This window comes from Glycine soja, chromosome 10 (assembly GCF_004193775.1).
Source record: "Glycine soja cultivar W05 chromosome 10, ASM419377v2, whole genome shotgun sequence".
NCBI lineage: Eukaryota > Viridiplantae > Streptophyta > Magnoliopsida > Fabales > Fabaceae > Glycine > Glycine soja.
The window spans coordinates 23554521-23626609 of NC_041011.1; the positions used below are offsets into that span (position 1 = coordinate 23554521).

At 37.2% G+C, this 72089-nt stretch overlaps 2 protein-coding genes across 3 annotated transcripts; one reads left to right on the plus strand and one right to left on the minus strand.

Annotated features, from left to right (window-relative positions):
• Nucleotides 1-11534: 11534 nt before the first annotated feature.
• LOC114372636 (serine carboxypeptidase-like) lies at nucleotides 11535-37897 on the minus strand. 2 transcript variants are annotated; one of them, XM_028330313.1, is made up of 9 exons: nucleotides 37482-37894; nucleotides 35983-36151; nucleotides 31963-32082; nucleotides 25047-25190; nucleotides 24795-24948; nucleotides 13854-13942; nucleotides 12915-13173; nucleotides 12682-12815; nucleotides 11535-11889 (listed from the first exon to the last, which is right to left on the minus strand). In XM_028330313.1, the coding sequence occupies exons 1-9, from the start codon at nucleotides 37778-37780 to the stop codon at nucleotides 11761-11763; spliced, it is 1497 nt and encodes a 498-aa protein (XP_028186114.1). In that variant the 5' UTR covers nucleotides 37781-37894; the 3' UTR covers nucleotides 11535-11760. The 2 variants fall into 2 exon arrangements, with proteins under 2 accessions (XP_028186114.1, XP_028186115.1); XM_028330314.1 differs by lacking the exon at nucleotides 31963-32082 and having other exon boundaries at nucleotides 37482-37897.
• Nucleotides 37898-63549: 25652 nt separating this feature from the next.
• On the plus strand, nucleotides 63550-64098 carry LOC114371542. Its single transcript, XM_028328951.1, has one exon. It carries the CDS (start codon nucleotides 63550-63552, stop codon nucleotides 64096-64098), a length of 549 nt encoding a protein of 182 aa, XP_028184752.1.
• Nucleotides 64099-72089: the final 7991 nt, after the last annotated feature.

The window sequence follows — 72089 nt, forward strand, 5'->3', positions numbered from 1 at the left end:
ATTTTTAATTAGTAAAGATTTAGGAATAATTAATTCAACCCCCCCCCCCCTTCTTAATTATTCTGAGGCCACTTGATCCAACAAGAAAAAATTATATGCAAGTTAAGGTAATTTGTTTGTCATCAATTTTTCTATTTAATTGCTTAAGATGAGCAATTAGGAAAAGGCTGACATACCATTATATACTTTGCAAAGGAATTTATGAAGATTAAGGGCATGTTTGTTTCCCAATGAGTTTTTTATTTTAAAATTTGTTTTGCAAAGTAATTTTATACTGTTTAACACTCAATTTCTAATTTAAAATTTACTATGTTTTGAAAATTAATATGACAAAGCCAGTGTGATGCTCCAAGAGGCAAGAATAGACTAATTAAATATTAAAATTGTCCTCAGACAAGGATTATCAAAATGAAGAGCTCACATGCCTGTGTAAAGTGAATTAGAAGTTGGAGTATGAAATGTGGTACCTATGTCAAGAGCTTGGACAAACTAAATTGAGGGAATACTTTAGTCTACTTGGACAAACACATCATTTCTAATTCTTCTTAAATAGTTCATTTGTACATTATTGGTTTTTCCCTTTCATAAACAGTATTGAATTCAAAAGATCTCTTTCCAGTTTTTGACTTTTAATCAGTCAGAGATTTATTAGCCTATGTGTTTAGGAAATTACTTTGATGTTGAAGATTTCAGATTAATGTTTAGAATAATATTAATATATGATAGCACTTGACAACATGCTTCTCATATTTATGCTTGTTGTGATATGATTTTGATATGTGTTAATATTCTGATATGATTGTTTCCTTATTTACTTTATTGGTTTAGTTTTCTAGTTACTATTTTTATGTAATTGATTTAGCTTGATTATTATCCCTACAATTAAGGAATTAGATAATTAATATAATTAAGCATTGGCTACTATAAAGAAACAGCCAAGGGGACATTCTCTTTAGACATTTAGAATATACAATTCAGATATTCAAGTATGCTGATATAACAACAACAAGCATTAGCTGCATAATTGAATAGGAAGGTACTATTTTAATCTCTAAGCAAGCACTCAATGGAGGCATGTAAGTCAACAGAATTGAAAACCACTTTTACACGAGGGTGCATCCTTCTGATAATCTGATATGACTGATACTACTAAAGTGCTACACTACTGGTAACCAAAATTTAGTATTGATAGCCATCTAGCATCATCATGGAAAATACAGCTCATGGAAAATGCACATATTTATAGAACAATCCCAAAATTGTGTCCAATTTCAAGATTGAGAAGCAGCTATCTATTTAAATTAAGAATAAAGCATAAACTGATTCAACTTACCAAATGTATCACAAAACAATTAAAGGAAGAAAAATACATGTTGTTAATTAATTACATGTCTGAGAAAATATTGTTGGAATTACACACATTGGAGCTCCATTGGAGCTTGAAGGCCTAGGATCTTCTTCATCAATGAATTCCTTTGCTTCTTGGAAATGAATGGCAGCGTAGTGGAGAAGGAAGAGAGAGAGGAGACACCACTTCAAGGAGAAGATGAGTCTACACGAAGCTCACCACCATAGGAGGCCATGGATAAGAGCTTGGAGGAATAAGGAGATGAATGAAGGGAGAGGAAGAGAAGAGCACGAAATTTTGTACTCTAAAAGAGCTTTGAAATCTGAAGTTTAATTTTCAAATGATCAAAGTTGAAAAAAATGCACACACATGACCTCTATTTATAGCCTAAGTGTCACACAAAATAGGAGGGAAATTTGAATTTCAATTCAAATTTCACTTGAATTTGAAATTAAATTTGTGGAGCCTAATGTTGGAGCCTAAATTTCACTAATTATGATTAGTGAATTTCAGTTATGGTTCAGCTCACTAATCCAAGATCAATTCCAAGATTCTCCACTAAGTGTGCTTAGGTGTCATGAGGCATGTAAAGCATGAAGGACATGTACAAAGTGTGACTATATGATGTGGCAATCGGGTGTAGTAAGCAAATGCTCACCTCCCCCTCTAAAATTTAATTGGATTGGACTTCTACCAATTCAATTAAATTTACTTCCCAACACACACCTCAAATATTCACTTAGTGCATGTGAAATTACAAAACTACCCCTAATACAAAAACTAGTCTAGGTGCCCTAAAATACAAGGGCTAAAAAATCCTATATTTCTAGGGTACTCTACCTACATTATGGAGCCCTTAATACAAGGACCAAATATAATGACATCCTAATCTAATATGTACAAAGATAATTGGACCCATCCTAATCTAGGGTTGGTAATAGTTCTTTATTTTTATCCCTCTCTCCTCCTAAAATTCGTCATTTCATTACTTTAGCCGATGGTTCTAAAGTTGCAGCAACAGGAATCGGCCATGTATCACCCTCTTCTTCTTTGTCTTTAAACTTTCTTTTGCTCATACCTAGTTGTCCTATCAATATAATATCTCTTAGTCAGCTTACTCGTTCTTATAATTGTTCAGTAACATTTGATGCTAACTCCTTTGTCATACAGGAACATGGTACGGGTCAGACGATTGGCGTAGGACATGAATCTCATGGTCTTTACTGCCTCAAGCCTAATCTTTCTTGGGTTTGCAGTGCTGCCACATCATCAAAGCTCCTACATGAACGTTTAGGACACCCACATTTATCTAAATTAAAAATAATGGTTCCGAGTCTTGAAAAAATAAAGGACCTATTTTGTGAGTGATGTCAACTAGGAAAGCATGTTCGTTCTTCTTTTAGGCATGTTGAAAGTCGTGTTGATTCCCCTTTTTCAGTTATTCACTCTGATATATAGGGTCCTAGTCGTGTTTCATCTATGGGTTATAGATATTTCGTTACTTTCATTGATGAATTTTCTTGATGCACTTGGGTTTTCTTAATGAAAGAACGATCTGAAATTTTTTCCATTCTCACTTCTTTTGTTAATGAAATTAAAACTCGGTTTGGTAAGACAATTAAGATCCTTAGAAGTGATAATACGAAAGAATACTTTTCTTCTGCTATTTCTTCTTTTTTGTCAGCGCAGGGCATTCTCCATCAGTCTTCTTGTCCTCATACTCCTCAACAGAATGGCATTGCCGAAAGGAAGAATAGGCATCTTGTTGAGACTGCTCGAACATTATTACTTCATGTCAATGTACCTGTCCAGCATTGGGGTGATGCAGTTTTGACAGCCTATTTTTTTATAAATCAGATGCCTTCTTCCTCTATTAAAAATAAAATACCACATTCCATTTTGTTTCCTAAAGAACCGTTGTTTCATGTTGATCCACATATTTTTTGATGCACCTGTTTTGTTCATAACTTGTCTCCAGGTCTTGATAAGCTTGCTGCTCGAGCAATAAAATGTGTTTTCCTTGGATATTCCAAGTTACAAAAAGGTTACCGATGTTACTCTCCTGTTCACAATCATTATTATCTCTTTGCAGATGTAACTTTTTTTGAAGAAAAACCATACTTTGCTCCCTCCATGGTTGAGTCCAATACTCTTCAAGAAGTTTTTCCTATTCCATATCTTGGTTCATCACCTTCTTTGCAGGAATCAGAGTCAAATTTAGATTCTACCATAAATATTCCTAACAATCTTCCACTTGAACAGATTCAAAGATCACCCATCGTATATCGACGTCGTCCTCAAATTGCTGATGTAGAACTTGAAGGTAATGAAAGACTAGTTGAATCATGTCCTACTCCAGCAGACAACCCGACCATGGACCTATCTGAAGAGAATCTTGACTTGCCCATTGCTTTTAGGAAAGGTACTCAGTCTACATGTAATCCTTATCCTATTTATAACTTCTTAAGTTATCATCGTCTTTCTTCTTCGTACCATTCTTTTGTTTCCTCTTTATCTTCTGTTTCTCTTCCTAAAAATCTTTGTGAAGCACTTGATCATCCGGGATGGCGACAAGCCATGATTGATGAAAGGGAGATGCTAGGTGCACCCAACATTTTTTAAAAATGCCAAAACTGCCCCTATGCTTTCTTCGCATTTGTGTTAGGTGTGCGTGAGGCTTACAGATCAAGTTGATCCGTAAAAGGCTTACGGGTCAACTTTTATGGATCAACTTAAAAGGCTTACGGATCAAGGGTATTTCAGTTCTTCTTCTTTCTTCTTCTTCTTCTTTCCAGTGGTTCAGGAACTCTTCTTCGTCACTGTGGTTGAAAAAATCAAAGTCTCTCTCTTTCTACAATAAAGTGAAACGCATCAGAGAAATTCATTTCAATTCAATGGATGCGAATCGCGAGCAAATTGTTGTTGATGTTGAATCGGTGGTTGAAGCCGTTTGTGCTGACGACGGTCACGCTCCTCTCTACAACATTAAAAGTCTCTGCATGCGTTGCCATGAAAATGTAAACTTTTTTCTCCTTTAACATTTTTTCAATTAATTCACTGTGTCTGTTTCTTCTTCTTTTTCACGCACTTCCTGCGTTTTGTAACTGAGCTATTCAATTTTCCATTTTTTTTACTCTTGCATATTCATTAATTGAGTCGGTGAACGTTAGTATGAAGTTTATGCATTGCTATTTGTTTTCTTCTCCTCCTTCTGCATTTAATTCGTATTCAATTTTTTTTACTCTTTTTATTTCTGCATCTTTATTACTCGGTGATGAACGTTATTATGAAGCTTATGTATTGCACTTTGTTTCCTTCCTCTTCTGCATTTAATTCGTATTCAATGCACCATTTTTTTTAACTCTTCTTTTTCCTTCCTAATTGCTCCCTCAACGTTTATGAAGTTTTAAACATTGAGCTTTGTCTTTTTTCTTCCAAATTCAAATGTGTTTAATTCGTATTCAATACTTAATTTGTTTTACTCTTCTTTTCTTCTTTCTTAATTTACTCGATGAACGTTTCTGAAGTTTATTGAGCTTTGTCTTTTTTTTCTTCCAGAGTCAATACGTTTAACTCGTATTCCATACTCAATTTTATCTACTCTATTTTTTTTCTCCCCCTTTAATTGCTCAATGAAAAAGTTTTGTAGTTTAAAGACCTTGTTTTTTTCTTCCCGAGTCAATGAGGCTGATGCTAGGTGCACCTTACGAATCAAGGGTATTTCAGTCTTTTCCCCTTAACTGTTGGGTGCACCTAGAAACACCCTTGATGAAATGCAGGCTTTGGAGCATAATGGTACTTGGGAGCTAGTTCCTCTTCCCCTAGGCAAGAAACTTGTTGGTTGTCGGTGGGTCTATGCTATAAAAGTTAGGGCCAATGGACAAATTGATCGCCTCAAAGCCCGATTGGTAGCCAAAGGTTATACCCAGATTTATGGCCTAGATTAGGGAGATACTTTCTCCCTTGTGGCTAAAATTACTTTTGTTTGACTCTTTCTTGCCATAGCTGCCATCCGTCATTGGCCACTATATCAGTTGGATATTAAAAATGCATTCCTACATGGAGAATTAGAAAAAGAGATTTATATGGAGCAACCACTGGGATTTTTTGCTCAGGGGGAGTCTAGCTTGGTTTGCAAACTTCGGAGGTCTCTTTATGGACTCAAACAATCCCCACGAGCTTGGTTTGGAAAATTCAGCTCAGTTGTTCATGCTTTTAGGATGAAACGAAGTGAAGCAGACAATTAAATTTTTTACTGTCATATCTCATCGAGTAGATGTGTTTACTTGGTGGTCTATGTAGATGATATAGTCATCACAGGAAATGACCAAGAAAAAATTCCTCAACTAAAGGAACATTTACCTAGTCATTTTCAGACTAAGGATTTGGGAAAACTTAAATATTTTCTTGGAATTGAAGTTGCTTAGTCAAAAGATGGGATTATCATCTCACAAAGGAAGTATGTGTTATGTAGAAGCAAGCTTCATGATGATGAATCAAGTTGATTCAAGTAGTTTTGATGATGGCCAAGATGATGACAAAAAGCCCAAGAGAATGATTTCAAGATTGAGTCAACAAGTTCAAGATCAAGATTAATTTCAAGTTTCATGAAAAGAAATCAAGAAGATTCAAGATTCAAGAGAAGTTTGATTTAAAGATTCAAGAAAATATGAATTCAAGATTCAAGAGAAGAAATCAAGAAGACTTCACAAGGGAAGTATTGAAAAGATTTTTTCAAAAACAAACATAGCACAATTTTGTTTTTCAAAAGAGTTTTTCTCAAAATTTTCTAAGTTACCAGAGTTTTTACTCTCTGGTAATCGATTACCAGTTTCCTGTAATCGATTACCAGTGGCAAAGTTTGATTTCAAAAGCTTTTAACTGAAATTGCAACGTTCCAATTGTTTTTTAAATGGTGTAATCGATTACAATATATTGGTAATCGATTACCAGTGTATCTGAACGTTGAAATTCAAATTCAATTATGAAGAGTCACATTTTTTCATAAAATGCTTTGTGTAATCGATTACATGATTTTGGTAATCGATTACCAGTGACAAGTTTTGAATAAAAATCAAGAGATATAACTCTTCCAATGGTTTTCTCAAGATTTTCTCAAGGTTATAACTCTTCCAATGATGTTCAAAAGAACTTGATATAACTTTTAATATACTTTTGAACATCTTCTTGAACTTCTTCTTCTTCTTCCTTTGCCAAAAGCTTTCTAAGTTTTCTGGTTTCCAAACCTTGTTCTTTCATAGAAAACCAAAAGTGTGTTATTCATCTTTTTCATTCTCTTCTCCCTTTGCCAAAAAGAATTTGACAAGGACTAACCCTGAATTCTTTTTGTGTCTCTCTTCTCCCTTTTCCAAAAGAACGAAGGACTAACCGCCTGAGTTCTTTTGTGTCTCTCTTCTCCCTTTGCCAAAAATAATTCGACAAGGACTAACCGCCTGAATTCTTTTTGTGTCTCTCTTCTCCCTTTTCCAAAAGAACAAAGGACTAATCGCCTGAATTCTTTTGTGTCTCCCTTCTCCCTTTTCAAAGAATTCAAAAATACACAGTCTGAGAATTCTTTTGATTCTTCCCTTTCCCTTAAACAAAAGATTTCAAAGGACTAACTGCCTGAGATATCTTTTGTTTCCCCTTCACAAAGTTTCAAAGGACTAACCGCCTGAGAACTTTGTCTTAACACATTGGAGGGTACATCCTTTGTGGTACAAGTAGAGGGTACATCTACTTGGGTTGTTGTAACTGAGAACAAGAGAGGGTACATCTCTTGTGGATCAGTTCAAGTGGAGGGTACATCCACTTGATTGTTCAAAGAGAACAAGGGAGGGTACATCCCTTGTGGATCTTTGCTTGTAAAGGCTTTTACAAGGTTGAAAAGAAATCTCAAGGACCGCAGGTTGCTTGGGGACTGGATGTAGGCACGGGTTATTGCCGAATTAATATAAAATTCTTGTGTTTGTCTTCTTCTTCCCTACACTCTTTAATTTCCGTTGTGCACTTTAATTATCGCTTTTACTTTTGGTTAAGTTTCTATTTCTGTTCTTTACTTTCTTAACTTTGTAGTAAAAGTCTAATTGAATCTAGTAACATTAAGAAGGATAAGTTTTTTAATTAGTAAAGGTTCATTATTAATTAATTCAACCCCCCCTTCTTAATTATTCTGAGGCCACTTGATCCAACACGTTAGACATACTTAAAGAAATTGGTATGTCAGATTGTAGACCAATTGATAGTCCCATGGATCCAAATCAAAAATTGCTACCCAATCAGGGGGAGCCTTATTTTGATCCTAAAAGATATCAGAGATTGGTTGGGAAGCTTATCTACCTCACTATTACAAGGCCAGTTATTTCCTTTGCAGTTGGAGTGGTGAGTCAATTCATGTAGTCTCCTCATAATGATCATTGGGATGCAGTAATTCGAATTTTGAGATACATTAAAAGGACCCCAGGACAAGGACTACTCTATGAAGACAAAGGAAACACTCAAATAGTTGGATTTTGCAATGCAGATTGGGCAGGATCACCCATCTATAGGCGTCCCACTTCAGGATATTGTGTGCCTATTGGAGAAAATCTTGTCTCATGGAAGAGTAAGAAGCAAAATGTTGTTGCAACGTCTAGTGCAGAGGCTGAATATAGAGCTATGGTTGTAGCCACTTGTGAGCTCATTTGGATTAAACAACTTCTTTAAGAATTGAAGTTTGGAAATACTCAACAAACGAAGCTATGTTGTGATAATCAGGCAACCCTACATATAGCTTCTAATCTAGTATTCCATGAGAGAACTAAACATATTGAGATTGATTGTCATTTTGTTCGGGAGAAAGTCCTTTCTAAGGAAGTTATTACTGAATTCGTTAGTTCTAATGATCAACTAGTAGACATCTTTACAAAATCTCTAAGGGGACCAAGAATTCAAAATATTTGTTCCAAGCTTGGAGCATTTGACTTATATGCTCTAGCTTGAGGGGGAGTGTTGAAATTACATACATTGTATGGGTACTTCTTCCACATATTGCATGGGTACTTGTTCCAATAAAGAATAGTTATTAATGTACCTAGTTAGTCACATATTCATGTATCTAAGAATTCACATGCATGTACATAGGTACTAGAACTTCATTAATATTCTTATAAATTTCACATTGTATTTACTCCCTAAGTCTATATAAATATAGATCAGCTGGGTGGGTTAAGCACTCAAGCATTTCACAACCTCTAGTCTCTTCAATAAATATAATGATGAGAAATGTAAAATCTCTTCTATAATCTGTTATACATGTTAATGTTTTTCAAATAGGGTCAATGTCTTTCTATGTGGGATGACTATTCATCGCTTGGATCACTATGCCATTTAGCTTTACTGTCAAATTAACTTGCTAAAGTATAGAAACTTGATTTTATTGTTTCATTCGGTAGTTACTAATATGCCAGTTATGTATCACCACCATGTGAAAAGATACCATTGTTGAATCAAGAAGTGTTCTCATTGTAAATCAGAAGGACAAAATAATGTAACGATCAGAAATTTTAATCACAAGAAGTGAACTCTAAAAAATGTACCTTGTGCTCGACTTTTGAAATTCATTGTATTCCATCTATTTCTTTCCCTCTGTGAGCTCACTATGTTATATCTATGGCATTGTGCTTTGTTGTTTCTGTCTTGTAGAATGACACACGTCAGACTTTCCTCCCAACAAGAAGTTGGCCAGAAAAGAAATTTGCTCAACAAGCAACTACTGCAAGCAAAGAAAGGCTTCGGAAAAGGGTTAATCTTCACAGCCTCATCCTACAGTTGAAGTTGACTCTAACGGTTCTCATGAACAGTTTCAGCCACCACAACAAGTTCAACCACCACAGCAAGCTCAGCCACCACAGCAAGCTCCTTTGGCACCTCCCAGGCCACAAAAATTTTTGCATCAAAGTTCCAAAGCATGCTTTCGAGAGCTGCTCCTTAGGAAATTCCATCCTAAACGAGAAGTGAAGCTAAAGCCTGGGGAATTCCAGGAATTTCAAGATGAGATTGAGGAAAGAAAATGGACAAAGTTCCTCAGTTTCCCTGTGAAATACAACGAAGAGCTACTGCGTGAGTTTTACGCCAATGCTCTACCTAGGCACGAAACTGGAAGCTTCAGGACTTCATGGGTGCGAGGTGCCATGGTGAGATATGATTTTGTTGCAATTAAGGAATTCCTCAAGACTGATTTTCAAGATCCTGAGGTGCAGCTTTGTACCTACTTTGAGTCGAAGGACTTGGATGATTTTGACCCAAACAAGCTACCTAAGGTGCTTTCTATTCCTAGAAAATGTTATGTCAAATCAAAGGAGAATAGCAAGGCATACAAATTCAAAAGGGATGCTTTGAGAACCATCAGTCCAATTTGGATGTCCTTTGTTTTCTCCAACATTGCTCCAACCTTGCACACTTCAAACCTCAGTAGAGTGTGTTTCTCTCATCTACTGCATTTTGACTTATCACCCTATTAACATAGGGAAAGTAATTTCTGACAAAATTTACAACCTTGCTATGTCTAAATTCTTAGGGAGGGGATTCAGTTAAGCCCCCTTAAGATTTCTTGCTTTGATCACTGCCCTATGTGCCCATCACAAGGCCAACATGTTTGTTCCTCCTTTGAATTCTCTCAAGATAAGATAATTGTCTACATTCATAGATTTCAATAAAGTATTTTTTGCAATTATCAACATAAGTCTGATTAGCATCATTTATATCACATAATTTTGCTCAATCCTCCTCTTTGTGATGGGGTTCTTGAGAGAATTCAAAGAAGGAACAAACATGTTGGCTTTTTTATGGGCCCAAAGGGTAGTGATCAAAGTTGGAAATCCCAAGAGCTTAATAGTCGAATCCCTTTCCCAAAGAATTTTAGACGTAAAAGTCACGCAGTAAAACCCATGAAGTCCAAAAGCTGCCATTTTCGTGCCTAGGTGGGCATTGGCGTAAAACTCACGCAGTAGCTTTTCGTTGTATTTTACAGGGAAACTCAGTAACTTTGTCCATTTTCATTTCTCAATTTCGTCTTGAATCCTTGGAATTCCCCGGGCTTTAGCTTCACTTCTTGTTCAGGATGAAATTTCCTAGGGAACAAATCCTGAAAGCATGCTTTGACACACTTAGATGCAAGAATTTCTTTAGCTTAAGAGGTGTCACAGGAACTTGTTGTGCTGGCTGAGCTTGTTGCGGTGGTTGAACTTGCTATGGTGGCTAAAACTCTTTGTGAGAACTATCAGAGTCAACTTCAACCGTAGGAGGAGTTTGTGAAGACTGACCCTTTTCCAAAGCCTTTCTTTGCTTGCAGCAACAGCTTGTTAAGCAGATTTTCTTTTCTGGTCAACTGCTGGGTTTTTCTTGACCTCTTAATCTCTTAAACTTTTTCTATCAATAATTAAAAATAACATAATTATATCACAATATAAATTAATTAAGTTAAATATAAAATACAATTTATATGTTGAGTTTTAATTATTATATAATTTGTATATTTAATATTTTTATTTATTATAAATTTATTTATATGAAATAATAAACATTTATCTTTTATATTGCACATACTAAAATACCAGTATTAAAAGAAGATTCATAGTTTTCAATAAATTTGAAAATCTAAATCTCAATCATTATCACCGTATCTGTCAAAAAGAGTATCATTTTAATTTTTCGTAGAATAATAATTTATGATATTTTATAAATTCATTAAATATACTTATAATACATTTTAGAATTTACTATCTTTTTAGTCCTTAAATCAAAATTTTTTAATTTGTTTTTAATCCTTGAATTTTCTTTATTAGAATTTATTTAAAAAGTCTAGGGACTAAAATAATTTATCCTACATTTATTTTTTGTTTAAATTTATTATTTTTATATAAATTTTTCTATCCTCGTCCAGACTATGAATCTTTCAATTTCATAAAACTATATATAAGCACAAATATTTAATATTGGTTTATTTCGCATCCGTTTGTCTTGTGTACGTTATAAGTGAAACTAATTGAAAAAAAAAAAAAAAAAACACTTTGTAAGTGATAAATTCATTGAAATACCGACCATATATTAACATGGTAGTCATAAGTGAAACTCAGTTATACCATGCTTCAAGGAAACAATAAATATGACAAATAAGAAATCTAATTCAAAAATACACACATAAATCTGATCTTATGTGAAACAAAATAAAGCATGTAAAGCAGAAAATACGGAATTCCTTTAGAATAGTAGGTTTTCTTCCATGATAGAAGTTCTTAGTACAATGTCATTTTAGAATTGTGCTGTGGGGGTGGTATCATATCACACAAACTACATACAGGTCACACTTCTGCAATTTCTTTTCTCATTTATGTTCCCTTTTGCTAGACTAATTAAATAAGCAATAAAAGAGATCACATCTCAGCAACCAATTTTTCCTTATCATCCCTAGGTTCAGCAAGGGTTCCATTAATCCACTTCTTCAGCATCTCTAATGCAGCCTTGGGCTGGTCCATTGGAACCATGTGACCCGCATTATGGACCTGTTTTTGTTACAGAAATGAATTCGGTAAATAAATGGATCGAGTGTCTGTTTCTGACAATGTTACATTTAGCTATTAGCACTGCACAAGCACAAGTGTGCATATTACCATGGCAGAAAACAGTGCAACTAGCCCCACACAAAATAGCGATTCATTAGTGTAAATTGTCCTTAATTTTAACATTCTTTATCATTAACATTGAAAGCACTAGTTATCTATTCTATCTTTATCACCACATTAATGATTCGTATATTGTTAGGACTACGAGAAAGGGGAGTAAGTTACTACAGTTAGGATATTGATTAGTTAGTTAAGGGGTTAGTTAGTTAGTTTGAGGGGTTTATTAGATATAAATAGGAGAAGAAGGATAGGAGAGAGATCTTATCATTTGTAGATTAAGCATTAGCTCTTTGTGAAAACAGAAATCCTTTGTGAAGGAGAAATCCTTGGAAGAGAGTTATCTCTCTTATTTTCTGTTTTTTTTCTTACTAGTTAATAAAATCCTTTCTTTTCTCTTTCATTTCAATTCTTGGTTCCTAACATACATAATGTAAAAATAGAGGTAATTAGCACAGATGAGTACCGGTACCAGTAAAAATAACTACCAAAAAAGGATGAGTATCGTCCATTTTAGAAGTTTTGGGGTATTTGACACAAAGTAACGTGGAAGGAGGTAATCTATTATTTACTCAATCAGTTATGCAGAGTATGCCTTATTCAAGATGGTATTGATAGTTTTCACAGCATAAGTGTCTATATGTGTAGGTAGGTGAAGAGAGGAAAAAAGAAGACCTTAAGGAAACTTAGAGGTCCATAGCTCTTCAGTAATCCGGCTTCTGATCCATCAACAACAAAAGGAACTTCAAGTGAGGTTGCAAACTCTTTCTGACCAGACCATTCCATGGCATGAACCCATCTTGAATTACCTACTCATTGAAATCATGCATACCACCAAGAAAAAGGTCTATCAATTCATTCATTAAATTTCTCAACAGATCTTAAATACATTAAGAGTAAATACATACCAAGCCAGTTGCAGATTAGATCATATTCCCCAGCATAAACAAGCAAATTGATTCCGTCCTCAAGAAGGTCAGGAATACCAACTTCAAGATTCCTCATCCAATCCACCAACATAGCCGCATAAACTTCAGTGCTACAAGAAACAAAATGAATTTTCCCAACGCCTAGTGAATCCCGAACAGATTGTTGGTTCAGGAACTTATCCATGTTTGAAAAATCATAGCAAAGGCTTCCCTCACACTTTTTTCTGATATCATAGTACTGCAGCACGGGTATATAACGACGGGTAAAAATTATGAATATACCCATACATTGCTTCGAGACTGAAATCACCATAAATATCAAGATACAAGTTTCTTGACCTATTAGCAGCATAAATGGCTTTCTTAATATGCTAAAAAATTTCTCAATTAAAATACACTCAAACTAAGAAACAGTTAAAGGTGTTTATACAACAGATTTTTTGTTTAGAAAACAGTTAATTATCTACATGCCTACTCATAGTGAAGGGTTTACTCCATATCAATTTAACTGTCTTCCAAAACTTTGATAAACTGACTCCTCATACCTCTCCACGCGATATATGGTATTTTAGTATTTCTTTCCCACATTACAAATACTCTCAATGGTGACTAAGTTCATAATTAGAACTCTGGACACGAAGAATAAAAGTTGTCGGGCATCAGCAATTTAGACATCGAAATTTCTTCATTGGCTCCTTACTGGGTTGAATGGTTCTTTTGAAAGGTATCAAAGCTATTATGAACACGGGGGATAGAAGATATTGATTCTCACGGGGATCATTTAATTTAATTTACAGCTCAAGGTAGCAATAAAGCAATATTTTAACTATGCTTGATGCTCAATAAACTTATATAAGCAATCTATTACAACATAAAGTATTGCTGACATGTCAACAACACAAGAAAAATTTTACTCACATTTGTATCTCCAGCATGTAACATGATGTCACTGAATATGACATTACAAACTACATATGCAGCCATACAGGAAGTCTTTCCATTAGTGCCTGAAAGGATTAAAACAGATATTAAGGTAACAAAAGCCAACCAGAAGGCACCAAACAAGTGAAAGCACTGATTTCAGTGAAAACCAGGTAGTGATTCTTTAACCTTTACTTCCTGTGAGAATGATGATCCCTTGATCAGGACAATAAAATCAACAAACTAGTGCTCTTACTGTATACTTCCATATCTAAAGTTGTTGGGGCAGATTTCATAAAATTTTCATATAATTTAGAAATAACACATTGTAATAGTAATTTACATTTTATGAAAATTATATATATATATATATATATATATATATATATATAGGCCAAATGACCTATTTGGTCATTATCTTATTTTTTTGGTTCAATTTGGTCTTTTTATCTTTTAGAAAGTTCATTTTGGTCCATTATGTTTTAAGAAAAGACCAAAATGGTCCTTCCGTCAGTGCAAACTTGACACCGTTAATGAAACTAAGATAGTGGTTCTTAGAATGTGGGTTTGGGCCTAACTGAACTCCTAAATGATAAAGGACCAAATTAAACCAAATAAATAAGATAAAGGACCAAATAGTCATTTGGCCTACATATATATGTGTGAGTGTGTGTGCGATTTAAACACATTATGCAAATAGTCAGAAACATAGGACTTTCTAACTGATAGAACACCCAATTTATATAGATTAGAGAACAGTATATTAAATCACATCACACAGAGTACAACAGAATTTGCTGTTCTACAAAGATGACTTGTTTATCCAAATTACTAGTAAAAAAACACATGTATCTCTATTCCCCGATTACACACATTCAATACTTGTAACTGCTCTTAACTTTCTGCCCTGAACTCTCAACATGACAATTACTATTGAACATATTCTTCAAATGCATAACTGCTAACCAACAACTATTATTACACATATTTTGATGATATATTACTGCTACTTTTTACCAGTATCTGTCATAACTGCTTAATGACAGACATTATGATGAGAAATTACTGCTCCTACTTTCTAGCAATAATTGTCAAAACTGCCCCAAACTCAGTTCCTATCATTACCTCCTACTGAAAAATCAGCCAGCCATGTTGCGGTTCTCCTATTCCATTCAATGATTCAACAGCAATCCTGCCGGCTCCTCTCTTCCATGTCTTTTTTTTTTATCAGCAAAAGTATATATATATATATATAGAGAGAGAGAGAGAGAGAGTATTAAAATCAGTACAAGCGGTACTGTTGTATATTTTTTTTTGCACAGCAAAAATCTGATATTATTAATAATTAATCAGCACTAGGTGTACTGAAATATATCTAAATATACAAAGGCAGAACTCTGCCAGCCCCAACTACATAAGATAAAACCACAATAGGTGGATACCCATACAGCAAAAGAACACCCCTAGGACATTTCCTCCTTTAAGCTAGTAGACCATTGATTAAAATGTGTATGGAAATCTTTCTCCATGCAGTTGATCCAAGACCAAGTGTGAAACAAAGCTTCGTCCATGACTTTTTCGGTGCTGAAATTCTGGTTGTGAAACACCAAGGCATTTCTATGCTTCCAAATAGTCATGGATAGAGCTATCCAGAAAGCTTCCCATCGCTTGCCTACATTGCTTTTCCCACTCCATTGAGAGAATTGCAGAAAATGACATTTGGGTTTAACAGGGAAAGGACCCACCCTATTGACCCATCTGAAACTCTCCCACCAAAGATGTCTAGTTTTCCTGCAAGAGTACATGATATGGCCAGCAGTTTCCTCTTCCTGATCACAAAGAGGGCAGTTATAAGAGGGCAGCTCCACATGTCTCCTCCTTAGATTATCCCTAGTAGGTAGTCTGTTCTTGAAGATTCTCCAAGAGAAAGCACTTGCTCTTGGGGGAATTTTCAGTCTCCAAATAATCTTGGAAGTGCTGTCTTCAGTAATAGAATTGCCCTCATCTTTGAGGAGATTGTAGGCTGACTTTGTGGAGTAATAACCAACAGGATCAGCCCCCCAGATGAGAAGATCCCGACTTGAAGATTGGATCTGAACAGCCTCAATGTCAGCCATGAATGCTGCCACCATATCAATTTCATGGTCAAAGAAATGTCTCCTCCATTGTACCTGCCACTCCCATCTACTACCAATTAAGAGGCCCATTGAGTTGATAGTATGATTCTGCTGAGTGCTCACTTGATATAGGGTTGGGTACTTATCTTGGAGACTTAAATCATCCTCCCTCCACTTGTCTTTCCAGAACTTGATTCTGGTCCCATCACCCACCTTCCACTTCAAGTTATTGAAGATGCAATTTCTATGATGCTGTTGGAAAACATATCTTAAATCCTTCCACCAAGGGGAAAAGTCAGCTCTGTTTCTGCCATAGCATAATGCATTCCATCCTCCATATTTGGACATTAATATTCTAGCCCAAAGCTGATCCTGGTTATTTGCCAAGTCCCAACCCCATTTACCAAGCAAGGCCTCATTAAACTTGGACAAGTCTTTAATCCCAAGCTCCCATTTGTTCTTGGGAAGGCAGATAGTATTCCAGCTTTTAGATGTTGTCCCCACTGGGATTCCAAGGTAGGAAAAGGGGATATCCAGCTGACCACAGTTGAGAAAAAGGGCTGCCTCCCTACACCAAGCCTCTGATTTCCCCATGCACCCAAATTGACTTTTGGCATAATTAATCTTGAGACCGGACACCATCTCAAAGATTCTGAGGATAGATTTCAGGACTCTAATATTATCCGTAGTTGCAGATCCAAAAAACAGTGTATCATCTGCATATTGCAGAATATTAATCTCCTCCTTTTGACTCCCCACTTGATAACTGTGGAACATGTTCTTAGAGATTGTTGTCCTCATCAACCCGGTGAGGCCTTCGGCTACTATGTTAAAAAGAAAAGGGGCAAGGGGATCACCCTGCCTTAGTCCTCTCTGCGGTACAAACTCTGAAGTGGGGCTGCCATTAATTAGAATTGATATGGTTGCACTAGACAAACATCCATATATCCATTGTCTCGATTTTTCACAAAAACCCATCCTCATCATCATGTAGTTTAAAAAGCCCCAAGAGATCGAATCATATGCTTTTTCAAAATCCACTTTGAAGATCATACAAGGATTCTTTTTAGATTTGGCTTCAGCTATAACCTCATTAGCAATCATCACCCCGTGGAGGATATGTCTCCCTTTCAAAAAAGCTATTTGCCTTTCATCTATTAGATGAGGTAAGACACGAGCCAGCCTAGTAGCCAGGATTTTGGACACTATTTTATACGCACACCCTATAAGAGAGATGGGTCTATAATCATTAAGAGTCTGAGGGTTAGTGGTCTTGGGTATGAGGGCTATGAATGAGGCATTGCTTCCTTTGGGGAATCTGCCATTGATGTAGAACTCATCCAGGAACCTAGTAAAATCAGGTTTTAGAGTCTCCCAAAACTGCTTTATAAAATTGAAATTAAAGCCATTGGGACCAGGGCTTTTATCTCCTCCACAAGCCCACACTGCTGATTTAATTTCCCCTTCAAAGAATCTAGCAATAAGGCATTCCTTGTCTCCTTGGCCAAGGGAAGAAAAGTGCACTCCATCCAGAGTTGGCCTATTTGGATTCTGCCCTGAGAATCTGTGTTTGAAGTGGTTTAAAACTGCAGTCTTAACTCTGTTAGGCTCTTGGACCCACTCACCTGCAATGAGCAGACCTTGAATAGCATTAACCCTCCTTCTGTGATTGATCAATCTGTGGAAATAAGCTGAGTTTCTATCCCCTTCTCTTAGCCACTTCACTCTTGATTTTTGCCTCAGCATGGATTCATAAGCAAGTGCTGCATTCCAAAGCTGTTCCTGCAGAGATTTCTTAAGCTCCACCTCAGCTTGAGATAAAATTGAAGCATTGCTACCAGCCTCCAAAGCATTCAGCTCCTTTTTTAAATTCTGAATTTTAGAAGCATTAATAACACCATTTTGTGAGCTCCACTGCCCTAAACATCCTTTAATGAACTTCAGTTTCATCTTTAAGGCATAACCACCCCACCCACTAGGGTGATAATTGCCCCATCTGTGAGACACCATCTTCTGAAAATCTTTGTCCTTCAGCCACCAGTCCATTATCTTGAAAGGTTTAGGCCCCCAATCAATGGTTCTAGACCTCAAAAGGATGGGGCAATGATCAGAAAAATCTCTATCAAGCACAAATTGGGTAGAATCTGGCCATTGGGACAGCCATTCATCAGATAGAAGAAACCTGTCCAGTCTACTCATGACAGTTCCATTAGGTCTATACCATGTGAAATTCCTCCCAACAGACCTAACTTCCTCTAAAGCCATATCAGAAATCCAAGAATTAAATTCAGAGATGCTAGTTAAGTTCCCCACTGACTGAGATGAGTTGATCCTCTCATGCTGGTGTCTTATAGAGTTAAAATCACCCACGATACACCAAGGGCCATCATTAAGAGAAGATTTAAGAAGTTTAAGCTCATCCCATTGCTCTCTCTTTCCCTGTAAATCACAGGGAGCATAGACATTAGTGATGCAGACCTTTTTGTTTTCTTTAGTCCACGTGCCTTCCAGCAATATATAGCCTCTTCCCACTACCCTTCTATCCACCACAAAAGAGTCATTATTCCATAGACACAAAAGTCCTCCAGCTGCACTAATAGAAGGGACAAACTCCCATGATACATTATCATCCCCCCACAAATATTGACAGAAAGTTTTGTCTATGGGCTCCTTTTTAGCTTCCTGTATGCAGAGTATGTCAACATTGTTGGCCAAGGTTAGCTTCCTAATGGCTGACCTCTTGATACCACTGCCCAGCCCTCTAGAATTGAAGGACAATATATTCATGGTTCAATCTGCTTCATTCCCATCAGTCCTGCTAGTTCATTAAAACCTCTACTAATGTTGTCTTCATTCATCACGTTATCCTTACTGTTATTAGTCTTAGCATAGGACACCCCCAAGTCTCTAGCAATTGCCATGTGAAGGGCTTCCTCATTCTCAGAAAAAACTTTGCTAAAACCACTATTAGGGGCAGGGCTGTGGGATGGGTATTGCTACTCAGGAGTCAGCCCCTCTGAGTCTGAGATGTGGAGATCCCTCCCCTCCTGGGCCTCCTTATTCTTTTTGTTTGATTTGCATGGAAGGGTAGGGCTGAACTGAGGTTGAAACAGAATTGTGTCCAAGGTGGCTATGGCTGGTTCGGGTTGGGCACCAACCTCACAGTGGGCTGCTGATATATCCCCAGGGTCCGAAATACTTATCTCCCCCTCTTCTCTGATGGCACCTAAGGTTGGTTCTAAATTTGTTTGGGCCTTGTATTTTTCTTTAACACCCTCCTTTCTCCTAGCATAAACTTTAACATTTTCTGCTGCACCTCCTTTTGGGAATGGGCCCTTAGTATCGAGGCCCAACTTCTGGTCCCTCCTATCCTCCACCAAAGTCAGAGATGTGTTTCCTGTACCCCTGTCATTTGAAATCGCCAAATTCAAATCCCTATTGACCACTGGGAGGGTCTGAAGGGTATTAACTGCAGGGTCATCCTGTGTAGCCCAAAAGCAAGTCCTCTTTTCTGTGTCAGCTTCTTCTTTGTCTTCAGTAGCTATATCCTCATTTCTGTCATAAGGTTGGCTAGGGCAGACATCCCTAAGGTCAACCTTTCCATTTGCATGCAAGTTAGGGAGGAGAGGACCGTTGTGATCCTCTTTTATCAGCCCATTGTCTGTCATTCCTGCAGGTTCAGACTGAGAGGCGCAGCAAAGACCAGGCTCCACGTCCTCATCTGTCGGAGCTTCGATTTCCGCGCTCCAAAGGTTGAGTTTTGGCCCACTGTCGCCGCCGACTATGGAGGAGGCCGGACCTGAGGCAAGGTATGTCGTCGAAAAATCCGACAAATGATCCTTTGTCGGAGACGCGGTTGGTTAGCTCATCGTCTGATTCCGCCAAGGCCGTGGTGAACGGCGATGGTGGGAATGTCTCCAATACCAGTGGGCGCATCCTTCTTCCCCGCCCAAACCCCATTTCCTCCCTCATCTCCAGCTGGTGCTTCGTTCCATCCACGTTGGCTATCAACGATCGGACTATGTTTGGCTTCTCCTTCGTGCGAACTAAGACGCGCGCCACATCCATCCTCGTTCGCTCCTCCGTCTCTTCATCGAGCTCGATGAGCTCTCCATATCCCGATACCAGTTTCGCAAGGTTCTCCTCGTCCCATGCCGTTAGAGGAAGGCCCCAGATGTATATCCATGCTAGACAATAAGACGGCTGCAGCTCTGGCGACCATCTCTGGATAGAGATAAAAGGGGTTCGTCCATTTTCTTGTTCTCGGCAATTAAGTTCGCAGGCTCTATCATCATCCAAGTCGTGTAGGAGAACTAAGTTGTCACCCCAGTATGTAGTCTTCATCTCCATTCCAAACACCCCCTGGACCTCCTCAGCCACCCTCTCTAACATAGCTTTGTTTTTCATACGCCCCACCCATATATTCTCTAGCCACCTTGTGTTCTTCTTTGTTGTCTAAATGACTATGGAGTCGTTTTTAGCTTCTGCGTCCACCATCCCGAACATTGGCTCATTCGAAGCCTTCTTATCCTCCTTATGGTTGTCCTTCAAAACTTCCATGTACGATTTGAGCTTGGAATATGGGATGGGGTCTTGCCTTCTGTTTCCATACTCCCTGCGTTCCATACCTGCTCGATTAGCTATTCCAGCATGAGTCCTGGCGTCCTTGATACCTCCTCTCTGAAATTTTGGTTTGTTGACAAACAACTTCATTCCTTCTATGAAAATATTATTATCAAGTCGTCTCTCCAAGCTATCCTCATCCTCTACCCCTTTGAAGCGAACAAAACCATATCTGAAGCCTTGTTTGTTCTTTGTTTTAGGTATGAAAACCTCCCACACCTTCCCCCATTCCTGGAATATCTTCCATAGGCCTTTCTCACAGATATGATTTGGAAAGTGAGCAAAATAAAAAGAAGTTACGTCTGGCCGGCTCCTGCATGTTGCTAGACTGAAACTTCCTCTACTGTTGTCATGTTTAGAGCCATTATGTCTGCGTTGACCCCCTCCATTAACGTTTCCTGCCACTGCTCGAGCCTTCCTCCTGTCACGGACTTGGATCCATTGGCCCTCCTGAAGTTCGATATCGTTCCAATTTTGGGTATCTTTGTTGACATCATGTCGGTGGTTATCTTCTGCAGGATGCCTGTAAATCATTCTCCCACTTCCTCTCTCAATCCGACTGTATCTGTCCCCGCCGTTATCTCTCCCCCTCCTCTGCTGGTCTCTAAGTCTTGGACGACCTCTCTCTCTCTCAGGCTCTCTCCCGCTCTCATCTCTCGCCCTGTATCTTTGTCTGTCTCTCTCTCTCTCGCCCACTCTCCAGTTCTCTCTCTCTCTCTCTCATCTCTCTTTTTAAGCAAGTGTTATCTCGCGGTACTGTTGTATATACATCCTAGCATTTGCAAGGTGCAGAACTATGGTGACCTAATACATGCTAACCAACATGAATTAGGAAACCAAAGATCTGTCTAACCGCTAGGTACCCAACCAGGCATAATTCGATTCTATAAGCTATCCCCCCAGAAACAAAAAATTATACCTAATGTTACTGGACCAGGAATGAAACGGGATGTCAAATCCTTTCTCCAAATGTTTAAGCCAGGTCCAGCAATAAAATAGAGCATCCTCCATCACTTAATGACTGTTGAAACTTTCATTTTGGAAGACAATCCTATTCCTATGATGCCAAATACACCATGTCAAAGCAATCCACCAAGTCTGCCACCGCTGAACCCTAAGTCCGTTAAGATTGCAGTAGGAGTGTTGAAGGAAATGCTGATTTGGATTTTTCGAGAAAGCACCCACTACATTTACTCAAGATCGTGATTCCCACCATAGCAGCAAGATTTTAGCACAGGTGAAGAATAAATGAGCCTCGTCCTCATCATGACTTCTTCAAAATAGGCATCTGACATCATTAATTTCCACATTCCTCCTTCTTAAGTTATTTTTTGTAGGCAATCTTTCCCTGATCAATCTCCAAGCAAAAACTGATGCTTTACTTGGGACTTTTATCATCCATAGTGCTTTAAATGTTTCGTCCTGACTCTCCACCGGCGAATTACTATTGAGTAACACATAAGCACTCCCCACTCGAATCTCCCTCCCATCTCCACATGTCTTGTTGCTGCACATGAACTGTCAGACCCTGTAAATCCTCCATAAATTTTACAGCAATGTCTATTTCAGCCTCCAAGGAAAACCTCCTCCATTGGAACTTCCATTACCAACATGTATTTGATGTTGTCCCCATTTGCTGGATGTGTTGATGTTGTTGTTGAGAAATCTGGTACAGCCTTGGATACTTCTCCTTCGGCGACACCCCATCCTCCAACCATCCATCTTCCTAGAACAACACCTTTGATCCACATCCTACTTTCCATTTTGTCCCACTTTTAAGCCAGCTCCCCTAAGACAAATTGCAAACAAAGCTAAGATCCCGCCACCAGAGAGATTCTCTGGATCTTCTAGTTGCATCCAAATTCCTCCAACCCCCATACTTTGATTCTAGAACTTGTGCCCACTGCTCCCCGTGATGGTGAAACAGATTCCATCGCCATTTTCCAAGTAAAAAGTTAAATTTCCCCAAATCCCTCATACCCAAGCTCCCTTTCTCCTTTGGTAGTCAAACTGTACCCCAATTCACCCAAGCAATCTTCTTCTGGTCTGAGTTTCCACCCCACAAAAAGCAAAAAAAAAAAATTTCATCGGGGATGCCTTGAGACGGAGGTAGAGAAGATTAGTTTGATGCTAGCCAAAGATGTGTCACGTGTCATATGCATGAACTTCACATGCCAAGGCCCTACATGGAGCCATGTGCAGTGGTGTTTTGAGTTGGCTGCGCTGACGTGTCGGTCTTCGGCAACGAGCAATAGTGGTCGAAGAGAGCACTGACGAAAAGGCATCAGGAAGCCTGTCACAAGCGCAAAGCAACTTGTGAAAGACTTCCTGATGCAAGAAAAAGAAAAAGAAACCATCAAACCAACACGCAAAACAACTCCGATGGAGGAAAAATTGCAAGGTTAGGGTCAGAAAAGACGGTTGACGCGTCGGTGGCTGGCACTGTTTGGCGCAGCAAAGAAACAACTTGTGAAGCTTCGTTTGTGGAAGCGATTGCCGGATCTTTGTAGATCGGCCCAGGATGAGTCCGATGGTGGTGGTGTTGGCCAAAAAGCTTGCCAGAGATACGGCAGCAGCGGCAGCGGTTGGAAAAAGTCGCTGGAAAACTGAAAAACATGTTGCGGGAAAGAGACAAGGAGAAAGGGTCCACCGGGGCAGTGGGTCGCCGAAGAAGTTACGGCAGCCTGTGGTGGCCGGAAAAGTTGTTGGAAAAGGAGAAAAGACCGCCAAAATAAGTGCAACGAATAGAAAGGTCCACTAGGGACAGTATGCTCCCAGTGGGGGATGGTTTTCGTTATTCCCTCAACCAAGAATAATCCGAGCTCTGATATCATGTAAAAGTGTTTTACTATGATGTTATGTGTTAATGTAGACCACACATCATGTTATTTATAATATGGAAAAAGGGAATCAGCATTTATTACAAGATCAATCAATTACTGATTACTAGGAAAAAGAATATTCTAATAATAAATACAATATCAGGAATAATATCAAAACATAATCTCACAGATATAAACCCAACACATGTAAGGGAATCAACAAGATTTTGAATCTCAGTCAATTAATTAGAAATAGTACGACCTTCAAGAATGAGTTGACGCAGCTCCATACAAAGTTGTCGTGCCTTCACGTTTGTGTGAGCATGAAAGTAGTTGTGGATGTCCCAAAGAAGCCATGAACTAGTGCAGCCAACGAACTTTTGAAGCCTGGGAGTGGAAATGGTGGATTGAAGCCATGAGAGAAGCAACTGATCTTGTTGCTCCCAGGCGCGATACTCAGGAGTGACACAACCAGAGTCAGGATCTTCAAGAGTTGCAAACCATTCCGGAATCTACAGGTTCGCAATAAAGTGATGAAGACAGTGACCACTAATCACAGTCTCAACCTGTGATTTCCAGAAAAGATAATTCACGGAGTCGAGCTTTTCTGTGATGGAGTGATTGAAGTTCGTGTGCACCGAATTCTGATAAGGCAGCACGAGAACTCCATTCAGCGGAGGATCGCCACCTCCATCATCGGCGGAAGCAAGCATAGTCATTACTTCATAGATCGGCAAGAAGCTGGTGGTGGAGCAAAAATTGATCTAGGATCAAAGAAGAGGAGAAGAAGGAATCGATTGAAGATCAAACAAAAAAAATCTATGGTGCGGATCGCAACCTAGCTTTGTGATACCGTAATAGAGTTTGATAAACTCTGATTTCTCATTGGTCAAGAAAAAGAAAGACAAGTTACAAAAGGATAGTGTCACCTCTATATATAGAGAGACTAACTGTTAACTAACCCAATTTGTTACTAACATAGTTAGAACTGTAACTAACTGACAGCTCACTAACAGCTTAACTGTAACTAACTGACAGCTCACTGACAACTTACAAACAACAAATAACAGAATACACAAAGTAAAAATACTAGACGGAGTAAGTATACTCTAATAAGATGTCATGAGGAACCAAAAGGCCAACCCATGACCCTACCTCAGTTGGCACTTTTAAGAAACAAAGTGAATATTTTGCCCATTATTTCAAATCAAGTTTATTATTGGAAAAGAGTTGGACAGTTGAACTCAAGCTTCATATATAAAACAAATTCAAACATTTGGTTGTTTTCAATCCATTATAACCCTCATTCCAAACATTCAAACGTGACAAGAAATCTAACATTTGTTGAAAGGAAAAAAGTGAAAAATGTATATTACCACACAGCTTTATTGCCGATTCACAGGCTGGAACCAATACTAAGTTAAGGAGGTTACGTGTAGCCTTCTTAATTATGCCCATTTCCAGTGCATAATCAGGGTAAGCTTTATACTGAATTGCAGGGTTAGTAAGTCCATTACCAATGGCCAATCCCTGTTCAAACAATTAAAATAAGATAAGCAAGTATTATTTCCCTTCAATACAGTTCTGTCACAAAATGTTAGAATGGTTTATCTCGTAATGTAACAAACCTTCAGGTTTATATGAATTCCTTCTTTAGCTTTGTTTCCTCGATGGATACGAGTTGCAAAGGCAGGAATATAGTGTCCAGCATATGATTCTCCTGTAATAAAAAAGTCATTCTTGGCGTATTGGGGATGCTCTACAAAGAAGGCCTGAGGGAAAAAGAAAATAACAGTTAATACAGTATTTTAGTCTTAATTTTTTTTTACTATGTTTCTGTATATGTGTGTGTGTGTATTTGTTGGGAGAATATCAATGGCAGAATCAAAAGTTGCCACTCTGAACGGTTTCTATCTTAATTAATAGATTTTCTAGGAATCCTATTTTCGTTTCTACTCTGATTGTGTTTCCTGATTATTAGCTTTTATATCTTTTGTAATTATGGTTATTATTAGGGACTTGTTTAGATGGTTTATTTTAGGGAACATATTCTGTATATGTTGTACCAATCAGAATCAATGTTAATTATTAGAGAACAAAAAAAAATTAAAATGTGGGTTATAGGCCTAACTTAACCCTAAAAGTTAGCTCACAGGATGAGGTTTGTACCTCCACGTATATATTTTATTTTGCCACTATCTCTAACCGATGTGAAACTTGGGTTTTTTCCAATAAACCCCCTCATGGCCAGCATTTTTGAATGTGGTGCGTGGATAATATGATGGGTGGAATGGGAAGAGGCTTGCGCATCAATGCACCAAGTGATAGGACAGGGGGTGTGGGCTTGGACGTGAGTGAGGCCCAAGATTTGGAGGGTTTATGTTAGAAGAAACATGGGTGGGAAGAGGAAAGGTGAGGTGGCAAGGAGAGTAACAGAATTGCCAAAAGTGTGAGGGGGACTTGAGGGTATTTAGGGAAGTTTCATTGAGTGAGAAAGGGGTCTGAGAATTTGGAAATTCAGTTATGGACAGAGGGCAGTAGCCACCCTTAGGAGCCTAGCTCTGTGGCAGTAGGATTTTACTGCTTCTGTATTTCGTTTTTGTTGCAAATAATACATGCACTTCCCTATTCACTGTTTCATTACTTGATCTGTGTTTTTGGTCCCTAACACCAAGAGTGTGGATGGGAAGCATGGTTAATTTGACTATTTTTAATACTGGAAGGACAATGTGGCTTGATTGTTTTACTTCTCATCACTATTGGCATAACTAACCATATGGTATATATGCATAATTTGAAAACATGAGTGACATAATACATTAGATACATTTGATAAAATATACATCAAACATCATAACGGAATATGGCTAAAGTAATCTGTCTAAGGCAAGAACAATCCCCCCCCCCCCCCCCTTCTTTTCCTTGAATTAGCATGCGTGTATAAAGGAAGCATATCAGGTGAGATGTAGAGCTGGGCATGCAGGTAAGCCCTCCCACGAAGCCCACATTCCAAACGGGTTCATTTTTAGCAAGCCCACACCTGTCCCACATAGCCCATGGGTTTAGTGGACCGGCCCGCATTTGACAAAAAAAATAGAAAAATTAAATTTTAAAATGTAAAATTTGACCCATTATAAACCATTTTAAAAACTAACTATGAATTGTCTAATCTTAAGACACCTAAAAAGCATTTTTCTACATCATTTTTACTTAATCTATAATTCTATACTAAATCAAAATATTGTATCACTATTACCATTCACCAACCATTGAACAATATAAATAGTACTTAAATTCTATACTTCCTGCATAAAAAAAATCTATAATTTTATTTTTACTCAGTATACATCCCTTTTTTATGAACATTATATTTTTATATTTAATTGTAAAAAGCCCATGGGGGGCTATAGATAAACCCGTTTAGGGCCAAGCAAAAAAGCCCCTAATTTAAATGGACTCAAAATATCAAGACTCATATACCATGCGGGTTGTGGGTTTCGTGAACAGCCCGCGGGCCCAAACCCAAGTGTCCAGCTCTAGGTGAGAGCATTCATAATAGGAACTAAACCATACAACCATAATGGCTTGTCAATAAAACAATATATGGTCAACATGGTGGGAGGCTATGAGATGGGTTAATAGAGTGGGTCCTCTCCCCATAGAGCCAATGTATCACTTTCTGCAATTCTCCCACTGGAATACGAAAAGAAGCGCAGACAAGAGATGGGAGGTCTTATGGATAGCATTGTCCTTGACTATTTGGAATCACAGAAACAACTTGGTCTTCAATAACCAGCTCTTCAACCCTGAAAAAGTCATGGATGAAGCCTTATTCCATACTTGGTCCTGGTTAAGGTGGATGGAGAAGGGATTCCAAACTCATTTTAACCTTTGGTCAACTAACTTGAAGGATGAACTCTCTTAGAGGGGTTTGACATATCTTGTCAGCTGTATTATTGTATTGTACTTGGCTTTTAGTTGGGTTTGGCTTTTCATTGCCTATGTTTTCTGTTGTACACTTCAGTACACCTAGTACTGATTCTTATTTATAATATATAATATAAATTTTTGCTGTGCAAAAAAATATATGGTCAAGATGAACCCTACTCCCCTCCCATGCTTTCATTAGATACTCTCTTCTCTCACTCTGTCTCCACACACACATTTGTTGATGCATATTTACTAAGCTTTTTGTGATAGACATTCTCATAGTCTTCATTGCATGTTCATCAATTTAGTTTATACTAGCATCATGAATTTGTTTATAAAATGCCATACACAAATTTTCCACACAAGAGACAGCTCATTTTAAATTGTTATTGTCACAAGGAAATATTTTACGGTGGTGCTTTTGAATGCCCCATACTAAGTTATTGTGAACTATGTATGCCTAATGACTTCAGGAACGAAGTGGTTCTAAGCTATAAATCTATGGTCACTACTCACTAATAAAGTCCCATAGCCTGCTGGCTTTATCATAATGCACAGTTAGATGGTCTAACCATTATTTTGAGAGAATAATAGTAAGAATTTTTGAAGTAATATTAGTTGTACACCCTTTCAAGTATGTATATATGTAAATATATTATAGCTTGAAATCATGCGCTGACTGATAATGTAACTGATATTAGAGTATGAAACAATTATTCCTTCTCTTAATTTATCCAAATGATTGAGGTGTACATATAAGGCAAAACAGAGAATCATAGAAGGAAACAAAAAATAGACAATTCCTATGATAAACTTGGAATCCCTAAAATACTGCAACAGAAATAACAATTGAAATAAAAAAGAAATATTTGATTGCAACCCCCGTAAATTATACAATGCAGCAAGATCACATAATATTCAGGATTGCCTTACAATACTACCCCTAAAGCTGGGCAATAGATACTAGTCATTTTCAGCTTGCTAACATTGGACTCAGTCTAAGATTTGTGGGTGGCTGCCCACTCTCATCACTCCTTGTTAAGGCAAAAAGCTCGATCCAGATGGCTCAAAGAAGGTGACTGCAACTCAAGGTATTTTCACCTCATGATGAATGCATCCCGCAGACATAATCTCCTAAAAGGCATCATGATTGAAGGTGCATGGGTGGATGAGCCTAGGAAGGTGAAAGAGGCAGTTAGAGTTTTCTTCCAACAGAGATTTCATGAACCAGAACCTAGCAGACCAACTCTTGACGGTATCCGATTTCAGTCAATTAACCAACAGCAAAATGACATGTTGGTAGGGAGATTTCAGGAGGAGGAGGTGAGGGAGGCTATTTGGGACTGTGGAAGCGACAAAAGCCCTGGTCCGGACGGTGTTAATTTCAAATTCATTAAGAAATTTTGGGACCCACAAGACATATCGGAATACAGGCCTATTTCATTAATAGGATGTATTTATAAGATCATCAGCAAGCTTTTGGCTAAAAGAATACAGAAGGTGATGTCGTCCATTATAGATGGAAGACAGTCTGCATTCATTGAAGGTAGACACTTATTACATGGTGTACTAATAGCAAACGAGGTAGTGGAGGAAGCTAGGAGAAAGCAAAACCCATGCCTTGTGTTCAAGGTAGATTATGAGAAGGCCTATGACTCAGTATCATGGAATTTTTTAATGTACATGATGACAAGGATGGGTTTTAGTCCTAGATGGATTCGGTGGATTGAGGGATGTCTAGCCTCGGCGTCTATCTCGATACTGGTTAATGGGAGCCCAACCAAGGAGTTTTCCCCCAAAGGAGGGCTACAACAAGGAGATCCTCTTGCACCGTTTCTCTTCAACATAGTAGCAGAAGGCCTAAATGGTTTGATGAGGGAAGCTGTTGATAGAAAATTCTACACAGGATTTTCAGTGGGGAGAGATAAAGTGGATGTTACCATTCTACAATATGCGGATGATACTATATTCTTTGGGGAGGCGTCAATGGAGAACATTAAAGCAATTAAGACCATTTTGAGGGCATTTGAATTGGTGTCAGGACTTAAAATAAATTTTGCAAAAAGCAGCTTTGGAGCTATTGGCATGTCTGATTCGTGGAAGCAAAACACGGCAATTTTCTTGAATTGTAGCTTATTGGCCATTCCTTTTGTTTACCTGGGGATACCTATAGGGGCAAACCCAAGGAAGTATCATATGTGGGATCCAATCATTCAAAAGTGTGAGAGGAGACTAGCAAAATGGAAACAGAAACACATATCCTGAGGGGGGGAAGTCACTCTTATTCAGTCAATCCTAACTTCTATTCCTATTTATTTCTTGTCTTTTTTCAGGGTTCCTAGAAGGGTGGTGAAAAAGTTGGTTTGCATACAAAGAAGCTTTCTTTGGGGTGATGGTGATGACCAACACAAGATTGCTTGGGTCAAGTGGGAGACGGTATGTCTCCCTAAAGACAAAGGAGGCTTAGGAATAAAGGATATCACCAAGTTTAACCTTGCATTGCTTGCCAAATGGAAATGGAATTTATTCCATCACAATGGTGAGCTATGGGCAAGGATTCTAGAATCAAAGTATGGCGGTTGGAGGGGCCTTGATGCAGCAACAAGAGACAAAAATGTCTCCTTGTGGTGGGAAGATATTAAATTAGCTCTTCATAATCCCCAATATGAGAATGCACTGCAGGGAGGGATAGCATGGAAGGTGGGGAATGGAGAGAAAATCAAGTTTTGGGAGGACAAGTGGAGCCATGGTGATACAGCACTTCTAGCAAAATACCCCAGATTATATTTGATATCATGCCAACAGAACCAGACTATACAGGAGATGGGAAAGCAGGCCAGCATTGGGTGGGAATGGAACTTTAAATGGAGAAGAAATCTGTTTGATCGTGAGATTGGTATGGCTGATTGTTTCTTAAACGATGTTGTTGGCAGTTGCATTCAGCCTCACAGAAAAGATGAGTGGATTTGGACATTAGAACCTAGCGGCCAATATTCAGCCAGCAGCGCCTATACAGTGCTCACAGCAGAGGAAATTGAAGGGGAGGATGCGCGGGTGTACGAGGAGTTATGGAAGATACGAATTCCACCTAAAATAGCAATCTTTGCGTGGAGGTTATTAAAAGAAAGGCTGCAAACAAAGTCAAACTTGAGGAGGAGACGGGTGGAACTCAATGATACATTATGCCCATTCTGTGGGAGCCATGAGGAGAATGAAGCACATCTATTCTTTCTATGTGACAGAATTATCCAGCTATGGTGGGAATCCATGTCATGGGTCAACATCCACGGTGCTCTTCCGCAGAAACCGTGGCAGCATTTCTCCCAGCATGTGATCTGTTTGCCTAATCGAATTTGTGCTAATAGATGGAGGTGTTGGTGGCTGGCCCTCATATGGTCAGTGTGGCAGCACCGGAATAAAATAATCTTCTCAAATGTCACTTTTGATGGTAACAAGGTGATGGAGGATGCTATTTTCACACTTTGGACATGGCTGAAGAGTTTTGAGAAGGATTTCGCAATCCCATATACTTACTGGGCATCTAACATCTCAACAGGCTTTGTCTCTTCAGGGGGTTAGAAAATATAAGAAGTGGGAGCAACTTATCATTGTATTTCCCTGCCTCTGTAGCTAATGGTTCCTTTCAAGACTGCTCTTAGTCTGATTTTGGAACCATGTTGCTTGCAGTTTATTTAAATGTATTGTTTGTACCTTTAGTACTCATTTTATATATATATATATATATATATATATATATATATATATATATATTATCTTTGCCGATCAAAAAAAATGTTCCATTTCTTGCTAGCATAAACGGTACATAGTGTAGATAAAATGTCCCATTTTCAGTTTGACTTCATAATATTTTTGTCACTCCACTGGTGATGGGCCTAGCTATCACATGAATGAGTTTAATAGCGGGGAGTGGAATGACTGAAACAACAAGGACATAGCTATCACATGTTGATTGGAGAAGGGAATTCTGGTATCCTACTAGAATGGTAGGGCAAACATAAGAAGGAAGAAGGAAGAGAAATAAGCAAGAATTGTGAAAGGTGGAAAGGTTTAGGTAGTGCTAGAACAACGCCTAAATTGTGGCCACCCCTCCACCTTAATTGCAACCTCTTTGTTATGCCTTCATTGCAGTCTCCAGCACCTTCATAGAGCTAGGTGTGAGAGTGTCTTCAGTCCCACATCGCATTGGCTCAGGTAGTCTCTCAGGGATTTTCAAGTTATATTAATAGCTAATTTTGACCATCTATTATTGATTATGTGACCTTAGTAAATAAAGATTTTAGATGAAATTTCAAAGTTCATAATATTTAAAATTTTATTTTACCTTCTAAAATGTTAAAATAAATAATAAGATATTCAAAATTATTTGCTGGTGACACTGAAATTAGTAGAAAAAGATAAAATATCATTGAGAGATTTCATAATTATTCATCATTGTTAAAAGGTTTGTTTATATTTAAATATTAATATTAAATTATTAATCTGTCAAGAGAGAAAAGTAATATAATTTACTCAAATAATAAATGGTAGGTAATAAATGAACATTGTACTAAAATTCTGTAACTAATATTCATATTTCAGAGTAAACAAAAGTACCTGAATAAAGTCATACAGGTCATTGCTGACACCCTCTTCATTATGACGAATGTCACGCAAATCAGAACTGTAGCTAAAGCCAGTTCCAGTTGGTTGATCAACATATAAAAGGTTTGATGCCTACAAGATTGCCAACAAATTTTACTTCCCATAAATAATTTTCACAGGAAAAGTACATTGCAGAAAGCAGTTTAAGTTTATAACAGTTAGGATATCAAGTTAATTTTTATCCTCAAAGACATTTGCACTTGGACAACTCTCCAAGTCAAAACACATTGAAAAACCATATTTTCTCGAACGGATAAATTTGATCTAAAAACATCAGCAAATTAAATTGGGTTGCTTCAGTAAGACAGTCGAACCCCATCCCACGCCTTTCAGGAAGATGAACCATCATAAACAGCATATAATTACGTGATCAAATTGTACAGATGGAAAACCTTTAAAACAATGTCAGTGGTCACTTGAGACAAAGAGATCCCATTGTAAGTGTTGAAGATCAGCACAGAATCAATAGATTCTGTTTGTACAGCTCATTAGGATTTTTATGTAGATAATTATTAGCTGTCATTTCTGTCTTTACCATATTTAGAATTTGCATTTATAGGGAGATCAAATCCCCTGATTTCTAGGCTAGATTATTGCTCTTATCTCTGTCCTGTATATGTACCATTCACAGATTGAAGGGAAAATAAAACCTATTTTCGCATGGTATCAAAGCACGATCTGAACCATCCCTAAAGCTAGCGCCGCCAAGCCATGGGAGACCAAAAATCTGATGAATCGCTCACGGTGGAGACTGGATCATTTCCGACCAGCTCACATGATGGGCTTACTCACCTCATCACTGGCCATAAACTGAATGGTCAGAACTATACCCAATGGGTAAGGTCAGTCAAGATCTTTCTTCAAGGAAAAGGAAGGGAAGGCTACATCACAGGAGATTCAAAGTGTCCTAAGAAAGGGGACGCAAATGTTCAAAAATGAAAACTTGAGAACAGTCAAGTAATGTCATGGCTACTCAATGCCATGACAAATGAAATTAGTGAAAATTTCATGTTCTATGACACTGCAAAAGATATATGGGATGCAGTGAAGGAAATGTACTCAAATGTGGACAACACATCTGTTGTTTTTGAGATAAAAAGCATACCCCACGACCTTCGACAGGGAGAGTCCTCTGTTACTGAGTACTTTAACATACTCTACCGACATTGGTAGCAGTTGGACATATACGTGAAGAAGTTTCATGGTGTTGTACAGAGGATAAGAAGAAATATAAGAAGCTGGTGGAAAAAGATAGGATTTACAAGTTCCTATTGGGACTAAACAATGATCTTGATGAAGTTTGTGGAAGGATCCTTGGAACCAAACCACTTCCCAAAATTCGGGAAGTCTTCTCAAAAGTAAGAATGGAAGAAAGCAGGAGGAAATTCATGCTGGGAACATCCATCTCAGTTCCATCCATTGAGAGCTCGACAATGGCAGCAAGAGGAAACCAGCCTCGACCACCACAAAAGAAAAATCGTCCCTGGTGTGATCATTGCAAGAGGCCAGGCCACACCAAGGAAACATGCTGGATCATTCATGGAAAACCTTCAAAAGCCAGGAAGAGTTCACTGACGTTGGCAAGCAAGGAAGATAACTGTGTAGAATGATCCTTCATGGTCGAATCGTGAGAAAGGAGGATGATTTTGATCGCTGCAATTTTGGATTCAACATTGTCTAGACGTTGAGCCATCATTTTTGTTTGCATAGAGTCAATGGAAGCACCAATGATAGGTTTTTGTTATCAATGGAAACAACAAAATATCAGAATGAGTGTGTAGAAAAGAGAAAGGCACGAATGAAATTAAAGCAATGCTCCCCCAAGTCAGAGAAAGGTTCTCTGAGCTCCACTTTCTATTCCAAATCCATCATACCCCACTGCCAAACCCACAATCCCAATTATAACAGAAATATTCCTCACTTCTCTCTCCTTTAACTAATTTCCACTAACCCACAATGCCACTACAACTCTTGGGCCTTACCACATTAGGGCCTTCTAGAGTATACCTTAAAGGGCCTATCCCATTTAGAAGCTAATTTCCTATCAGAAACTAATGGGATAAAGTTGCTTATTTCTTGAACAGCCACAAACACTATTCAGCTATCCACTTTCCGCATCATTTTACAAAAGGCTAAGATATTTAGAAAGGCTACTTCAACATTGCAAAAAGTGATGCGCAAGCTGACTATGTCTAGACACCAACTCAAGTTTAATTCCCAGGGACATATCTCATATTGGCCGCTTGTTTCTTTTGGAATATCAAAAAGAAATTGGATTGGGCGATGGTGCTCCTATTAGGCTTTGGGAGGATGTTTAAGTAGAATGTTCCTTAGTTGGAGAGTTTTGCTTGCATCCATAGTTTCTCTAGTTTGCATAATTTCCCCCTTAAAAGTTTATTCCATTCAGAGTCCTCATGTAACGTATGATTTCCAACTCTGTTAGAACTTGAATAATATTAAAGATAGGGAATTACAATCTCTTTAGCTTTTACTCTAACCTACTTGTTCATCTAGCAATCTAAATAAAAGAGTTGGGACTTTGAATTTCTCTGTATGTTTTATGCAATGGTCTTTCAGCTTCCTACTGATTCTCCTAATCATCAAAAGTTTCTCCTATTTCAAAGTTCCCTCTAATGTCAAGTCATTTTTATCAATTATACGCCATAGTGCTTAATAGGATTAATACAAATGACTTTTTGAAAAATTTTAGGTCCCACACCACTCTCTGCCCTAATATGTGTTATGCAATGCAGTTGGCTGCTTAATTTTGCATTACATTAATATTGCATAGAGATTTTCATGGGACAATTATGTTGTGGTTTTCATGAGTGTTGGTCCTGCTCTACTAGGATCAGGTTTTGATGGTTAATTACAGAGATCTTAGGGGATGTTTGGTTTGTAGATTTTTTTTTCATTTTTGGGAATAATGTTCCCTAGGAATTATAATTTCTGGGAATGTTACAAATGTGTTGGGTATGTTGAAAAGATTCCTAGAAATGTGATCATGAGTATGGTTAACGCTTTCCTATGTTTGTAGGAATCTTGGATTCTCACCTCCTACCATGGTGAATGTTTTGTTGTGAAACATAGTTAAAAAACCATTTCTGTAAATGTAAGTTTTAAAAAAAGTTAATAACAAACATGAGAATCTAACATCAACTTAAGATTCCTAGGAAACTTACGAGAATCTATCTACCAAACACCTTAGTGAAACAAGGAAACCAATTTTGTGCTTGTGTTCCGTTTTATCAATACTTTTTGTCCACTTAGATGGAGTGTGAGACACGTTTTGAATCGGCATCTCTTTGTTCTTAAAATGCTTTGGAGCAGTATCTGTTATGGTTTATTGTGTATTCTGCTCATGGTTATTTCAAGGGTGTGACCCTTTCTGATGTGCAGAGATTGGACAGCCTTGTCAGTTGTCAGCCATTTCCGGGTATGGATTCAATGACTTTGAGGGAGGGAAGTCATAGTGGCTTTGCCTTACTTTTCTATTAAGTTGCTGGCAATTAATATAATTATATAAGCTGCCAGCAACATAATAGAAAAATAAGCAAAGTCACAGTGACTATCCCTCCTCAAAGTCACTAAATCCATTTCGTCATTTCTGCTGTACTTTTCCTCTTTCCTGTCTTATAAAAATATGAATATGGTAAATGATTATAAGTATAAGTAGTCGCAAAATACATTAATTTAAAGCAATAAGATATCCACCAAAAAAAAAAAAGCAACAAGATATTCTCTAGCTCTGTATCACACAGTCAGTTGAAATTCCTGAACTTGATTGTAGGGTGTGGCAGACGTATGGTAAGTTGATCCCTCAAGAAGCAACATGAATCGATAAAAAAAAGTTGATTTTACATAGCTAACATTACTTGCATACGCACACGCACAAATAAAGGGAACTTCGACCATTGTAATTTTGAAATTGTAACACATAAAAATAACAGTAGAATAATTAAATTAGAATACCTTGTCCCAACCATACTCATTCCACACAAGAGACAAGTTGTCAGCAATTTTGAAAGGGCCATTTTCATAAAACAAAGCCAATTCACTGCTACACCCAGGTCCCCCAGTCAACCAAATTACGACAGGATCCTCCTTCCTATTGCGTGATTCGAAGAAAAAGTAGAACATCCTGCAGCGCCAACCAAATGTGAGAAACAACTGACAAAAATATACTAACATTGAAATCTACAATTTACCACAATATTACAGCACATGAAACTACATAATATTGTGAAATAAATTTTTAAATGTGCAAGGTTATGAAAATGACAACTACTTATAATTTACCAAACTGATGTGATTATTATCGTCCAAAAGTTGAAGACATTATAGTATAAATTTGCAAGGTAATATACAAATTGACCCTAAAAGTAGCAACATGTGTTGCTTTGGCCATTGTAGGTGAACATCTATACATATTGATCTTCAAAGTTTTCCGCTTGTAAGCAATTTCATACCTCAGAAGGATTGATTTGTATAGACAAAAACTTTCAAGGATCAAAGCAACACAAGTTACGAACTTTAGAGGACTAAATTGCATATTAGATTATAATTTTATAGTGAAACAATGCTATATAATATAAAAAGGAATTCACTAAAAGGTAATCCACCTCTAAATAATAAAACAGAGTGAAAACATCTACTATTTTACTCTCTTCATCCTTAAGGCACCTGACATCATTGTTATTGTTATTTGGCTTTAAAAAAAAGCTCTCATATTATAAATTACTTTCGAAATTTCCTTATTAGTTGAAATTTCTTTATTATTTTCTCAAATAACCACTTCTTATAATCATAAACTATTTCCTTTTAAATTTCCATTCTACATTAAGGTTTTCTCCTTCTGCCCAAATTTCAATTGCTCATTAAATTCTTAATGTAGAATTAAATAAAAAGTGGGACCCACCAAATAAGATCTTGTATTTATTTCAACAAATTTCAGTTGCTCATTAAGATTTTTCCTTTCAATTCCCTTTATTATTAGAAATTACAAAATCAAGAAATAGAGTCATCATTAAATAAAAAGAACCAACCAATTTTTTGTTTTAGTTCATAGGAATTGAAACTCTCTTGGTGTTTCCAGAGAATGTAGTTAAAAGAGTGTGTTACTAGTATATTTCCGTAAAATTAAACTATTTTTATTTACCAACGATTGATTAGCATATAATTAAAATTTGTTGGAAAAGTCCTATAAAAACCATATATAAAGTTACTTTTAGTAGTGAAAGAGGGCAAAAATCATTGCTTTGGTTTCAGAATTAAAAAAAAATCTATTTTATTTACCAGCATTTCCCTGTAAGTTGTAACAGTGTGTTGTGTGTATATATGGTAGAACTTAAACAAGTAAAAGAACAACTAAAAGACAAAACAAAATTAGGGTTTAACTAAGTACACGATTAAAAGCAGAAATTAATTAATTAATAAGTGAAGCGAGGAACGAAGTTGAGAAGAGGGCGCACCTTGCGGCATGTGAATGCTGAATGGGGTAATAGCCAGCGTGGTGACCCAAATCCTCAACCGAAGGCTCGGAATCCGAAGCTAGCAGCTTCGGGAACCTCAGGCGCTTCTCGACGATCCTGCGGGGTTGGAGGGTGCAATTAGCAACGGGAACGATGTTGACGTCAGCGTCGGGGAACAAGTTGAGGTCTCTGATGAGCTTCTTCGCGTGCAGCGCCACGTCATCGTCGGAGGCACGAATTGACGGAGAAAAGAAGAGAAGGAGAGTGCAGAGGAAGACTATAACAGAAGAATGCGCCATTTTGGATGCTACTAAACAGAGTGAACACACGATGCTATTTGAATCATTGATTGTGTTTGACTTTGGACTTTGGAAAATATTTTAAATGGAAAAATCTTATTAGTGAGTGAATGTCCAATCGTCTGTAATTTTGTTTGGGAAGTGATATTTTAACACTCCAATTCTTTAAATACATTATATATATATATTCAGGAAAATGAATGAACATCTCCATCATAGTGAAAGGAGAGCGTACATGTGGCATTAGAGAAAATTAATGACGGAGATATAATTTGATTTAATTCAATTTAAGTTGAAAAAAAAAAGATTGATAGGTGTTTATTTTAAAAGTTTTTGTCTATAACTATATAATCGAAGAATGGCTATTGAACAACTTTTTCATATTCATTCTACATGGAACCTGCTTAGCTTCAAAGCTTCAAATTTCATGTTAATGGAAAAAATATTAACCATTTTAATTTAAATAAACCAAAATATTTGAATAATTGATTTATTCCCAATCAAATAAATAAATTCAATTCATCTTTTCACATTAATGATAATTATGAGGCAAACATGGGTAGCAAAGTCAAGGGTAAGTGTTTTATCATTTTAGGGAAGGTTTGATATAAATATATTACTCTTATATAAGGTAACTTTAAAAACATATGGGATCACATATGTGTTTATCTCAAAAAATGTCTTAATTTCACTCAAAGTGATCATATTGTTCATGATTTCCCAAACACTATGAGGTCTCCAAGATTATTCTGTAATAATTTCTTTGAGGTCCAATGTACAGACTCAATCCTGCATTTGAAAAACACACAATTATTTTTATCCATTAATGTGTTCTTATTAAAACAAATATACATTTACAATTTTCATATCTGTTAGTTGTTGTGTTTCCTAGATGTATCATCTTATTCGTCCATGCTTTAACAAATTTTTACTTGTGGAGAATCAACCATGTTTATTTTATAGTCAACAAACATTGGTCATGGTAAGCAAAGAATTTTAAACTTCATAAGAGAGTCATCATACTCTAGTTTAATAGGACAATCCATCATACTCTTTCGTGCTTCAATCACATAATCTCATGCATTTTTTGACCCACAAGGGTTTTACATTTTGCATTCACATTCTTATCAATGCGAAACCAACACAACAAGTTAGTTGTCACAGAAAAAATAGTTTTCGTTGTATTCATCAATGTTGAATCTCAATCAATAACATTAACTTGAGGGATTGTATCACATCTCATAAAAATACCTCTAAATTGTTCAAGAGCTTGTACAACATTTTTTATATGTTCTCCCTCCAAATAGGCAAATGCAGCTAAAAATGTCATCCCAATAGGTGTCATACCAATAATGTCAAGTAAATGCAGTCTGTATCTGTTTGTTTTGTAGGTATTATCTATGAGAAATACTAAATTACAAGAATTGCTTAATTCCAATGCATCTGAATGTGTCCAAAATATATCACGTACAACATCTTCTTCCTTTAGTTTATGTCAATGAATATAATGATTGTGTTCAAGTAGCTTCATTAGTTGTTGCATTTCACTATTATTGTCTCTTATAGAAGAATGGTATGCATATCTTCCATTGTATACTTGCTTCATTATTGTACATTTGTTAGCATCGTGCTCCTTCAAAGCGAGAAAAATATTCTTTGATTTCACCATTGACTTTGTCATATTACCAATAATAATCTTCTCATTCTTAGTTAGTCGACCAGCATATAGATGTCCAAAGAATGACTTAGCCAATGCATGATTATGAGTCTCACATATTAAGTTCATCATCCACCCTTCACCTCCCAACACTAGTTTGACCATTGACTTTTTCATACTGCCATTCACCGTTTGTACTAAATTTTTCTTGTATGCTCTATATTTTTCACTCCTCTCAGAACCAATTAAAACAAATGAAGTCTTTCCTCTCCTTCAGTTGATGTGTGTTGACCTCATTATCGTAGCCACAAAACCAATATCATATGCAACAATACAAGCACATTCTAATATGTCCTCATGGGTAGAAACACCTACAAGAGGAATAATACATGTTTAGTCTTCTTAGAACATTCATTTACTTACTTTAACAAAATACAAAATCATATCAATACATGAGAAGTATTGAAGACATCAAAACAATCAATATTTTCAAACACACTAGGTTCCTCTCGATTGTCTTCATTCATATTAACTTCTTCAAACATTATGCTCTCATATATCCATTGATCTTCGTCCATATTAACAAAACATTAAAAAAAATTCAACGACAAACTAATGACAACTAATGAAATTTCATACGTATATAGCCTATATGAATTGACATATAATCGTATAAACCTTACGAATTATCAATCTGTATGATTCTTATGGATTGTCAATCTGTATGTTTCTTATGGATTACCAATCCGTATAGCACATATCGTAGTTATAGATGAAAAAACTAACCTCCTCCACCATTGCACTGCAACACTCACCACGACGACAACCACGAACTCAATACGAACTGCGAACGAACCACTAAGACAATGCACCTCGACGAAACCAACCACAATACGGAAGGAGGAGCTTAGCCAAAATATAATGCAACTGAATGGTGTAAGAAGAAAACAAAGAAGGAATGAATGAAAAAGAAGAAGTAAAAAGAGGTAAGGTTGGAATTATTTTAAAATGTTGGGTGTAGAAGAAATTTGAATTGTGCAAAAAGAAAATCCCTTCTTTTCTTCATATACCCATGCAAAGAAACATGGGATGCCCATTTCCTTTCCTTGAGAGCATTAACATGGCCTATTGTCGCAACCTACCTTATGACAGGACGACGAAAGAAAATAAATGAAAGCATGCTCATCTCCTAAGAAGAAAACGAGTGGAGTCGCCACCAACGTTTATTCGAGGAAAACGTTAGAAAAACCAAAAAGAGGTATGCGAATTTTGAAAAGAAGGGTTCAGGAGTTGTTTACGCATAGGGAAGATATTAGCACCCCATGCACCCGTCACAAGGGACGACAACCTTTAATCGAGAGTACAAAACATGACTTCAAAATTATTTATTTTCCCAAGAGTGGTGAATTGCTTTTCTTTTATTACATTATTTTTATTTTGAGTCGACAAAGGTGTTGCCCTTGCTCTTACATATCCCCAGGTGCGATGAGAAAATTAGACCTACGTAGTTCTTTAAGTCTAAATGTTTGTGTGTTAAATTGATTTTATGTTTTTGAAAGATTTGTTTTAATTGCAAACAAAGAGTCATTTGCGTTGGACCTTGAAACGACGTTTTAAATTTTGAAAAGCGGGGAGAATCGTTAAGACGTTGGATCTTGAAACAATCTCAAGTGATATTTGATAAAAAGAAGTTTGGTTTGTAAATTGATTTCCTTTTCATTTATTTGTGTTCATTAATTTCTAGTCTCACAAAAGAAAAGAAAACGATTTCACGACACTGATGATCGGCTAAAATTAAGCCTTACAAATAAAACGGGATCTCCAATGATAAATGGAGAAGATGAATATGCACATAATACTAGAGGGGACCCCTAAGGGTACATATATTATATTCAACTCTTAAGAAAAACTAACCGACTATTGCACGGGGTACATAGCTAGCAAGAGGAACGATGTAGGGAATGATCCACGGTCGCGATTCAATAGAGCCTTGACTTCGCTTTTTCTTCCTTCTTCCTCTTCCTTCATTTTTCTCCTTTTTTCTCTGAGAATCTGAATCCCTAAACCCCTCCCATAGCATGGCTATTTATAGAAAAATGCGCGAGCTAGAGCTCGCCCAAGCGAGCCAGTTACTTATGGCTGAAGGAATTAGCTTGCCTAGGCGAGTTGGTTGCTTAGGCTTGAAGGCATTTCATGACTTAAGCGAGCTAGATGCTAGCCTGGGCAAGCTTGGGTCCAGAAAAGTCCACAAAATGACCCTTTTGCCCCTTTTCCCTTGTACCTTTTGTTTTCTTGATCAAAACCCAAAGTGATCCCTGGCTTCGCGCTGTAACCGGTACCAAACACCGTAATTCGACCGACAATGATCAAAACATCACAGGTGAATGATAAAACATCATACTCGGATGAAATTAGGGTCGGACACTTATCTTGACTTTAAATTACATGAGTATTGAAGTAATAGTAAAATTTAAACATAAAAAAATGTTGAAATGCCTTTTTTTTTTTCTTTTCTTACTTTGTATATAAAAATATTTTAACTAGTATATAGTATAGATAGATATAGATATAGATAGCTCTAGAGATCGCCACTTGGAGTTTTCCTATTTTAAAACATTTTACTTTGGGAGTATATATATATATATATATATATATATATATATATATATATATATATATATATAGAGAGAGAGAGAGAGAGAGAGAGAGAGAGAAGAGATGACGTCTAGCATGGACCTAGTGTTTATGTGATTTGGAATCGATGAAGACCGACCAAGATCGGGAAAACCGGCAGGTAGAGTGGTTGAACAATTCTGTGAAAAGGTTGTTTTATTTTTTCAAAAAAAAAAAGCTCAAAACAGCGTAGTTTTGAGAACACATTCAAGAAACACTCTATCTCTCACAAAGGTAACCTAGTCTCTCACATTCGTTTCTCTTTCCTTCTCATGGAGTGACTGCCAACGTCGAGCATCGGACCTTCTCAATCTCTCACCTTCTTCAGCGACTTGTTTCGGTGAGTTTCGTTCCATCTCTGGAAAATTGGTCCTTCTTCGGCAGCGGACACAACTTCTGATTCTCACACCTTCTCCGGTATTTTTCCTTCCATCTCCGGTGAACTGTTCCTTCTACAACAGCATGTCTTAACCACAACAAGGACAAGTATGTTTACTGCATTCTCCTTCTCCAGCGATAGTTCAAATTTGATGGGTTTTGCAAAAGGGGTTTTGCTGCACTATACTATCGTTGAATTATAGGAATAGGCTGTATTTTGGTTAATGATTGCGGGAAGCTTCCTTTTAATCTGATTGTTGTAAACCATGTACAGGTACTAAGAGGATTGGTGGAGGCTGATATAAAAAAAGTGGATTGGTGGAGATTTTTAGTTTTGAGGTAGTCATGTGCTTATGTTGTTGCATTATTTTCTAGGAATATGATGGAAACGTGCATAGGGACTATGTGAATTCAGAATTGAGGCTTTTTTTGTAAACCTTTGGTTATCCTTCATTTATGGACATTAATGTGAATCAATGTTGTATAACCAGTTGGGGGGGGGGGATATTTCCTTATTTTTCATAAAAATTGTATCGTTTAGGCATAATTGATTTTAGCTTTGTAATTTTTGTATTTCTTGAGCCAATCTAGTTATATGATTTTCCTAATAGCTACCTTTTTTACTTGATTAGTTAAATGATCTGATTGAAGTATTGAACAATCCTTTTCATTCCCTATTTTCCTTTCTTTTCTTTACTGCCTAGATAGAGATGCAAGTAAGTGTATTTTTTTAATGTATTGTTGGCAAATTATATATATATATATATATATATATATATATATATATATATATATATATATAATTAAGCATATCATGTTATTTTTGTTTACTATTACTTAGTGTAATATATTAATTTTTTTAAAAAAAATATTATTTTTTTCAAACCGATTCAACCACGATTTAGTTACAGTTCAACCATTGAATCTTGAACGAATGCCTTCACCAGTTAGTGGACCAGTATGATTTTAAAAACCTTGGTGTTATCATAGATCATCTCTCAGTAAAACATTTCCTTTGTTTCCTCCAACTTCCCCTCCTTTGTCACCGTGGTTGCAACCACACTTCTATTGTCGCCAAACCATACTCTGGTAGGCACCACAACCTTGGCTTCACATTTTGTTCACATGAAGACCATGACCTCTTTGAAGACCCGCATCACCCATTTGGATCTCTCGATTTGCTACGAATATGGTGTCGACCCACAACACTATTAGAACGACAAACCACTCTCCTTGGCAAACAACGTTGGTAGTCGGTCCAGATCCGCTCAAGGCCTCGTCAAATTGCAATGGTGGTCAGTCCAGATTTACTCAAGGCCCCAATGATGGGGGTCGATATGCATCACACAAGGCCATGGTGAGTGGCAGAGGTGCTCAATCCACATCCAAACAAGGCCACGACAAACAATGGTGGTATTCAGTCCAAATTCACTTAAGGCCACTATGAACAACACCACACACATGCACAAATTCAATTATTTTGATGTTCTCTCATGTTTCTGGATCTAATTATAGAGTTCATCCCACCTTTGCTGCTACAACTTTGATTTTTTGAAATAGGAATCTTTAATTTTCTTGATCTGCATATATGTATTTTGGGAATTTTTGATATGTCAAGTGGATTCATAGTTTACAAGGAACGATGTTTGCTTTTCCCCCCAACATAATACGATTCATAACTTTATTTTTGTGCTCTTTTTTTTCAAGATAATAATGTATTCTAATTCATAGCACCATGAAATATGAGAGCATCAGATGGATAATTTATGTCACATTGATGCTCCTATGTGCAGTATATTACATAATGTGTTTTTTTTTTATTATTTCTGATATGAAAATTCTGTTTTTTTTTTTAATTTTTAGGTTTTGAATTTGGGTTTTGTTTGATTTTGAGTCATAAACTTTGGTGAGGCAACAACCATTCTTAGCCAAAGGGCTTCATTGGGTGAGAGAAAGAAGAAGAAGAACATAAGGGATTCATAGGGTGAGAGAAAGAAGAAGAGGAACAGAGAAAGAATATTGTACAAAGGATACGTAATAAGAAGATGCTCCACAGACTAATCCTAAAGTCATTAATAGTTGTGCATGATGGACCACTTCAGTCCATTTGTGATAGTACTCCACCCTAGATGTCGTCATAGATAAATAAATACAAATATAAATAGATAGATAAAGGGATATGCTAACATACTCACCTAATTTTTAGTTGGAGTATGTTACCAACCTACACCAAAATATTTAGACTAAAAACCTAACCATTCCTTCTTTTTATAATTAATCATTGTAGGGATATTATAGTAATTTAGTGCTTAATGTTTTTTAAAATAATTTAAAAATCATAGTAGACTAAAGTAGCTCAAGGTCTTAGTGGTATTAGTTCTATCTCTGTAAGGGACCAAATAATGCTTTGGCATATAGACTAGGACATCCTAGTTTTCAATATCTTAGGTATTTGTTTTCAAATTTATTCAAAAATGTTGATTCTTCCTTTTATGAATGTGAAAGTTGTGTTCTTTCCAAAAGTCATAGAACTCCTTACTCCTATCAGCCTTATCATGCATCTAAACCTTTTCATTTAACCCATAGTGATGTACGGGGTCCATAAACCTTTTCATTTAACCCATTTTGTAACCTTTATCGATGATCACACCCAAATGTGTTGGATCTACCTTATGCATGAAAAATCTTATGTTTCTAATATATTTAAATACTTTGCACAAATGGTAGAAACACAATTTGACACAAAAGTCTCCATTTTGAGAAGTGACAACAACACTAAATATTTTAATAAGAGTCTCAACGAATTTCTTCAAAATAAAGGTATTCAACATCAATCGACATGCCCAAATATTCCTCAACAAAATGGCACTGTTGAAATAAAAAGTAAACATCTCCTTGAAGTAGCGTGTGCCATCATGTTTGAGAGTAATGTTCCAAAGTATTTTATGGGGGGACACTGTCCTAACAACAACCTATCTCATAAATAGAATATCTTCTTGTGTGTTAAATTATCGTACACCTTTGGATACTTTCAAAGACTTTTTCCAACATGTCAATTGCATGGTGATATGCCTTTAAAAGTGTTTGGTTGTATTGTTTTTATGCATACACCATCTACATTTTGATCTAAACTAGACTCAAGAGCAGAAAAATGCATTTTCATTGGTTAGTCTCCCACCCAAAAGGTTTATAGATGTTTCAATCTTATCACAAAAAAATCTTCATGTTAGCATGGATGTTACATTCTTGGAACATCAACGTTACTTTAAAAAAATTCACTTTAGGGGGAGGGGGAGAATATGAATGTAGTCAATTTCTTGCATGAACCCCTTTTGGAACCCTTCTCTCTAACACTTGGAAACCCTAACAGAGTAAACAAAGGAAAAGCTTAAGAAATCTTAGGGAATTGCTAGAGATGTCGCTATCACTACCAAACTACACACGTGAGTCCACTTAGAGGTAAGAGATGAGTTTATCGCAATTGGGGTTAGAATGAACATGTGTAGGGATTCTTAGGGGATCAAATTGAGATTTATTTTGGGATATTTATTGAATTATAATTTTTCCTTTATGATTATAAATACGATATTGTTGTGTTTGACAGACCAATTGATGTCCTGATGCAAATTGGTTGATAAAATTGAGTGCTCTTAGTGTTTTCGGGTTTTTAACCTAGGATTTTGATTCATTGATTTTGATATGATTGTGTGAAATTGTTTGAGGGGTTTTACTCCCCATGTCGTGAGAAGTATTTTTGTATAAATTGTTTGTACTTTGGACAAGATTTGCTAGATTGGCATGATAAATTATTATATTGAGATTATGAAATTGTGAATAAAATTGTGCCTAAGTGATAAATTGAATATGCAATGAATTGTGAGATAACATGTTGCTTTGAGATCATAACATTGTTATTGGAATTGAGTGTAAGTGCAAAGTTGAACATGCATTGATTTGTGAGATACACATAAACATGTGATGGTGGATTGTGACGTTGTGATATGTTAAAATTGTTTATTATGAAATTTGGTTGTGAATAAGTGTGTGGTTAACACTTGATGTGACAATACTTGTTTTGTGAGCTGTGAATTATACAATAACTTGACTGATGTTTACCTTGAGAAAAATGTTGATACACAGTGTTAAAGAGAAAGTGTAGGATTCCTAGTTAGGAACCTAAAGTGTTAAGTTGTAGCGCAATCTGTTAAGCGTGTTTGAAACATGAGTGTGAGGTCATGGGTATTGTATAATTCATGAGTAGTGTCTGCGTGCAAAAATTATTTTAGAGGTTGGACTTGAATCAGGAAGGTGAGACCCTAACGGATTCTTCGGAGTCTAAGCCTTGGGGGTAAAAACATTTGGTTTGAGTGCTCCTTTAAGCTTATGTTGATCTCATATAGTTGGAGCATTCTCACAAAATAGAGTGATCCTGATTGGTCACCTTATGATTTTACTTAGTGAGAGTGACCTGACATACCCATTGTGTGGTGTGTCTTGTTATGTACTCCTAACACCTTGTGAGTCCTCCCCCAAATTTGAGGAAGAACTTGGAAGAAATAAGTTGTGTAGACAAAAGAAGTCATTATATGGGCTAAAGCAATCTCCAAGAGCATGGTTTGAGCAGTTTGGAACTATGGTAAAAGGGCTTGGTTATATCCAAAGCCAAGATGATCACACATTGTTATATAAACATTTAACAAATAGTAAGATTGCTATTTTAATTTTATAGGAGGATGATACTATCCTCACAGGTTATGATAGCTTGGAGCTCAAAGGTTTGAAGGAGAAACTTGCCAAAGCTTTTGAAATCAAGGAACATGACCCATTAAAATACTTCCTTGGAATTGAATTTGCAAGATCTAAGGAAGGTATTTTTATGAACCAGTGGAAGTATATTATGGATCTTTTAAAAGAAACATGATTACTTGGATGCAAAGCTGTTGAAACACCAATGAAGTCCAACATAAAATTGCAACCAGTTGAAACTGAGAATATGGTAGACAAGGGAAGGTATCAGTGATTGGTAGGAAGACTAATATACATCTCACATGCGTCCTAACATAACTTTTTCTATAAGCATGGTAAGTCAAATTATGCATTTGCATGCACTAGAAGGTGTTGTGGGTGTGAAACAATGCAAAAGTTGAGTTTAGAGCAGTGGCTTATGGCATATGTGAGGTGTTGTGGGTGGAAAAAATGCTACAAGAATTGAAGGTTTTCAATTCCCCACCAATAAAGTTGTACTCTGACAATAAGTCTGCAATATCTATTCCACACAACCCATTCCTGCATGATAGGACCAAGCATGTAGAAATTGACAAACACTTTATTATAGAGAAGATAGAAAGGGGACAAATTTGTATTACTTATGTTCCCACTGTAGACCAATCAGCAGACATCTTAACGAAAGAATTACGCAAGAAACTCTTCAACAACATAACCAACAAGCTGTTCATGGAAGATATCTTCAAGCCAGCTTGAGGGGGAATGTTGACAGGGTGCCAAAAGAGGATAAAATCTCTATTTGATTCCCTGCACAGTTGATTATCAATAATAGTCCATATTTTCTATCAAAACCTTTCTTTTTATTGCCTATTTTTTATACATTTCTTAAGTATCTCCTAATTTTAAGAACACAAACTTATTTCGGCATTCTTTGAATCAAATGCATGAGCAAGTGGTGCCTTTGGTTGTAACTTAAAAATTGCTAATGATCTTGTCTAAACAAAGTTTTGTGTTAGTTGTTTTACCTCGTCTTAGTTTTATGTCCTAGTTTCTAAGTTGAACCTGAGTCCAATTGCATTTGTTTTGACCCATGACTTCTAATTTATTTTGGCAATTGCTATTTGCATTCCCTTTTTTACTAATACAATCCTCCTTTTGCAATTTTTTAATAATTTTTCCACATAGACACTCTTTTTAGAAATTATATTTTGGAATTTAATTTGATGGCAGGTAAATGTTAAATACATTCCGGAAATTAATTTCTGAAAGTGTTAGAACTTAAAACTTTCAGAAACTAATTTTCGGAAGTAAATTTTGGAGAACATGTCAGTGATACTTGGATATTTGAAAGCAAAAGCTAGCAAATATAGAATTCAGAGAAGAGAAAGTAAAAATATTTTCATTATCTATTTGTGTGATCTGAATCAAAGTTACAAGTGAGTACATAAGACTTTAGTATTTATACCAGTGTAAAAGCTTACACAGAAAGCTAATTAACTCCTACCTTCAGGCTAACTCCTAAATGTTATGCTGAGTTAGCACATTGACTCAGCTTATACTCTATCATTCCACCTGCAAGCTCAAAGTGCTTTGAAGCTGAGATAAAGAAAGCACTCTGAGATTGAACCTTAAGTCAAGAAACTTCTGTTTAGGAAGAGTGATGTGCCATCATTTTCTTCTATTTTCTAAACCCTTTTTGCACCATTTTAATTATTGATTGGTCTTAATTGTCAATTAATTAGGCAGTTTTATTATTTGGGCTCATTTAGCTAATTTGATGTTTTTAATCTAATTTCAGGAATTAATGAAACAATGGGCTTAATCCGGATTTTGGTTGTGGACTTGAAGAGGGCAAATAAAGCAGCGCTTACCTTAGTTAATTTCTAATTAGGAAATTTCGCAATTTTATTTTATGTTGTTCAGTGTTTATTTCGTTTTGGGCTAGAGTATTGTAATAGGGCCCAATGACTTTGAGTGACTCTTTTTAAATAGCTGCCTTTGGGATTCGTGCAGGGCATTCTATTCTGCTATGCTATTTTCATTATTCAGAGCTTTGGTTTTAGGTTTTCACGTTTTTCTGTTCCCTTGTTACAGTTTTCGTTCTTAATGCAAATTTCCGTTTTCTGCTTCTAATTACGAGTTCATTCTTGCTTCTTCTTCTACTTTCATTTACGTTTCTGTTCATTTACGTTCTTGTTCATTTACGTTTCTGCTTCATGTTTCATTTGCATTTTCTGTTTGAATCCATGGAAGGCTAGATTTTCTGGTGTTGTTTCCTTTTGAGGATGAAGCCCAACTCTCTTTGAGGTTTCGTTTGTAATGTGGTTTCCTGGCAGTTTTCCCTTCACCAGTTATCCAAATTTCGTGAATATTAATCAGTGCACGCTTCGTGTTCGATTAATTGCCTCTGAGCCTAACTTGCGTTCATGCTTAATGGACGAAGGGCTAACTGGTGTATGTGGTGCCTAATCACGGATTGAAAACCCTAAGTTGATTTTCGCTTAGTAAATTGAAATAGGGTTAGATTAAGTGGTTGACTGTTAGGGACGAATTCTCCATAACCCAGGATAAGAGAGTGGCTTCTGAATCAGAGGAAACAACCCGTTTTTAATATTAGTAGTTTCGTATTCCATTTTATTTGTTCTGCTCTTTAATTACCAAACAACCAAACCCTCCCCATCGTTACTGTTACTGCAAGTATATTATGAACATTTGGCTTGTCACTGCTCGTTGGGAAACGGCCTAGGATCACTTCCTAGTTACTGCATTTTCATGTTTATTTGATTTGGGTACGGCCTCGATCAAATTTGGCGCCGTTGCCAGGGAGCAGTGTCCAAAGGTTCATTATAGCTAGCTAGTGTTGTGTGTTTAATCCTTTCGTGTTTTATGTTTAATTGTTAGTATTGTGTTAGTATGTGTGTTAGTGTTGTTTAGTGTCCTGGTATTTTGTTTAATGTGTGTTCTGTTTCAGTTTTCCCATTAAGCGTTTCCCCTGTTTCAGTCTTGGGTGTTTTGCTGTGAAGATTGTGCTTGAAAACAGAGTAGTAGTAGAAATCAGCTTGCAGAAAAACAGAGTTGTAGTAGAAATCAATTAGAGACGGATTTTAGCGACCACCCATGCTGAATTATTTGAGATTTTTTGTTTTAATAGCTAGGGTTGTTATTTTTGGCTGAATTTTTTTGTGGTAACTTCTTTTAATCCATATTTTGTGGGAAAAATAGCTAGAGCCTTTAGTTTGGTCAGATTTGAAAGTTCCAAAAAACTAGCAAATTTTGTGTTTGTCAAAACTTCAAACGGCCATAACTTTTGCTCCGGTTATCAGAATCGCAATTATTATATATGCATTTGGGGTAGAAAAAAATTTCCTACGCCGTGGTAGGCGGCCATAGGCCGGCTGAGGTCTCCATCGTCCAAAAAAAGCGATTCTGTCAAAAGTTTTTTATTTTTCAAGTTTTATTCACTTATTTTTCTTAACCTACCAATTTTAGCTTTCATAGTTAGACTTTGAATTTTTGTCTGAAATTTTTTGTGCTATCTTCTCATCATTGTATAAGGTTGCTCACCAAATTTCAAGTCATTTGGATATCATTTGAGGGTAGCTGTAGTTCAAACCTACACCTTTATTTACATGACAAGGCAACTAGTTGTGTGCATGCTGAATGCAGTGTATGACTAGAGGCAATCCATCTGACTTACAACCCTTTGATCCTGAGATAGATAGGACATTTCATAGATTATTTAGGCATCATTTTATACCTTTTGATCATTCTGAGCATTCCATTACTGGTGAATCTGTGCATTCTGTTATTGGTGATTTTGAACATCCTGATCTTGAGCATTATAATTTTGAGCATTCTGATTCTGAGCATTCTGATTTTGTACATTCTGAGAACATGGCACAACCTCCACCTCGTGAGAGGACTCTAAGGGAAATGGCTGCACCTGATTTCACCTATGAAAGCTTGTGCATCCAATACCCTGATGAGGATGTCCCATATGTTCTTAAAACTGGACTGATTCATTTGCTTCCAAAGTTTCATGGCCTTGCAGGTGAAGACCCGCACAAACATTTGAAAGAATTTCACATTGTCTGCTCCACCATGAAACCCCCAGATGTCCAAGAGGATCACATATTTCTGAAGGCTTTTCCTCATTCATTAGAGGGAGTGGCAAAGGACTGACTGTATTACCTTGCTCCAAGGTCCATCACGAGCTGGGATGACCTTAAGAGAGTATTCTTAGAAAAAATTTTCCCTGCTTCCAGGACCACAGCCATCAGGAAGGATATCTTAGGTATTAGACAACTCAGTGGAGAGAGCCTGTATGAGTACTGGGAGAGATTTAAGAAACTATGTGCTAGTTGCCCCCACCATCAGATTTCAGAACAACTTCTTCTCCAATATTTTTATGAAGGACTCAGTAATATGGAGAGAAGTATGATAGATGCTGCCAGTGGTGGAGCCCTTGGAGACATGACTCCTGCTGAAGCCAGAAATTTAATTGAGAAGATGGCCTCCAACTCCCAGCAGTTTAGCGCCAGAAATGATGCCATAGTCATTAGAGGAGTGCATGAGGTAGCTACAAACCCATCTGCATCATCTGAAACTAAGAAGCTTGAAGGAAAACTGGATGCGTTGGTCAACTTGGTAACCCAACTGGCCTTGAATCAGAAATCTGTACCTGTCGCAAGGGTTTGTGGTTTGTGCTCCTCTGCTGACCACCATACAGACCTTTGCCCTTCCATGCAGCAACCTGGAGCAATTAAGCAGCCTGAAGCTTATGCTGCAAATATTTACAATAGACCTCCTCAACCTCAGCAGCAAAATCAACCACAGCAGAGCAATTATGACCTTTCCAGCAACAGATACAACCCTGGATGGAGGAATCACCCTAACCTCAGATGGTCCAGCCCTCAGCAACAACAACAACAGTCTGCTCCTTCCTTCCAAAATGCTGCTGGCCCAAGCAGACCATACATTCCTCCACCAATCCAACAACAGCAACAACCCCAGAAACAGCCAACAGTTGAGGCCCCTCCACAACCTTCCCTCGAAGAACTTGTGAGGCAAATGACTATGCAGAACATGCAGTTTCAGCAAGAGACCAGAGCCTCCATTCAGAGCTTAACCAATCAGATGGGACAATTAGCTACCCAATTGAATCAACAACAGTCCCAGAATTCTGACAAGCTGCCTTCTCAAGCTATCCAAAATCCCAAAAATGTCAGTGCCATTTCATTGAGGTCGGGAAAGCAGTGTCAAGGACCTCAACCCGTAGCACCTTCCTCATCTGCAAATGAACCTGCCAAACTTCACTCTATTCCAGAAAAAGGTGATGGCAAAAATCTACCTAACAATTTCTGTGCAGGTGAATCTTCTTCCACAGGTAATTTTGATTTGCAGAAGCAGCACATTCCCCCTCTTCCATTCCCTCTAAGAGCAGTTTCCAACAAAAAAATGGAAGAGGCAGAGAAAGAGATCTTGGAAACGTTTAGAAAAGTAGAGGTAAACATACCTCTGTTGGATGCAATAAAGCAAATTCCAAGATATGCCAAATTCTTGAAGGAGCTGTGCACTAATAAGCGGAAGCTTAAAGGAAGTGAACGAATTAGCATGGGCAGAAATGTCTCTGCATTGATTGGTAAATCTGTTCCTCAAATTCCTGAAAAATGCAAAGATCCAGGTACATTCAGCATACCTTGTATTATAGAGAATAGTAAGTTTGACAATGCCATGCTAGATTTAGGAGCCTCTGTTAGTGTTATGCCTCTGTCGATTTTTAATTCTCTATCTCTAGGTCCCTTGCAGCCAACTGATGTGGTAATTCATTTAGCTAATAGAAGTGTTGCCTATCCTGTTGGTTTCATAGAAGATGTCTTAGTTAGAGTTGGTGAACTGATTTTCCCTGTTGATTTTTATATCTTGAATATGGAAGATGGATTTTCTCAAGGATCAGTTCCCATCATTCTAGGCAGACCCTTTATGAAAACTGCTTGAACTAAGATAGATGTTTATGCAGGCACACTGTCCATGGAGTTTGGTGATATAACTGTTCATTTTAATATTCTGGATGCTATGAAATACCCATCTGAAGATCTTTCTGTATTTCGTGCTGAAATAATTGACCATGTTGTTGATGAATACATGACTGATCTTTATTCTAATCTGCATGCCTCTCACTCTTCATGCATTGAGTCTGAAATTGTACTTGATCATATGTTTGAATTTGATGCTGAGAGTGAATCTGAGAGTGATATTGATTGCATGCCTGGTGGTGGTGTTTTACCTCTTGAGATTGATTTTATAGAGTCAGATAGGACTAACCATGTTTCAGGAAGTACACATACCTCTGACTTTCTTTATGAGGTAAAGGCTGAGAAACCATCTCCTTCTACCACTGTCCAGCCGACCACACCAGAATTGAAGCCTCTGCCATCAAATTTAAAATATGCTTACTTGGATGATAGCAAGAGTTTTCCAGTGATTATATCTGCCTCCCTTGCTGATGAGCAAGAGGAGAAGTTGTTGTCAGTTCTCAAGAAGCATAAGAAGGCTATAGGCTGGACCCTGGCGGACATTCCTGGTATTAGCCCATCCACATGTATGCATCAAATAAATTTAGAGGATGGAGCTAAACCAATAAGACAGCCACAGAGAAGACTCAACCCAGTGATTCTTGATGTAGTGAAGAAGGAGATAACCAAGCTTTTGCAAGCTGGAATCATTTATCCTATCTCCGACAGCCAATGGGTGAGTCCCGTCCAGGTAGTCCCGAAAAAGACTGGCCTCACAGTGATCAGAAATGAGAAGGAGGAGTTGATTCCTACTCGGGTGCAGAACAGTTGGAGAGTCTGCATTGACTATAGGAGGCTGAACCAGGTTACCAAAAAGGACCATTTTCCCCTGCCATTCATTGACCAGATGCTTGAACGCCTGGCAGGTAAATCCCACTACTGTTTCCTTGATGGTTTTTCTGGTTATATGCAAATTACTATTGCTCCTGAGGATCAGGAAAAGACCACATTCACCTGCCCCTTCGGCACTTTTGCTTATAGGAGGATGCCTTTCGGCCTGTGCAATGCCCCTGGTACCTTCCAGCGGTGCATGATTAGTATTTTCAGTGATTTTTTAGAAAATTGCATAGAGGTGTTTATGGATGATTTCACTGTATATGGATCCTCTTTTGATGGTTGTTTGAATAGTTTGGAAAAAGTTTTGAATAGATGCATTGAAACTAACCTTGTTCTAAATTTTGAAAAATGTCATTTTATGGTTGAGAAAGGTATAGTTTTAGGCCACATTATTTCCAACAAGGGTATTGAAGTAGATCCTGCAAAAATTTCTGTTATTTCACAATTGCCTTACCCCTCTTGTGTGCGAGAGGTGCGATCTTTTCTTGGTCATGCAGGATTCTACAGGCGCTTTATAAGGGATTTTAGCAAAGTAGCCCTTCCACTGTCCAACTTGTTGCAAAAGGAGGTGGAGTTTGACTTTAATGACAGATGCAAAGAGGCTTTTGATTGCCTCAAAAGAGCGTTGACTACCACCCCCATCATCCAGGCACCCGATTGGACAACCCCTTTTGAGCTTATGTGTGATGCATCAAACTATGCATTGGGGGCTGTCCTTGCTCAGAAAATTGATAAATTGCCCAGGGTGATATATTATGCTTCTAGGACTTTAGATGCTGCCCAAGCAAATTATACTACTACTGAGAAAGAGCTTCTAGCCATAGTTTTTGCTCTTGAAAAATTTTGATCTTATTTGCTTGGTACTCGCATTATTGTTTATACTGACCATGCAGCTCTAAAGTAGTTGTTGAAGAAGGCTGATTCTAAGCCTAGGTTGATCCGATGGATGCTCTGGCTCCAAGAGTTTGACTTGGAGATCCGTGATAGGAGCGGAGCACAAAATCTAGTTGCTGATCATTTGAGTCGGATCGAACGTGTCTCTGATGGAGATTCACCTATTCGGGATGATTTCCCGGATGATCATTTGTATATATTGTATAGTATTTCTGACTCTCTTTCTACTCCCTGGTTTGCTAACATTGTCAATTATTTAGTTGCCTCTGTTTTTCCTCCCTTAGCATCTAAGGCCCAAAAAGATAAGATTAAAAGTGATGCTAAGCATTTTATTTGGGATGACCCCTACTTGTGGAAATTGTGCAGTGATCAGGTCATTAGACGGTGCATTCCAGATCATGAGACTGACTCAATCCTGCAGTTCTGTCATTCTTCCGCACCGGGAGGTCATCTGGGTGTTCAAAGGACAGCTCGCAAAGTGCTTGATTGTGGTTTTTGTTGGCCCACCATCTTTAAAGATGCGTGGAAGATCTGCAGCACTTGTGAGCAGTGTCAGAGAGCAGGAAATACACTTACATGGAGACAACAAATGCCTCAGCAACCTATGCTATTCTGTGAGGTGTTTGATGTCTGGGGTATAGATTTCATGGGTCCTTTTCCTGTCTCTTTTGGTTATGTTTATATTCTCCTTGCAGTTGATTATGTTTCAAAATGGGTGGAAGCCAAGCCCACTAGAACTAATGATGCTAAAGTTGTCGCAGACTTTGTCAGGTCTAATCTGTTTTGCAGGTTTGGAGTACCTAAAGCAATTGTTAGTGATCAAGGAACCCATTTTTGCAACAGGACAATGCATGCCCTGCTTAAAAATTACGGGGTGGTACACAGGGTATCCACACCGTACCACCCCCAGACTAATGGACAGGCAGAAATTTCTAACAGGGAAATCAAGAGAATTCTAGAGAAGATTGTGCAGCCAAGCAGGAAAGATTGGAGTACCAGGCTTGATGATGCTCTCTGGGCACATCGGACTGCCTACAAAGCACCCATAGGAATGTCTCCTTATCGGGTTGTCTTTGGAAAGGCATGTCATCCTCCAGTGGAAATTGAGCACAAAGCATACTGGGCAGTGAAGACTTGCAACTTCTCTATGGATCAAGCTGGCGAGGAAAGGAAGTTGCAACTGAGTGAGTTAGATGAAATCCGCCTAGAAGCCTATGAGAATGCCAAGTTCTACAAAGAAAAGACCAAGAAGTTCCATGATAGCATGATAGTTAAAAAAGACTTTGTGGTTGGGCAAAAAGTGTTATTGTATAATTCTAGGCTTGGACTCATGAGTGGTAAGTTGAGGTCTAAGTGGATTGGTCCTTTTGTTGTTACTAATGTTTTTCCTTATGGTACAGTTGAGATCAAAAGCGACTCCACAAACAAGAGCTTCAAGGTCAACGGACATCGACTTAAGCCATTCCTCACGAACCCTTCTTTAGTGGACGTAGTGGTGGAAGAGACTTCCTTACTCCACCCTACTCTTCCTCCACCATGACTTAGGGAGTTTTTCTTTTTCTATCTCCTTCTTTGCTTTTATTACACTTGTCCGATTCTCTTTGATGATTTAATTGTTTTTAATCTTTTAATTGTGCTACATTGAGGACAATGTGTTGTTTAAGTATGGGGGGGAGTGTTCTTTGGTTTTGCTAGTTTTGTTGGTTTTGTTAATTTGTTAGTTGTGTTAATTTGTTAATGTTGTTAGTTTCGTCGGATTTTCAGTTTAATATTTTGGGTCAATTTCATGTGCACGTACGACTTTGCATGTTTTTCTTTGAATTATAGGATATGTTCAAGAAATGGGTAATTGTTTTGAAAATAAAAGTTCTTGACATTTTGTGACTTGAAATCCTTGATTCTTCTCTACATGTCATGATAGTTTTGAAAGCTCAATTTGAAAGTGATGATTTTACCTTTGTGAGAATTTGAGCCATCCATCATTATAATCATTTGGTGTGTTTTGCCCCATTGATTGCTTGCACAATAGCCTTGGCTTGATTCTTGTTGATGCGTCCTAATTCACATGCATATTTGGAAATGATTAAGGCAATTTTGTTCTTATAAGCTTCTAGCCAAATGGACTTACCTTGAATTAATTCCTTTGATAGCCCTTTTGAGCCTTGTTTCCCTTTCCTTGTTTTGAAGCTCACTACAAGCCTTAAGTGAAAAACCATGATATTACCATATCCTTAAGGAATTTTGGAGCTTTGGAATTGTTTTGGGAATAAGTGTGGGGGGTTTTTGTTTCATTGGACAACTTGTTTTGTTGGCTATGCTTCATGATGTATTTTGGGCCATACTTGATGTACATTGTATATTGGTTAAATGTTGGACATGCTGAGTGAAATGTTGTTTCTCAAAGGCTAAAGAGTAAAAAAAAATAAATAAAAAATAATTCGAAAAAAAAAAATTCGAAAAAAGAAAAAGAAAAGCAATAAAGTTGAGTGAATAAGATCTTAAATGGCACAAGAATGATGAAACTCTTGGTTCTACTCTTCATGTTTAATTTTTATCTTTACTTCTTTTTATTTTCTTATTTTTTTCTTAATATGCACTTATTCCCCTTTGCTCCTCTATTCCTTTGGGATTTAGCCACTTATTCCATATTTCTCCATACCTTGTCCTTGGCCCCATTACAACCTTAAAAGACCTTTTGATCCTCATGTGCTTGTGTTTATGGGTTGATTGTCAATTTTAGAATCTTGCCAAGTTTATGTGGTGTTTGCTTTCATGGGTGCTTTGAGGGTAAATAGTAGCCTAGACACTTGAGAGATAGAGTGTATATCTTGTGAGGCTTTATCACTTTTCATTCTTGAGCTGATTAACTATTTTGCCATGATTGGGTTGCTTGGATGATTTTCATGAATGTCTTGACTTTTTGGATCTCCTTATGTTAGATGTTACCCATTCCTTTCATTCCTTGATGTTCATTGAGAAATATGTGAATGTTTTTGCTTGTCTCCCTTTGATATCCTTGGATTTTGTTCTTTGTTTCATTTTGCCCAGGAGTGCAAAAGGCTAAGTATGGGGGGTTTTGATGTGCCATCATTTTCTTCTATTTTCTAAACCCTTTTTGCACCATTTTAATTATTGATTGGTCTTAATTGTCAATTAATTAGGCAGTTTTATTATTTGGGCTCATTTAGCTAATTTGATGTTTTTAATCTAATTTCAGGAATTAATGAAACATTGGGCTTAATCCGGATTTTGGTTGTGGACTTGAAGAGGGCAAATAAAGCAGCGCTTACCTTAGTTAATTTCTAATTAGGAAATTTCGCAATTTTATTTTATGTTGTTCAGTGTTTATTTCGTTTTGGGCCAGAGTATTGTAATAGAGCCCAATGACTTTGAGTGACTCTTTTTAAATAGCTGCCTTGGGATTCGTGCAGGGCATTCTATTCTGCTATGCTATTTTCATTATTCAGAGCTTTGGTTTTAGGTTTTCACGTTTTTCTGTTCCCTTGTTACAGTTTTCGTTCTTAATGCAAATTTCCGTTTTCTGCTTCTAATTACGAGTTCATTCTTGCTTCTTCTTCTACTTTCATTTACGTTTCTGTTCATTTACTTTTCTGTTCATTTACGTTCTTGTTCATTTACGTTTCTGCTTCATGTTTCATTTGCGTTTTCTGTTTGAATCCATGGAAGGCTAGATTTTCTGGTGTTGTTTCCTTTTGAGGACGAAGCCCAACTCTCTTTGAGGTTTCGTTTGTAATGTGGTTTCCTGGCAGTTTTCCCTTCACCAGTTATCCAAATTTCGTGAATATTAATCAGTGCACGCTTCGTGTTCGATTAATTGCCTCTGAGCCTAACTTGCGTTCATGCTTAATGGACGAAGGGCTAACTGGTGTATGTGGTGCCTAATCACGGATTGAAAACCCTAAGTTGATTTTCGCTTAGTAAATTGAAATAGGGTTAGATTAAGTGGTTGACTGTTAGGGACGAATTCTCCATAACCCAGGATAAGAGAGTGGCTTCTGAATCAGAGGAAACAACCCGTTTTTAATATTAGTAGTTTCGTATTCCATTTTATTTGTTCTGCTCTTTAATTACCAAACAACCAAACCCCCCCCCATCGTTACTGTTACTGCAAGTATATTATGAACATTTGGCTTGTCACTGCTCGTTGGGAAACGGCCTAGGATCACTTCCTAGTTACTGCATTTTCATGTTTATTTGATTCGGGTACGGCCTCGATCAAAGAGGTTCTGTTAGCACATCAACTATTTGATCCTATGCTGGAACATGAGTTACAATAAGTGACTTGTCCAACACCTTTTCCCGAACAAAAAAGATATCTAATTCCATGTGTTTGGTTTGAGAGTGCAAAACAGGATTTGTGGCTGAGAGCCACTGTTGAGATTATCACAGCAGATGATTGAAGTAGCAATCTGAATCTGAAGTTCATTCAACAGAGATTGGATCCAAAGAATTTCAGCTGCAGTAACAGCCAAACTCCTATAGTAAACTACCATACTAGATTTCCTTCATTAGTTTATTATTAGGAGAGAGGCAATCATTATATAGCAGAAGTAGTGATACAATCTTCAGCATTTGAAAATTTCATCTTATGATGGAAAACTGTCTTGTTTGACCTGTTATGAATTATGATATTGATCATAGATATTATAAGTACAGATACATGTACTGAAATTGCTATTGAATAATCCTCAAGTATATATGATATTCTGGCATGTATAAATCGGGAGCTTGTCAAGGATATGCTGTCACTTTTATTTTGGTTATTAATTTTTCTATGGTGCATCTTCAACGAACTTGTAAAGATTTTCCTCTTGGGATTGAGTCTTGGATAGGTAAAAGGAAGTTTGATTTTGAAATTACTCAAAGAAAACAATTTTAGTTGGATATCAGCAGCAACAATTGATCACACATTGAAATTCATTACTGAACATTTACTATTTGATAGTTTTCTCGAAAATTGTCTTGGAATGTGCTACTTTGTTGTGGTTACTTGAACAACATTCTGGTGTAATGCTTACTTAATCATGGTAATTAGCTAGTTATCACAGGCACACCATTCATTTTTTTTATCAGCAAAGATAATAATATATATATTAATGAGAAAGAAGTACCAAAGGTACTATGTACATAGGTAGGTTACCATACACATGGTTCCATAGAGAAACTAATATAGTTTGTTTAGGAACCATATTATGGCTACATAAGTAATACATCTGCTAGAAATGCAAGCGAAACTACCCACTACTGATACAAAAAACCTTGCCGGATTTGACTCGACCATTGATAACAATGAATATTAAAATCTTTCTCCAAGTTTCTTAGCCACGACCAGATTAAGAACAAAATACCCTAGAGGATGCAAGCACAATCAGACAGCTTACCCCTTTTGAACTGGTGGCCCGAAGAAAACTGCAAGAGGACCTTTGGCTGGCAGCTCAATCTCATGAATCTCTGATGAGACAAAAGGCAAGAGTAAAATGGGTCAAAGAGGGTGACTGCAATTCGTGCTTTTTCCATCTGTTGATGAATTCTAAACGCAGACATAATGAAATTAAAGGAGTCTACATTGGTGACTCATGGGTTGAGGACCCAACAAGGGTGAAACAGGAGGTATGCAGATTTTTTGCCCACAGATTTAAAGAAGTTGACCAGTGCAGACCAGATTTGAGGGGAGTCTGCTTTGGCAGCTTAGAGATGCATCAAAATGATATGTTGGTGGGCCAATTTCTAGAGGAGGAAATAAGGACAGCAATGTGGGATTGTGGCAGCGATAAAAGCCCAAGCCCGGATGGGCTGAACTTTAAATTCATCAAACATTTCTGGGAGCTTATCAAGCCTGACATCAGCAAATTCATAGCAGAATTTCACGCAAACAGGATATTCTTGAGGGGAGGAAATGCATCCTTTATTGCTTTGATCCCAAAGAAGAGCAATCCACAGAACCTTAATGAGTACAGGCCAATTTCACTGATTGGTTGTATTTATAAAATAGTGGCTAAGCTCCTGGCTAACAGGTTAAAGAAGGTGCTGCCACATATCATTGATGAACGACAATCAACATTTATAAGCAGAAGGCAACTGCTCTATAGCGTGTTGATAGCCAATGAGGCAGTGGATGAAGCAAAGAGATGTAAAAAAACCTTGTTTGGTGTTCAAAGTGGATTATGAAAGAGCCTATGACTCCATTTCATGGGAGTTCTTGTCATACATGATGAAGAGGCTTGGTTTTTGCCACAAGTGGATCTCTTGGATTGAGGGCTGCCTCAAATCTGCTTCAATTTCTGTCTTAGTAAATGGCAGCCCCACTAATGAGTTCAGCCCTCAAAGAGGCCTTAGACAAGGTGATCCTTTAGCCCCCCTTCTCTTCAATATCGATGTAGAAGGTTTAACAGGCCTTATGAGGGAAGCATTGAATAAGAACCTCTTCAATAGCTTTCTAGTGGGAAAAAACAAAGAACCTGTTAACATTCTGCAGTACGCCGATGATACCATCTTCTTTGGTGAAGCTACTATGAAGAACGTGAAGACAATCAAGGCCATAATGAGAAGTTTCGAACTTGCATCTGGCCTAAAGATAAACTTTGCTAAAAGTAGCTTCGGGGCAATTAGGAAATCTATTCAATGGGTGAAGGAGGCAGCTGATTACCTACACTACAGTACCTTGTCTATGCCTTTCCTATATCTGGGAATCCCCATTGGGGCTAACATTAGAAGTAGTGTATTTTGGGATCCTATAATTAGAAAATGTGGGAGAAGGCTAGCCACTTGGAAACATAAACACGTATCCTTCGGGGGGAGAGTGACCCTTATTAATGTTGTCCTTACATCTATTCCTATCTACTTTTTTTTTTCATTTTTAGGGTTCCATAAAAAATTATAGCCAAATTGGAAAGCATTCAGCGAAGATTTCTATGGGGAGGGGAAATGGAGCATAGGAAGATTGCTTGGGTAAGCTGGAAAATAGTTTGCATGCCTAAACTCAAAGGTGGACTTGGCGTTAAAGACCTTAGAACCTTTAATTCAGCACTGCTGGGTAAGTGGAGATGGGACATGTTCTACAGACAAATGGAACCTTGGGCCAGAATATTGAATTCTAAGAATGGTGGCTGGAGGGCGCTGGAGGAAGGGATCAAAGGCTGCGACGATTCGACTTGGTGGAAGGACCTTGTTACAATTCAGCATTTACAGCAGCATGCTCCTCTCAAAAGAGAAACTGAATGGAGAGTGGGTAGGGGCGACAAATTCAGATTTTGGGAGGATTGCTGGATCAACAACGAATTATCTCTAAGAGACAAATTTCTGAGGCTGTACCAGATTTCCTGCCATCAAAAGCAAACTATACAGCAGCTGCGGACATACACAAACACTGGGTGGGAATGGCAGCTCAACTGGAGGAGAAACCTTTTTTATTCTGAAATGGCAATGGCGGACACCTTTCTCGGGGACATATCACAGCAGCAACTTCATCCAGAATGGGAGGATACTTGGGTCTGGAAATTGGAACCTGCAGGCCACTACTCAACAAAAAGTGGATATGAATTGCTATGGGGGGAATTGATGGAAGAAAGACAGGAACATGAATTTAGGGAAATATGGAAACTCAAAATACCCTTAAAGACAACAGTGTTCACTTGGAGGCTAATTCGGGATAGATTACCAACAAAGACAAACCTTCGAAGGAGACAAATAGAAGTAGATGATATGATGTGTCCTTTTTGCAGAATTAAGGAAGAGGGGGCTGATCACTTGTTTTTCAATTGTATAAAAACCCTCCCCTTATGGTGGGAATCAATGTCATGGGTCAATCTCACCACTACATTACCACAAAATCCTAGGGACCATTTCTTACAACATGGAACTGAGCTAGCAGAGGGAGTTAAGTCTAAAAGATGGAAATGCTGGTGGACTGCCTTAACCTGGACAATATGGAAGCATAGAAATAAGGTGGTGTTCCAAAATGCAACTTTTCACGGTTCTAAGCTGTTGGACGATGATCTACTCCTACTATGGTCATGGATCAAAGCAATGGACAAGGATTTCACTCTTCACTTTAACCAATGGTCCTCCAATTTGAAGGAAGGGTTTTGTAATTAGGGGGGCAAGTGTGGGTGAATTCTTGTAACACTTCTTTGTGTCTCCAGCTCTTTCCCAATATTCTGGAAAAGCAGGATTCACATCTATTCCTATGTACTTTCAGTACCACTGGTACTAGCCTATAAATATATTATATATTTTTTGCTGAGCAAAAAAAAAGAATTTTAATTTCAAAGTACAGGGGATGGAGAGGCTTAGATGAGGGGTCCACAAGGCAGCACTTCTTATACTGATGGTCTGATTTGAGGTCCACAATTAATCACAGCAGTATGGCAGATGTTTCCAAGCAGTTCATTTGGAAGCTGGGTAGGGGTGATCAAATTCTTTTTTGGGAGGACTCTTGGGTGGAAGGAGGGATAAGGCTAAAAGATAAATTCCTTGAATTATACCAAATCTCATCTCAAAAACTTCAGACAATGGCAAGCATGGGATCCTTTTGTGAATCTGGGTGGGAATGGAGCTTTTCTTGGAGACGCAATCTGTTTGATAATGAAATGGGAAGAGCCTCAGAGTTTATTGATCAAACGACTTCAATTAGTCCATCTGCAACTTTGAAAGACTCTTGGGTGTGGGGAGCTGACCCTAAAGGAATTTTCTCTACCAATTCTGCCTATCTTTATGTCAAAGCTGAACATCTTGATGAAGATCAGTGTCTTGGTTTCCAGCACCTATGGAACATCAAAATCCCTCCTAGAGCTTTAGTTTTTGCTTGGAGACTTTTGTGGGACAGATTGCCCACTAAGGATAATTTAATTAGGAGGCATGTTACCATTGAAAATGATCTCTGCCCCTTTTGTCAAAACAAAGCTGAATCTGCCTCTCACTTGTTCTTCTTGTGTCATAAAGTTATGCCTCTATGGTGGGAATTTAATTCGTGGGTTAAGGAACCTAGAGTGCTCCATTGTAGGCCTATGGATAATTTCCTCCAGCACTCTCCCATGACAGGATTGAAGGATACCAACTGAAGGTGGAAAATTTGGTGGATAGCAGCTACAACATCAATATGGAAGCTCAGAAATGACATTATCTTCAACAATCATCCTTTTGTCATCTCGAAGCTGGTGGATAATACAATTTTCCTCTCTTGGTCCTGGATGAGGGGGTGGGAAAAGGATTTTAATGTTCCTTTTCACCAATGGTCCTCATCTATGGCTTTGGCTTTTAAGTAGTGTTTGTGTTGTTGGGATGGGATGTATTGTTTATGTTGGGATGTTGGATAGTTTTAATTGCTTTTCTGTACCAGGAGATCTTACCTCCTGTGGCTTCTTGTAGTACTTCTGGTACTATGTATCTTCTATTATATATTTAATATAATTTTGGCCGTTCAAAAAAAAAAAACTTAGATTAACATTTATTTTCTAGTTCTTTATTTATCTTCTCATTGTTTCAGTGATGCAGGCAACTGGGAGTTTCTAACTGAGAATATTCTTTATTTTGCATACTACTGTAGTTTGGTTGCATGTTATAGAACAATTTAAATTGCAGGTGTTGGCTGACTTAATCAATCTACCATGCCGTATTGCAAAGGGCTGCAAGTATTGTAGGAAGGATGTGGGTGCTTCATGTATAGTGCAATTTGGTTCTGACAGGTTTGTTGCATTAATAAATCAAATAAAATTACATGGAAAATTTGAGTATGAATTGTTATTTTAATTATTTGCACTGTTGTGTGGGTAAAAGTGGTCAAAAAGTAAAGATGGGTGTTTCAGAATATTTTTGTTAAAACTTAGATGCTTTTGAATTACAAAGTGGTATTCCATTATGGATATATACATTATTATTTTTGTCCTATTTTCTGGTTAGAAATTACATTTTATTTGGATGAGAAGAGAAATTAGGAAAAGAAATAGGAGAGATTAGAACAAAAAGGGGAATAGGGTAGAAAAAATATATTATTTGGCTGAATAGAAATAAGGAAGAAGTGGAGCAATTTCTTGTCTTATTTGAATAAGTGAAAGAGAGAGTGGAAAGAAATAAATAGATTGTATAGAAAGACTTTTTATACTAATTTTAAAAAATAAATTTATCCCAATTTTTAAAAATTTTTACTCTTATTTTTTTATTAACATAAATTATTTATCATTATTTTTTGTTATAAAAATCCTTTTAAATTTTTAACTAAAATACCAAAAATGAAAGTACTTAACTAAAACACAATTTCCCTAAATTATAAGGGAATGGTGGCATTTTTTTTTTCTATGATGTGAAGTGCCTTCTACTGCCTTTCCCACTGTGTTTGGGATAATTGAAGGCAGAAATGCTTTCACTAGCTGTGAATAAAGAATGAAAATCACAGAATGATTAGAGATGAATTAATGATGGTACTGTTTAAACAAAATTTCATTGGTAAAGTTTGAACTTTAAACTGCTTTCTTCTCAAATATATATGGCTTGCCAACAAGTGGAAAAAAAAATCCTACCATGATTGACAACGTAGATTCTGCTTATATGTGTGTGTGCGCATGCTGCATGCGTGTTCAATTTATTTTACAAATGAATAATAAATAAAATGTAATGCTTAATTAAAAAAAATTACTAAAGGAAATAAATTAAAAAATTACATTAAAAATATTAAATATAAAAAACTATTTTAAATATATGCTTACTCTGTTGTTTTATAAAGAAATTATAAACATAAATTATGACTGATTAAGTAAAGATTTTGGCATATAAATAATCGAAGCTGATACATATTTACTCTTGATATATTTCACGAAAAATAAAATGCCCCAAGATGTATCTTTACTTTTTTACTCAATAAAAAAAATTTGAAACATCGGTTAGAGCTTTTATAGTTGCTTTCCATTGTTCTTTGATTTTTTTTTTTCTTTTATGTTTTGTTCTTTGTTTAGAAGGATTCCTTACAGCTGTTTGTCTGAAATTCTTTCTCTTCGTTTCATGAATTTATTCTCTTACAACAAAGTATAGGTCTGTAAAGCTTAGCTTACAAAATTTTCCATCCGTAAGGATTATAGTTGTTAGTCTATATTGGTTATAGCTTCAATATTTTTATAAGTTTGCCTCACAATGAATGACTTTTAAGAAAATTGGAGAAACACTTAAAAAAATTTAACCATAATCTCATAATATTTTCAACAAAAGCCTAGTATTATATTTATCAGCATTTTCTAATGGGGGATTGAACTTATCTACAAGCTATTCAATATAATGTTTATAAATATTTGTCATGGATTGGAATTATATATCAGTTTAATGGTATTTAATTGTTGAAGTCTTTATTAAATATTAGGGGAACTGGAGGGAACCTTTTCATCAATGTGTTTAATTGTTTTATGTTTTCTTATTACATAAAAAATCTGTATGGCATGGTTTTATTACCAGAAACAAAAACAAGCTCAATTAACTTAGGAAGGTTGTATACACCTTTCTAGGGAGTATATATGATTGATTTAGTTGGAAGAGCTGGGGCAACATGCCAGCCTGATTCTTCACTGAATTCTGCATCTTCAATGTTGGTTCCTTCACCATTATGTCATCCAAAGTTCAAGCCAGTTGAAACAGCTGAATATACAAAGACACTAGCCCAATTGTATTTCTTTGACAGTGAAGCACTGCATCTTGTATTTGATTCGACATCAGGTTATTTTCTTTGTTACATAAGATGCTTTTTATAGAAGAATATAATTACCATGTGAAATTAGAATGTTGAGAAAAATGAGGCAGCTTTTTATTTGCATTTATACTGAAAATTACTGTCGCATCCTTGGTTTTGATGGCCTGTGCTTTTATAGTTATTATCTCTGAATTTTCTAAGCTTAACTGCATTTTATCTTTTATTTTACATGAAACGTTAAAAGTTACCATCCAAAAAAGGCCAATGAATTAGACCATTTGGATTATTATTGTATTGTTTCTTACAATATTAAGTGTGATTGAGTTTGGTTGTACTAGTTCTACTCAGGTTATTGTTTTATATGTCAACATCACAGTCCAAGGTCTTGTTAGTTAAATATACTCTAGTTAGGAGGCAGTAGACTTACTCCTAGCATGGAAAATTTTATGCCATCATTTGGCTGTAATTTAAGGGACCTAGTGATGTACCACATGAAATATGAAAGATTGAATATTATTGATTGATGTTCAGTGGCAGTTGAGATTGCTTCCCCTGACTTAGGAATAGATAGTTGGGATAGCAATTTGAATAGAAATTCTCTAATGGTTTTAAGCAAGGGGCCTTTTTTTTTTTTCCTTTCAACAACACTATTCTGTTGGGGAGTATCAAACACATGTGAGTTCATGATCAATACCATTCTCTTTAAGGAATTTAGTAAGATTTTGATTGACATTCTTCCTACCCTTATTAAAATGTCAGTGTTTGGAAACAGCTCCAAGAAGACTTGTGGGTAGCGGCATGGTCTCATGAATCTTTACTTCGACAGAAGGCAAGAGTCAGATGGATAAAAGAAGGTGATTGTAATTCCCGCTACTTCCACTTGATGGTTAACGCAAGCCGAAGAGTCAATTCTTTGCACGGGCTATGGATTGATGGTGAATGGAATGAAGATCCGATGAGAGTAAAAGAGGCAGCCTGACTATTCTTCTTAAAAAGATTCCAAGAAAATGATCACAACAGACCTCACCTAGATGGTATTCATTTCTAGTCTATTGGCCAGCAACACAATGACATGTTGACAGAGAGATTTCTGGAGGAGGAAATAAAGGATGCAGTTTGAGGGTGTGGAAGTAACAAAAGTCCGGGACCAGATGACATTAATTTTAAGTTCATCAAGAGATTCTGGAATTTCGTGAAACCGAATGTTCTATGGTTCTTGGATGAATTCCATGTTAATTGATCTTTCCCAAAGGGATGTAATGCTTCCTTCATAGTCTTAATCCCTAAGGTGACAAATCCACAGTCTTTGGATGAGTACAGACCAATATCGCTCATTGGATGTATGTACAAGATAGTAGCTAAGTTATTGGCAAACAGACTGAAGAAGATTATGCCAATCTTGATTGATGAAAGACAATCCGCTTTTATAGAAGGGAGACATCTGCTACAAAGTGTATTGATAGCAAATGAGGTGGTGGAAGAGGCTAAAAAGAGTAAGAAGACATCTCTAGTTTTTAAAGTTGACTATGAGAAGGCATACGACTCGGTTTCATGGGATTTTCTCGTATACATGCTAAGAAGAATGGGCTTTTGTGATAAATGGATCCAGTGGATAGTGGCATGTTTAAAATCCGCATCTATTTCGGTTCTAGTTAACAGCAGCCCCTCGGCAGAGTTCTCTCCACAAAGAGGCCTTCGTCAAGGGGACCCACTAGCACCTTTTCTCTTCAATATTGTGGCGGAGGCATTAAATGGACTGGTAAGAGAAGCTACTCAGAGAGACCTGTACCGGGGGTTTGTAGTGGGAGCAAACAGAGTTGAGATAAACATCCTTCAATACGCGGATGACACAATCTTTTTTGGAGAGGCATTGCAGGAGAATGTTAGGGCGATTAAGGCCATTATCAGAATTTTTGAACTTGCATCAGGCCTTAAGATTAATTTTGCAAAGAGTAGTTGTGGAGCAATTGGAATGCCAGAGAGTTGGAAGTCTGAAGCAGCCAGTTGGCTGAATTGTAGCTTGTTGTCCTTTCCATTTGTCTACCTAGGAATACCTATTGGTGCAAATCCGAGGAGGGGCCAAATGTGGGATCCTATTATAAAAAAGTGTGAGAGAGCATTATCCAAGTGGAAACAAAGACACCTGTCTTTTGGGGGGAGAGTAACCCTTATCCAGTCAGTCCTAAATTCTATTCCTATTTATTTTCTGTCTTTTTTTAGGATACTGAAGAAGGTGAAGGATAAGCTAGTTGGATTGCAACAATGATTCTTATGGGGAGGCGGTCCAGAAAATAACAAGATTGCGTGGATTAAATGGGACAAAGTTTGCCTACCAAAAGAAAAGGGGGGACTGGGGGTGAAGGACATAAACACCTTCAATCTTGCCTTACTAGGCAAGTGGAGGTGGAATCTATTCCAGCAGGAGGGACAACTATGGGCAAGGGTATTGGAGTCAAAATATGGTGGTTGGAGGGGATTGGATGAAGCACCGGGGTGTACTAAAGAATCAATGTGGTGCAGGGACCTAAAGATAGCTTTTCAGTCTTCACAATAGGGACAAGAGCTAAAAAGAGGGATACAGTGGAGGGTGGGAAGTGGAGATAGGATTAAATTCTGGGAGGATGAGTGGATAGATGGTGATGTATCACTGATAACAAAGTACCCCAGATTGTTTTTTTTTGCACAGCAAAAATCATATAGTATTATATATAGTTCAGTACTAGGTGTACTGAAAAGATCAAATATTTACAAAGGCATATAACTGCCAAACCCAACTATAAGGGAGTAAAATACAAAAGCTAAAACCAAAAAGGTCAAAACCCCCCTAAGACAGCTCCTCCTTCAATCTAATAGACCATTGGTTGAAGTGAATATGGAAATCTTTGTCCATACATTTTAACCATGACCAAGTAAGGAATAAGGCTTCATCCATGACTTTTTGAGGGTTGAAAATCTGGTTTTTAAAAACCGAGAGATTTCTGTGCTTCCAAATAGTCATGGCTAGAGCTATCCATAACACCTCCCATCTCTTGTCTATATAGCTTTTCCTATTCCAATGAGAGAATTGCATGAAATGATTCTTAGGCTCAAAGGGGAAAGGGCCCACTCTATTGACCCAGCTCAAAGCCTCCCACCAAAGACTCCTAGTTCTTGTGCAAGAGAACATGATGTGGCCGACACTTTCCTCTTTAAGATCACATAAAGGGCATCTATAGGAAGGCAACTCCACCTGTCTCCTTCTCAGATTAGCTTTAGTAGGCAATCTGTTTTTGAAAATTCTCCAAGAGAAAGCAATTGCCCTTGGGGGAATTTTCAGATTCCAAATAATCTTGGAAACGCTGTCTTCATTATCAAAACTACCCTCACCCTTCAAGAGATTGTAGGCTGACTTTGTGGAATAAGCCCCACTAGGATCAACCCTCCAAATAAGAGAATCCAAGCTAGAGAGGTGGATCTGAACATCATCAATGTCATCCATGGAAGCTGCTACCATATTAATTTTGTGATCAAAGAAATTTCTCCTCCAATGCATCTTCCATTCCCATCTATTGTCAAAGAAGTGGCCCATTAAGCTGATAGTAGAATCTTGCTGATAACTGACTTGATACAGGGCAGGATATTTGTCTTGGAGGGTTAATTCATCCTCCCTCCACTTATCCTTCCAAAACTTAATTTTGGCCCCATTACCCACCTTCCAACTCAAGTTACTGATCAGACTATTATTATGTTGATGTTGGAAAACAGATTTTAAATCCTTCCACCAAGAAGAGGAGTCTGTACTATTTCTACCATAGAATAAAGCATTCCATCCACCATACTTGGACATCAAGATTCTAGCCCAAAGCTGGTTCTGATTATTCACCAACTCCCAGCCCCATTTGCCAAGCAAGGCCTCATTAAACTTGTTCAAGTCTTTAATCCCTAACCCCCCTTTATTCTTAGGGAGACAAATTGTATCCCACACTATTAGAAAATACACTTTCAACATCGGTTATTTAGAACATTCTACATCGGTTCTAAAACTGATGTTGAATGTATGAATGTTAACATCGGTTTTGGAGAATCGATGTTAACATACATATGACAACATCGGTTCTCTAAATACCCGATGTTAAACACAATGAACAACAACAAAAAAAGTGTACGCATGATGAACGTTGACATCGGTTTTCCAGTAAAACCGATGTTAATATGTTAGTTTAACATCGGTTTTCTAAAAAAACCGATGTTAATATATGCCCTTAACATCGGTTTTGCTAGAAAACCGATGTCAACGTTGATGATGCATACACTTATTTGGTGTAGTTCTTTGTGTATAACATCGGTTAATTATAAGTAACCGATGTTAATATTCAAATATTCACATCGGTTATTTATAATTAACCGATGTTAATGTACAATAGTTGACATCGGTTATCTACAGATAACCGATGTTAAAATACAAACGCTGACATCGGTTATACACAAAAAACCGATGTTAATATACAAACGTTAACATCAGTTTTCTATTATAACCGATGTTGGTTATGATATTAACATCGGTTTTTGTTAATAACCGATGTTGTTTTCAAGTATTTTTTTATATATATACTTTCTGTTTTTACAGTAAACCCAAAATTGTACCTGTCAAATGCAATTTTAGGAGGTCCAATTCACAGCAAATAAACATTTTATTCTGCTTTCAAGCAGTTTTAATGATAATAAACATCAAATAATTGATTTATATATTATAAAGAACAATCAACAAATGAATTCAATGTTCATGTTACATAGAAAATGTAAAAAATGTAAAAAAATGTCCCTAAATCCTAGGCCTGATCTCTAACTCGGAGATAAAACTGTGCCCACTGGATCCGCAATGCTTTTAATCTCTCAGGCTCCAATGATCTATGATTGTTAAAATACTGCATGATTAAATAAATCATATTAAGTTAATAATGTAATACAAATTATAAATAAATCGATTTTCTTTGAAATAAACTTACCGCTTCCCAATTATTTCTAAAAGTTCCTAAAATGATGGTGGACATCCAGTGCATCACATAGTAGCCGCACTCAATAGTTCCTTTTTGTCTATTGCACTAAATACATAATGAAATTTTGATATTAATTAAACAACTAGTGTACAGACACATAAAGAAATATATATAAGTGGAAGTTTTATGTAAATGACGTACCTTGACGACAATCCACCTAGCAGGAGCCTTTGATTTAGGTTGTGGAGCATCATCAAGACCCTTGATAGCACTGTTCCATATGAGTAACAATTAAAAACTGGTGTTGTACGTTGAGGTATTACAATGCAAATGTATTGAAAAGAACACTAACCTATTAATAATCTCCTTAAGGTAGTTGTCTGGCCTGTTATGCAATGAACAAAAC

Bases quoted from the DNA above. Each gene is read 5' to 3' on its own strand.
- LOC114372636 (XM_028330313.1), bottom strand. From the start codon at position 37,780: ATGGCGCATTCTTCTGTTATAGTCTTCCTCTGCACTCTCCTTCTCTTC. The intron at 25,191-31,962 runs GTACTTTTGTTT...TTTTTCCCTCAG, and splicing joins ACCTGTATGACTTTATTCAG to GCCTTCTTTGTAGAGCATCC. The intron at 24,949-25,046 runs GTTTGTTACATT...TTGTTTGAACAG, and splicing joins GAATTCATATAAACCTGAAG to GGATTGGCCATTGGTAATGG.
- LOC114371542 (XM_028328951.1), top strand. From the start codon at position 63,550: ATGGCAAGCATGGGATCCTTTTGTGAATCTGGGTGGGAATGGAGCTTT.